Source organism: Podarcis bocagei, assembly GCF_964188305.1.
Source record: "Podarcis bocagei genome assembly, chromosome: 6".
Classification (NCBI taxonomy): Eukaryota; Metazoa; Chordata; class Lepidosauria; order Squamata; family Lacertidae; genus Podarcis; species Podarcis bocagei.
The window spans coordinates 24,809,856-24,881,944 of record NC_138130.1 but is presented as its reverse complement, the minus strand read 5'-3'; the positions used below and the strand labels follow the sequence as shown (position 1 = coordinate 24,881,944).

General features: G+C 43.0%; 1 long non-coding RNA gene across 2 annotated transcripts; it reads right to left on the bottom strand.

Annotated features, from left to right (window-relative positions):
• Nucleotides 1-42,662: 42,662 nt before the first annotated feature.
• On the bottom strand, nt 42,663-51,491 carry LOC308589474. Of its 2 annotated transcripts, none has more exons than XR_014009298.1 (4): nt 51,396-51,491; nt 48,828-48,944; nt 47,548-47,607; nt 42,663-43,452 (listed from the first exon to the last, which is right to left on the bottom strand). It is a non-coding gene; the product is annotated as an uncharacterized lncRNA (long non-coding RNA). The 2 variants fall into 2 exon arrangements; XR_014009299.1 differs by having other exon boundaries at nt 47,553-47,607.
• Nucleotides 51,492-72,089: the final 20,598 nt, after the last annotated feature.

The window sequence follows — 72,089 nt, the reverse complement described above, 5'->3', positions numbered from 1 at the left end:
TTCGCAGTTGATTACAACTTGGGAATTGGGAGAAACCTTTTCTTCTCATAAGTCAACAAGTTACTGATGAAATTGTATTGAACCAAAGTTAACAATTAATTCTTTTCAGTTAGATTCTCTACTTCTTCTTTATATACATCCCCCCGATGAATTAATTTCCCAGACAAATCCAATAAAGGTATCAGATGCAAATTGCCATTTTTGCATTGGTTTAAGTGGAAGAACACAACTCAATTAATTGTTGGTGGGTTGTGGGTTGGTGTTTTTTTTTAAAAAAAGACTATGGAAGCTGTTCTGAAAACACCGAAGGATACATGTTAGAAATCAAATTATAAGGCATAGGTGCAAATAGTCACATTTGTTCTAAAGCAGAGGTTGATTCATTATATATATATATATATAGAGAGAGAGAGAGAGAGAGAGAGAGAGAACTTTTTTCAATTAAACATACAAACAATTTAATTTGGTAACACACAAAATGATTCCAAATGACAGCATACATAGCCAAAGGACAAAAAGTGCATGCCTCTAAGTAAGGCTATACAGAAGCAAAATGCTCACATCTCTACATCACACCCAACCAGCAAGACTATCTGTAGAATGAGCAACACAGCCTTCCTTATTCATATATGATAACAATAGTCACCAATATATCATCCACTGGTCCCATTTAATCAGTCCTCCAAGTGGTCATTATGGCTTTTCTTTTTCTTTTTTTATAAATTTTTTATTGGTTTTACAAAATTTTTTAAAGACAAACAAACACCTAAAAAGACATACAAACACGTATAATTTCATAACATTTTTTCATAAACCTCTTTTCCGAGACTCCCCCATACCCCCCCTTTCTGCATTCCAATGTCCATAATTTTTTAGCAACTTCTAAATATTCCTTTCCAACCTCTGTCATCTTAATCTTTTCTATAGTCTGTTCTTATATCACTGTATCCCTTTTTTTCCTGCAAACCTCAACATTCTAACATTCATCAAGTTTATAATAGTCCTTCAGGTATCTCTTAAATTTTCTCCATTCTTCTTCCGCCGTCTCTTTTCCTTGATCACGGATTCTGCCTGTCATCTCGGCCAATGTCATATAGTCCATCACTTTCATCTGCCATTCTTCCAGAGTAGGTAGATCTTGTGTCTTCCAATACTTTGCGATAAGTATTCTTGCTGCTGTTGTAGCATACATAAAGAAAGTTCTATCCCTCTTTGACACCAATTGGCTGACAATGCCCAAGAGAAAGGCCTCTGGTTTTTTAGGGAAAGTACATTTAAGTACCTTTTTCATTTCATTATAAATCATTTCCCAGAAAGCCTTAATCTTCGGGCATGTCCACCAAAGGTGATAGAAGGTACCTTCAGTCTCTTTACATTTCCAACACTTGTTATCGGGCAAGTGATAAATTTTTGCCAGCTTGACTGGGGTCATGTACCACCTGTAAACCATTTTCATAATGTTTTCCTTTAAGGCATTACATGCCGTGAATTTAATACCGGTGTTCCACAACCATTCCCAGTCAGCAGACATAATGTTATGACCAATATCCTGTGCCCACTTAATCATAGCCGATTTAACTGTTTCATCCTGTATATTCCATTTCAGCAGCAAGTTATACATTCTTGATAAATTCTTAGTATTGGGTTCTAACAGTTCAGTCTCTAGTTTTGATTTTTCCACCTGGAAGCCAATTTTCCTATCCTGTTTGAAAAACTCCATTATTTGATGATATTGAAACCAATTTTGTACTTTATGTTTCATTTTCTCATAACTTTGTAATTTCAATTTATCTCCCTCCTGTTCCAAAATTTCCCAATACTTCGGCCATCCGACCTCCATATTGAGTTTCTTCACTGCCTTAGCCTCCACTGGTGACACCCATCTGGGGGTTTTGTTTTCCAACAGATCTTTGTATCTTATCCAAACATTAAACAATGCTTTTCTGACAATATGATTTTTAAAGGCACTATGCAGCTTAATTTTATCATACCATAGATATGCGTGCCAACCAAATGCGTTATTGAAACCTTCCAGATCCAAAATGTCTGTGTTCTCGAGGAGCATCCACTCTTTCAGCCAGCAAAACGCTGCTGCCTCATAGTACAGTTTTAAGTCCGGCAGGGCAAAACCCCCTCTTTCTTTAGCATCTGTCAGTATTTTGAATTTAATTCTGGGCTTTTTGCCCTGCCAGACAAATTTCGAGATGTCTTTCTGCCACCTCTTGAAACATTCCATCTTGTCAAGAATCTGCAAGGTCTGAAACAAGAACAACATTCTAGGCAATACATTCATTTTAATCACTGCAATTCGGCCTAACATTGACAGTTTCAGACCATATTTCTAGATCTTTTTTGATTTCTGACCAACATTTTTCATAATTATCCTTATACAAATTCACATTTTTAGATGTCAAATAAACCCCTAGAGGTCATTATGGCTTTTCAAGGAGAGAGAGATTCCAGACTTTCGACCACCAACCATACTCTGTGAATGGAGAACTATGATTCCAGTGGTAGGCAATTTCTAGTTTAGATGCCGAAAATGGAAATACTACAAAAGTATTTGTAATACAGTTGTTGCGAACTTGGGAAGAGAAATAGCAGAGCCAACAGTGGGTGGTTTTTGGGGGGAGGGGTTTAATATAATTTGTGATATCCCAGCCAATGTTTTGTGGTTTTTTTTGAAAAATGCTAATCCCAAAATATTGTACCATAGGGCATAACCATCACATATGATAAAAGGAGTCTTGTCATGTTCGAGCCCTTCCAGGACAGCTTGGATTTCTATGTATCGATACACCTGTATCACTATACATCTTAAACGGCATACAGTATCACCGCAATAATAATGTTAACATTAATTCATAGACCTTAACATTACTACAGTGGTACCTCAGGTTAAGTACTTAATTCGTTCCGGAGGTCCGTTCTTAACCTGAAACTGTTCTTAACCTGAAGCACCACTTTAGCTAATGGAGCCTCCTGCTGCTGCCATGCCGCCAGTGCACGATTTCTGTTCTCATCCTGAAGCAAAGTTCTTAACCTGAAGCACTATTTCTGGGCTAGCGGAGTCTGTAACCTGAAGCATATGTAACCTGAAGCGTATGTAACCTGAGGTACCACTATAGAACACTCCCCTTCATTGATAGCCTCCCGCAAGTCAGCTTCACATATTTATATTAATACATTTGTTGAGCCACCGATCAGAGCAGTAAGACCTTTGGAGATGATAGATGTTCTTCCCTTGAGATTACTAGTACCCATACACAGGCTGTCCTAGAAATAAGGGCCATAGGAGGTCCGTCATACTTTATAATATACACGTGCTGAGCTTGTACTCATAAACCAGTCCGCCCTAGCAGGACCTATTATAACAGCTTGCCTGAGTACCTGGCAAGGGCTTATTATTTCCAGAGAGATCCATCTCATGATACACACGCTTCAATTCCTCAATGCTAAACTGAGCATCTTTTAATGGTGTCTCGAAAACAAGGGTGCTCCAAAAAGCTGAGGAGAGGAGAAGGACACGGAGCTAAATGCCTGGCGCACCTTGACCAGACTTTAAGTGTAGTGCCAAGAAGATGATTGCACTATGTAGGTACTTGTTGAACTGCAAATAAACAAGCAAACATTCTCATGGCCAATAGTTTTAAAAATAGCACCGGAAAAGGATTTGGGGGGCATTAACTTTGACTACACTGCAAGTATTCAGAAAAATGGTATGAGTATGGTACATCTAAGATCTATTCTTGTAACTTTTTTCTACAGACCAAACTAGTTGAGACACGATTAGTATTGGTTTTTAAAAATAAAAAATAGCAGGTACCAAGGCCCCAGTCCAGATCAGGACCCTGGCAGGATATATGGAGGATTTGTCCTTTGCTCTCCACTGCAGTCTTTCTCTGTACTGAATCCTCTGTGTTTCCTATTCACATGCATTGGTGCAAATGCAATCCTTCCCCCCCTTTTTTTTCTTTTTGCATGTGGATAGGAAACACAGAGGAGACACAGTCGACTCTCAGCACCACGCCGCTCACCCCGTCCCCATTCCAAAGCCTTTAAAAAGGCTCCTTCGCAGCTCGGGGGGCGCAAATGGTGCCCGCCGAGTCACCACGCTCACAGGCTTCACCGCCTGTGATTTTTGAGGATCCCCGCATCGCCGCAGCGGCAAGACCCGATCCTGCGGAGCCGATTCCCTCTGGAGCTCAGAGGGAATCCACCATTAGTCGATCGCGCTAACCCGGAAGTCCTCCTAATTCCTACAATCCTTACCAGCACGCTAATTCAAATTTTGGTACATACCCCAAATGGCAATTTGCAATTATTTATTTACTTACTTACTTACTTACTTACTTACTTACTTACTTACACCAGGGGTCAGCAAACTTTTTCAGCAGGGGGCCGGTCCACTGTCCCTTAGACCTTGTGGGGGGCCGGACTATATTTTGGAAAAAAATAATAATGAACGAATTCCTATGCCCCACAAATAACCCAGAAATGCACTTTAAATAAAAGGACACATTCTACTCATGTAAAAACACGCTGATTCCTGGACCGTCTGTGGGCCGGATTCAGAAGGTGATTGGGCCGGATATGGCCCCTGCGCCTTAGTTTGCCTACCCATGATTTACACCCTGCCCATCTGGCTGGGTTTCCCCAGCCACTGTGGGCGGCTTCCTACAAAAGATTAAAATACAATAATTCATCAAATATTTAAAACTTCCCTAAACAGGGCTGCCTTCAGATGTCTTTTAAAAGTCAGATAGTTGTTTATTTCCTTGACATCTGATGGGAGGGCGTTCCACAGGGCGGGTGCCACTACCGAGAAGGCCCTCTGCCTGGTTCCCTGTAACTTCGTTTCTCGTAATGAGGGAACTGACAGAAGGCCCTCGGCGCTTTACCTCAGTGCAATTAAATACTCCATGTGATCTAAGTTAAACACCTTGTGACAGAGCAGCAGAGATACATGCTCAGGTAATCATTTCACTGTTAAGCACTCTGCGTCTATTGCTTTGTTCCAAGATTTTTCCAATCCTATTCCAATCCTATACTGCCTTTAGCAGTACACATACAGAGTTATTTTCCATTTAATGTACAATTAAACAATTATACTCAACGCTCATGCCGTCACTCAGTTAGTTGTGTGTCACAGGTCTCCACCTGGCTGGCACTTTCATGATGTGTTCACATAATGCATAATATAACGTGAGAGGTGGGACTTTTAGGTATGAATGTACGAACCAAGAAGCCTTCTGAAAGAGACAGTATGGGAACCATTTGAATTTCCTCTTTTACCCCATCTTTGAAGATGTGAGCCAGCTATCAGTAAAACTCAGTTCCTCATAGGTTTGGGCATAGTCCACCAGTTTGTGTGACTTTGTAGGTTCGAAAATAGACATCTGAGTGATTGATGCTTGTATAACTTGTGTTTTGAATACGTACCTACACACTTCTCTCTCCTTTGCACAATATGTTGGAGGTACAAAAATTGTAAGTATGTGTCATTGTGCTTTTCACAGATTCTCATCATTTGGAAAGTGGCTTTATATTTGGCCTATGCTCAGCCAATAAAAATAATTAGCAACATGATATTATATCCAGCCATCTTTTCTCAATACGTATGCATTTTCTTAAAGTTAGAACATAGAAATCCACTAGTACTTGATGGAAGTCTTTTTTTTTCTTTTTTCCGGGAGGGGGGTACTTCTTAAGCTAAATAGATTTATATGACAGCATTAACATTTTCTTCCTAAAAATCAAGAACACAATGGAGTTGAAGGGCTGTAATAAGAACCATGATTACATAAATATGCCATTAATATTGGCAATCAAATATTCCACCGTAAAATTCTTTGCATTTTCCACTTTGCCAAGGATAACTATATAGACATGAGGATTATAGGGCTTCCATTCTGGAATTAATATAATTGTCTCCATATGGACAGGCATGCGACTCATTTTATGAAACTGACAAAGTTCATGAGACTCCTGCTCCCTGGTTGTCCATTGCATCCTACTTATAGGAGAGCCATGCCCTCTGTTTATAAGCTTTTCCTCCTGCTTATATTTCCCTAAGTTGAAAAACCCTTTCTTTGAAAATACAATATTGCTTGATGTAAAGGTAACAACTGGTTGTAACAATTCCCATGCTGGTACTTTGTACCCTTTACAGTTTTTCTCTCATAAGTTTGTCTCTTTGTGCCCTAAGTATGTGTGCATTTAAATATACACGGGATGTAACGCTGAGCCATAACACTGAGGTAATGATGACTGAAACCAATTACACAAAGTTCTTTCTGAAGATTTCATGGTGCTCCTCTGTAGTAAAACATCTATGGAGCTCTTGTGTCCATTTATTTCATAGAGGGTTTTTGTTTTTTTTAACTATTTACAGGAACCAGATGGGTAGTAACTTTGCTGAGGACTTGGCAGTGGGAAGAAGGAAATTTTCATTGTGGCACAGAGGTCGGAAGAGGTAGACAGAATATGAGAGATGATGACTGAGTGGGAGAATGGATTTTGTCCACAGAGTCTTGCAGAAAATGCTCATGGTCCAGCTAGAAAACGTTTTAAGTCCATTGGGAAGTAAAATACAATAGAATGGCCAAATGAATTAGATCAAAATGCAAAAACAACATACACTTTAAAAAAAAATTGAAGTAGGGGCTCAGAGAAGGAAAGGAACATAGTATGGTTTAAAATCCGAGAAAGAATATGGGGTTTAGCCCCCACCGCCGTCCACCAAAAGAGTCCACATATGGTATTGGGGTTAAGCAAGAAATGTTGCTGATTAATGGAAATTTTACCTTTGTGCAGTAGCCTAGTTTCTATGCAAACTCTCACACTCCTCTGTATCCTGGCTCCAGGCAAGCAGGAGGCATTGGCAGAGCTCAATGTGAAGCACAGCCAGTGAGGAATGTGGCCTCAGGAGAGCTGGGGAAAATAATAATAATAATAATAATAATAATAATAATAATAATAATAATAATAATAATTTATTTATACCCCACTCATCAGGGCTAGAGAGATAACAATTATTATTATTATTATTATTATTATTATTATTATTATTATTTACACCCCACCCTCCCTGGCCAGAGCCGGGCTCAGGGCAACTAACACCAGTAAAATTACAATAAAAAAACCAATTTAAAATACAGGTTAAAATATAATTTAAAATGCAGCATCATTTTAATAGTAGCCCATAGATCAAAACCATAAGGGGAAGGAAACGTAAGGGTCAGACTGAGTCCAAACCAAAGGCCAGGTGGAACAGCTCTGTCTTGCAGGCCCTGTGGAAAGATGTCAAGTCCCGCAGGGCCCTAGTCTCTCTTTTTTTTAAAAAAAAATTATTAGTTTTTCACCTTTTATAAAGACAAAATACACACAAAAAAGACAAAAGACAAAAACATGTATAATTTCAGAAAATCCTACTTTCCTAACCTTGTTCCCTGACTTCCCCCCACCCCCCTTCATGCATCCCAATTCCCAGAATTATGTCAGCAAATTGGTATTTCTCCTCTTAACCATCTTAATATTACCTCTTTCATAAAAAAAAAATTAAAAATAAATAAATATTTTTTTCTAAGTTGGACTCAAATTCCCTTCCATCGATTTCCCATTTTGTCTTAAATAAAGGTCATATTAACTAAACCCAAAGGTCTTGAGTGTTTTTAAAATTCTATTCTTCCCTCCCTCCCATCCCCGGTTCTCGTCCCTTATCCAATACATGTCCAAAATAGCAATTCTTAGCCTGGGTTCCTCACGTCCGAGGCTTTCAAGTCTCTTTCAGTCCCTCTCCGCCTTGTTGGTAGTCCTTTATGTCGGTCGTCGGATCTCGAAAGAGTTCTATCACCATCCAACCATATTCTCTTCCCACAAGGGCATTTGGAAACAGCTGCTGGAAAATTTCCACAAGGCCTGCATCTTCAGAGTCAAAGTCAAAGTGGAGGCCCCAATCATATTTCTTTATTTTAAATTCCTGTATTCCATAAACTCCCGGGGCCTCCTCCTTCTTCTTTTGCATCTTTCGCAGACTTGTGGTAGATATGATCCAAAAGTCTCCTTGCTTATATTCCACAGATGTCAGCTCCTGGTTGGTGCTTTCCAACTTTATTTCCTCTTTTTCTTGTTTAGTCTCTTCCACTTCTTTTGATATCATTTCCAATTCAGCTGTGGATTCTTTCTCATTCAGGTCCTCAATACATTCAGCAGAGCTGCTTGTTCCAGAAGTCAAGGTCATAAGTTGTTTATTCATAGCCAGACTCTGCTCTTGTAAGATTCCCACAAAATGAAACATTCTTTCGATTTCCACTAGTAACTTTCCATCCACAGCCATTGTAGTTTCACAGAGTTCCCCTTAGAGGGAATCTGGTTACTTGGTAATCTTTCTCCAACAATCCTCTAACTTATTGTTATTACTTTGTTTCCAACAATTTTAGTTCAGTTGTAACTCATTTTAGTCCAGAGGAATCTTAAATAACAAATTTTTCCACTCTAAACTGTCTGTTTGACAGCTTTGACAGCTGTCAAACTCCGCACCTCTTCCACAAGCTCAAAAACAGGACGCTCCCGGGCCCGGGAGGGGGGGTTGTTTACAACAGAAAGAAAGCTTCCAAAACTCCACTCTCCAGCTCAAAATTTCTTTTTGCCAAATCTTGGAAGTTAAAATCTTTTTTAACTCACCCCACAAAGGGCAGGCTCTCCAGCTTAGTTCTTAAGTCGTTGCTTTAGATCGTCTGCAGAAGGGGGGGTGCGGACTTCCTTTTAGCACACCCCCCGGTCGTCTCAAATTCACGGGATAATATTCTTAAAATCCAATTCCGTCTTACTCACGGGTTATTCTTTTCAGTCCGAATTTCAAGGAAGGAAGTCAGCGCTCTCCAGTCATGGCTCGCGGCTTCGCTCAACCGAGGTAGCGATCGACTCTCAGCACCACGCCACCCTCCGTACCCTCTCCGCAGCCTTTAAAAAGGCTCTTCGTGAGTCAGGGGCGCTTAAGGCGCCCACCGAGTCTTCAGTCCGCAGGCTTCAGCGCCTGCGGTTTTTAAGGGTCCCCGCGTCGCCGGCGCGGCAAGACCCGTCCTCAGCTGAGCAGATTCCCTCCGCAACTCGGAGGGAATCCGCCATTTCCAGATTGCGCCAACCCGGAAGTCGCAGGGCCCTAGTCTTGTGGCAGAGCACTCCACCAAGTTAGAGCCAGTACTGAAAAGGCCCTGGCCCTAGTTGAGACCAATCTAACCACCTTGCAACTTGGAACCTCCAAAGTGTTGTCATTTGTGGACCTTAAGGTCCTCCGTGGGGCATACCAGGAGAGGCGGTCCCGTAGGTACGTGGGTCCTAGGCTGCATAGGGCTTTAAAGGCCAAAACCAGCACCTTAAACCTGACCCTGTACTCCACTGGGAGCCAGTGCAGTTGGTAGCTGGAGGGCTATATTTGTCTTCCAGGCCTGAGGTTCCCCACCCATGCACTAGGACAGGCATCCCCAAACTCAACCCTCCAGCTGTTTTGGGGCTACAACTCCCATCATCCCTAGCTAACAGGACCAGTGGTCAGAGATGATGGGAATTGTAGTCCCAAAACATCTGGAGGGCCGAGTTTGGGGATGCCTGCCCTAGGTTCTAAATACCAGGAGAGAACATGGTGGGTGGAGCTTTGCGCGTCAAGGTCCCCAAGACACCCCCCCCAAAGAAAAACACAATTGACACTTAATTTTTGTTTAAGGTTTTTGGCATAATTTTGGCCACAACTTTATTCAAATTACAGCAATGTGAGTGGTTGCTTAGGCATTGGTAGCACTAACTGACCCCGCACGGGGACAGCTCTGACATTCGTACCCCCCGCGAAGTCAGCAAGGGTAAGTCACCTGGGGAGAGAGACGGGACTGGGAACCATGCCTCACGTCTCCCCAGAATGCTCCCAGGGGCTTGCATGGCCCTAGCCCCTTGCCAGGGGGTTTCGGACAAAAGCATGGGGGAGCCCCTGGGTTCCTTTAATGGAAAACCCTTGCAGCAGCATTTTGGAGGGGCAGGCACAGCCAAATCCATACCCCTCTACCAACCAATTCCAAGACCAATGCCTAACCGCAAACCTTACAAGTTGTGACGATTTGCTATGCAGTAGGCAAGAAACCAAGTGGCACACACTAATCAGCCAAATGGACAACATTCCTACCAGGCCCCTGCCCCAAAGCAGACGACCCCATGACAGGCATAGCAAGGCCAAGCAAACAGCCTAACATTAGGGAAGGGAGGGCGGGTGATCCGAAGTAAGCAGGGAAAAGAGGAAGTTATTCGCTGTGAGCATTGTATTTAACAAATAGGGCTGTCAATCAACAAATGGCAACATCTAGATTTCCCCAGTAACAGCCCACCCCTGCTTAAAGGATGGCCAAACCATTTGCCTAGTAACAGTGAGGTGTCTCATCAGCCCCGCCCACAACCCGTGCTCTCCATGAGGGAGAACACACTTAGCGGAACACTGTTCCCTTACTTATAGCCTAGATCAAGAGTTTTGAAATTTTGGCCCACAGACCAGTGGAGTTCTGCAAGTATCATTCAGGTGGTCCGTGGCATGCTTGTAAAAGCAGGATTAAAAACCATACAACATCTAGCACTGTGTGTCACAATCTCTACAAAGGCAGAAAGATTAAGAGGTCTTCCAGCAGTTATCAAGTGTTCTATGAGGTGGGGAAAGTTTGGGAACTGCTGGACTAAATTTCCTATCAGTTCTACTAATGACAGCTCTCTCCTAGGCTGTGTGTATGGAGATAATTATGGGAGGGTTGAATTAGAGATGGGAGGGGACAATAATTAATTCAGTTTGCATTCTAATGCGACTTACTAAATGTGCACTCCCTGAATCAATGGCTTGAATCTTTGAAATTCAATTGAATCAATGGCTCTTCTTTGAAATTCACACTTCTTGAAACTTTGAAATTCACACTTCCCCAGCCACAGGATGTATGCAAATAGGTGCTCGGTGGTGAAAAGAATCTATAAAAATGAATTATTACAGAAAATTGTTTTTGAAAAAAATGCATATGGTAGGCAAAATTGCATTTAAAAAAATATGTATTTTAGGGGAAATGGACATGAAAATGTGTACAAATCTCATGCAGACTTAAAAACAATTGCAAAGATTGGAGAAAATGGGGGCAAACCAAACTTAAGATTGAAAAAAATTAGAAACCAACAATTTCAGACCCAACCATCCCTAGGTGGGGGTGTGGATGTATACAGATTTGCAATAATCATTACCTCATTGCTGGGGCCTCCATAAAGATGAGTTAAGCACTGTTTGTTCTCACTACCATATTCATCTTCCTGCTCTCTGCTCATTCTTAATACAGGTAGGTTAACAATTTGTGATGGCTTCAAGTTGAAGTGCCAACTTTACAGATTACTGTGGCATCTTGACTATTATGGACGCAATCCACAAGTTTATGCAAACCTTTGTGTGCAACCCCTGAGCTCTGAATGGGAAGTCCCAATGATTACCTCTTTGGTCCCTACTTCTTGTTAAAACCGACATATTTTGTAGCTGGCATGGGGAACCCACTCCAGGTTGGGACCCTTTTGCCACCTGTTGCAGTCCCAATTCCGACTGGAGATCCCACAGCTACTATTCGCGTTGTAAGGAAACATTCATTCAGGACAATGCAAGTGTTCCCTTTTCTACGCAAAGAGCAGGGATGGGACCACCAATTGAGATCAAGTCCAACATGGCGGGACAAAGGTGAAGATCCCCCTACTTGCATTGGAACCAATCCAGTTCAGACTCCTCCTATCCCAGGATGCCTGCGATTTATTTTTTAAAAAATTGCTGTTACTAACTGTGTGAATTATCTAGCTTGGTATGAAGCTGACAAATTTCAGTCACTTCCCTCTTACTAGTCTCCTATCCCTTTCCATCCATGATTGCCTCTTCTTTAATCAAAACTTGGCTTGTAAGCTTATTGATCCAGGCCCTTGTCTTTTTGCCCATGTTGCCCTTCAATATCTACACGAAAACGGGCCTTTTTGGTAGTGGCTCCCCATTTGTGGAATGTTATCCCCTGGAAAGTTTGGCCAGTGCCTTCATTATACAGCTTTAGATGCCATACAAAGATGTTTCTTTTTAACCAGGCATCCAATGCCCTGTTAAATGTATTGTGAACCAGCCTGAGATCTGCAGATGGCGTGCAGTGTAGTAATAATAATAATAATAATAATAATAATAATAATAATAATAATACTGCTATAACAAAATGGCATGAATCAAAGCATGGAACCTGACCTGCGTTTCCCACTACACTGGGCCCTATTTCCTTATGATACCGACAATTTGCTTTCTTCTTCTTCTTCTTCTTCTTCTTATTAATAATGATAGTAATAGTAATAATTTTTTGCTTATACCCCGCTTATCTGGCCGGGCCTCCCCAGCCACTCTGGGTGGCTCCCAACAGAATATTAAAAACACGATAAAACATCAAACATTAAAAAACTTTCCTAAACAGGGCTGCCTTCAGATGTCTTCTAAAAGTCAAATAGTTGTTTATTTCCCTGGCATCTGATGGAAGGGTTTCCACAGGGCGGGTGCCACTACCGAGAAGGCCCTCTTCCTGGTTCCCTAATACTTGGCTTCTCACAGTGAGGGAACTGCCAGAAGGCCCTCGGCGCTGGACCTTAGTGTCCGGGCTGAACGATGGGGGTGAAGATGCTCCTTCAGGTATACTGGACCCAGGCCATTTATTATTACAAAGTGAAAGAGTAGTGCAAGACAAAGGAAATCATTTCTGTGGGTTCCAAATGTTTAAGCACATTTACAGTGGAGCCTTTTCTCTTTTCTTTTTCTTTTGTGAGTTCTCACCCCGCCCTGGTTTATATAGAATACACAAACACACACATGTGCCTATTTATCTTTACCACTCCTTGGTGTCAGATGGCTCCCTCGCTGCGACAGTGCTTTCATTTGAATGAGCTCCTGCCAGGATTATGTAATGCCCATTGAATTCCACCCCCCCCCCTTTTAAAGGCAGCATTAAAAACTAAACATCTGAAATCCCTATTGAAGGTTTTCCCCTCTCCACCCGGGCTTCTTCCATTGAACCTTGAAGTCCGTAGCTGTAGAGTCATCCTCATATAAACAAAATAAATTATACAGTCATGCTCTCTTGGGAAAATACAACATTTCTCATCTGATGAATAAAACACACATTTTACTTTCAAGCCTTTGCAGTACTACCATTCTTTATGTATTACAGAATGTTTATACAAGTATATTTTAGAACACTTTGAGACAAACAGGCTTTATCGGGTGTCAAAGTGCACCCAATGATAAACGGCTCTTTAGGTGTTCTCTCTTAACATTAATCACATGGGAGGAAAATACAGCAATTTTATCCTACCTTACGGGATAGTCATGCAGTTCAGCTGAATATAAATGAAAAGGAATCGTGTTTACAAGGGACTTAGCCCGGGCTTGTGAAGTAGAGATACATCTGGAATACTGTGACGTCTGTTGACTAAACATTTCATAGGTTAGGTCAATGCGCAAAGCATTTCCCCAATAATAATAATAAAGAATGCATCGTTATTGGGCTTTGCTCTTTATCAGCAAAGATGAATACTGTGGAATGCTTTCTTCCCAGTTAATTTAATCATTAATCCATCAGAATGAACATTTTGCCTTTCTGGAAATGCATAATAATTTGGTGTCTGGCTTGCTAAACTTGCTGCAGATTTAGGAGGAAATCATCTAAATCTATGGTGGGCTCTGTCTGGATCTTGAATAAGTTTCCATCACAAGAAGGTGTCCTAGGCCTTTGCAGAGGCTTCTACAATCTAGTATGCAACAGTGACATCATAGGTACACACCAAGGCCAAAAGGTATTCAAGCTTTTTGTGGCTAACCTGCATGAATTAGGCCTTTCCCATTTAGCTGCATGGGGAAAAAACAGATCACTGCAGATGGGAGAGCCCCATTTGTCTCTTACGAGCACTCGATTGTATTGTTAGGTACTTAAAATACTCAGGGCACAGGGATGTGACACAAATGTTCGTGTGCAAATTTATATATACAGCTCAGAGTCAAACGATTGTATTCAGATGGTGAGCGGCTGGAGATTCACTGGTAAGCATGGGGGAGAAACTTGATTCCGCTTGAATTGAAAGTCAAAGTTACCTACTTTGAAGTTTCTGAAACAATAAGCACGGCCATCCTTCGATACATTTTTTAAATCTGTAAGGGAGTTCTCCTGCCAATGGGGGCTCACTAAAATGCATACAGTGGTACCCCGCAAGACGAATGCCTCGCAAGACGGAAAACCCGCAAGACGAAAGGGTTTTCTGTTTTGGAGGCGCTTCGCAAGACGAATTTCCCTATGGGCTTGCATCGCAAGATGAAAGCCCATAGGGAAATGCTGGCGGTCAGGAGCAAAGACTTTCGCCCACAGCCGGCCTTCAGAAGAGGACCTCTTCTGAAGGCCGGCGGGGGGCAAAAGTCTTTGCTCCCTCCCGCCTGCCTCCCCCCCGCCTGCCCCGGGCGATCTTAAAATGCTGGCGGGCGGGAGCGAAGCGTTCGCTGCCGACCCCCAGCATTTTAAAATCTCCCCATGTCCTGGGAAGATTTTAAAATGCTGGGGGTCGGGAGCGAAGCGCTGCAGACCCCCAGCATTTTAAAATCTCCCCGTGTCCTGGGAAGATTTTAAAATGCTGGGGGTCGGGAGCGAAGCGCTGCCGACCCCCAGCATTTTAAAACCTCCCCGGGACACGGGGAGATTTTAAAATGCTGGGGGTCGGCAGCGCTTCGCTCCCCACCCCCAGCATTTTAAAACGCTGTTCCGAAGTGGGGCGGGGGGGCGGGAACACCTGGCCCCGCCGCCCCACTTCGGAAAGCTGTTCCGAAGTGGGGCGGGGGGGCGGGGACACCTGGCCCCGCCGCCCCACTTCGGAAAGCTGTTCCGAAGTGGGGAGGGGGGCGGGAACACCTGGCCCCGCCGCCCCACTTCGGAAAGCTGTTCCGAAGTGGGGCGGGGGGGGCGGGGACACCTGCCCCATCCGCCCCACTTCGGAAAGCTGTTCCGAAGTGGGGCGGGGGGCGGGAACACCTTCTGAAGGCGGGCAGGGGGCAAAAGTCTTTGTCCCCCCTGCCTGCCTTCCCAGGGGCTTTTAAATCGCCCCGGACAGCGGAGAAGTCCTCCGCTGTCCGGGGCGATTTTAAAATGCCGCCCGCCAGCATTTTAAGATCGCCCCGGACAGCGGAGAAGTCCTCCGCTGACCCAGGGTTTTTTAAAATGATGGGGGTGGGAAGAAAAGCCCTTACCCCCCCCCCCAGCCTTCAGAAGAGGTCCGGGGACAGACTGTCCCCGGACCTGGTCTGAAGGCGGTTTCCCTAGGAACGCATTAATTGATTTTCAATGCATTCCTATGGGAAACCGTGCATCGCAAGACGAAAAAACCGCAAGACGAAGAGAATTGTGGAACGAATTAATTTCGTCTTGCGAGGCACCACTGTAGTTAGAAAAGTATTTAGATAAAATACATATCTTGTGATAATATACTAGAAGTGTGCACTGTTCACAAAATTTGCCTTGTATCAATAGCATTGGAAAGCAGCCCAATCTGTTTAAGACTTGTTATTTGGATAGAAGTCTGATCTGTTAAAACCAAAATTCTCTTTTCTCTACTGCCAGCCCGACTGACTATACTGGGAAATATAAAAATTGCTATAGCTCCCCCCTGCCCTTTCTGCAGAAGTGGGTGAAACTTTCTGGTAAATGAGCCCCTCCAGAGTTTATTAATTTCAATAGGTGTACTCTGCATAAACCTTATTTGAATATCACCCAATGAAATCACATATACCCTAAAATAGGAGGCTGAAACTCTAAACAAGAGAAACAAGAGGGGGAAATAAGAGGAAATAAATAAAAAGTGAGAAACAAGTGCATGTGGCAGTAGTGAGTGAGGGAATTTCTAAAAGAAGTTTACACAAACCTAAAGAAAAACAAAACAAAACAAATGGAATGAGAAACCAATAATTAAAGCAGGTGTTGTTGGTTGGAAAATATATGCTTGAAGCTGCCCAGAGTGGCTTGGGCAACCCAGTCAGATGGGCGGGGTACAAATTTCCAAGGATAAATCACATAGAAAGCTCTGCATCTGGAACGAGGAAGAGGGAAAGCAAAATGACCTTATCCTGAGCCCTCCTAAAGGTCTGCAAAATAACAACCAAACAAATGCAAACCCAAACCAAAGCAGCGGAACGAAAACAAATGGATCGAATTCTTAATTTTGAACTGTTTGTTAGGAAACAGAAAGTGATTGGGAAGAATGCCAACAGTCCACTGCTGTTCTAAACACCTTGCTTTCCCAGGCAGAACTCACAGAGGATTAGCGACCACATTGGGCAGGGAGCATGCTTTGCTGACTTCAACATCCCTCTCCCAAATCATTGTCGTTGGGATGCCCCGGAGAAATAATTCATGGTTATTGAGACTTAAACCTGTCTGTCAAAAAAGGAAAGCTCCTCTCCCCCAAATCTCCTGCTCATTCAAACTTGGGATTCCCCACCATCACCTTTTTCATTACTGGAAATAGCAAAAATACAGATTCAGATGTCCTGTTTGTGATGTGGTCCAGCCTGCGAATACGAGAACCTCACCTATATCAAGCCCTTCATAATGTGTGGTACACACAGGACTGATGTACACCCCTGTGAAATACATATTTCATCATGAATTTTGATGTGATTTTGTGTTTGTGTGTCTGTGTGAATTACACGAATTAAAAGCCTGCTGGTTAACACAAAAATTGGATGTAACGGACTTATGAAAGAACACGTGAAAAATTGACACAAATTGGAAACGTTCTGATCTGTCCAACCATCCATCATATGTGGTGTGTCTAGAAACGACCTGACCCCATGCAAGTCCCTGCTAGCTCCTCTTTGCTTCCATTAATCACTTGTATTATATTATATATTTATTCTTATTGCTTTTCCCCCCAACCTTTTTTCGCTAAGGAGCTCAAGGTGGTGTATATGGTTCTCCCCATCCACATTTAATCCACACATCAACTCTGCAATGTAGGTTAGGCAGTGAGGGAGTGACTGGTCGTAGGTCATGCAGAGTGGAGATTTGAACCCTGGTCTCCCAGGTCAGAGTCCAGCACTCTAATCCCTGGCTCTTGTAAGGGCGTGAGTAGGAATTGTTAAGGAGCTGGCCGGCCCACCAAGTGACTCTTTACTTGATCTCCTAGAGGTCATCTATGGCTATTCATCCAATATAATTTAATCATCATAACTCTGACCTTATCTGACATCTGAAATAACAATGAATGGCTTTGGCATGCTTGCATAGGATTGCAGATTATTTGCAGAACCGTTTTAATACATGGATATTGCTTGGAGGGGAAAACAATGCGCTGGTGATTCATGTCTGTCTTTCATTCCGATTTGAAAGGTCTTCAGAGAGCACATTTTTAACCACTCAAATTCTTCTCCCATTTGCCCTATGATTGCAGATGTTATTGCTCATGTTCCAGCGCTTTCTGAGGTTTAATTCAATCCCCGCAAATGCCTGCCAGTTTCTTGGCCTCGCTTTCCCAGTAAAATTAGGCACAACGTCAGGAAGTTTTTATCCTTCTTTACTTTGCTATTGAACTGGTGAGCTCTTCTTTTACAACAGCCAGCATAGTCCAAAACCAGACAGACATGAAGGAATCAGTCACACGGGATGTGACCGTGGCATTTCTTTTCTACGAAAAAAGGTGAGATTAAAAAAAAAAACTGCAACAAATGCATTGCTACAGTAATGATAACTGCCAGACAACATTAATTCAATTCTCAGTTCCTACTCAACACCAATAGTCTCTGATCCATAAGTTTCTAAGAGGAGCTTGCTGGATCAAGCCCATGTCCCCATATCCTGTAGCCAAAATGGCAGGTTTATAAGGTTCAAACCTGTGTACTTCAGTGGGTCTTACTCCCAAGTAAGTATACCCAGTAGGACAGTTGCTGTGCAACTGCCAATGCTGACCTTTTTATCTTTTCAGATTTATTCTCACCATGTTTGGCTTTATTGCATTAGGCCATTTGCCTCGAATGCAAATTGTTGACTGAATTATCCATTTTCTCCCCCCTCAGGACACAAATTGATGTTTCATCTCCCTCATTTGTAGCTCTTGCCATCGCAGAGCAAACACATCTGACATTTTGCAAATACGCTGTTCTAATCCACTAGTTCTCTAACTAATATCAGTTGTTGAACTAAGTTGATTAGCAGCTTGGCAGGGAGACCTGGGGTTGTTTGCTGATCTCATTGGTGGCTGCCCACTCTTGTGTATCACACAATGAAGCGAAAGTCAACAGCGCTGACACATTGAAGGCCAAAAAACAGTTCTGGGCTGCGCTCAGAGTGGCATTTAACCTACGAGCGGGGTGGGGGGAAATAACAAAGACAGAAGGGTTGCTTACTGTCATATTGGCTTTCTTCAGAGGTGACAATCGGCAAGGGCAAAATAATAATAAAAATAATCCATGCAGGCTTTCCAGTGTCACAGGGAAGAAAACCAATGGGTAAGATCTGATTGCTCTGGTCATTCTGGAGCAATGTTTAAATCACATATAACAATGCTGTAGTCAAGCTCTGCTTAATGACATAGCACAAGATCATTATTTAAAGCCTATCCAACATAGTCCTAGATTTGTCTTCATTAGTTTTTAAGATCAGCTCTCTATTTGCCAACCAATTTTAATAAAGGCTTAGGGGTACTATCTGATTTACTGCTAGACGTTCAAAAACCGCTTTTCATTCTCTTCGCAAGTGATAGCTCAGATATATGTGTGTGTGTGCATACATGTGTGTGAGTCTGTGCACATATACACATACACTGCGCCTTCTGATAAAAGCGTAATTTAGAGCCAGGTGTACTAATCATGGAGGGAGGGGAAGTATGCTAACATCATGCTTTCAAGAAAAAAGAACATCTGCTTGGAAACTAGGAAATATCATTGATTTACAGTTTCAACATGATTCGGCAATGTTTTGCATCACTTTATAGCATGAAATGCACTACATAAATTGTCCTAAAGTGAGGTAATGCACCATAAAATGCAGGGAAAGGCATAACAATTGTTTTTTAAAAAAATGGGTTTCCTGTATGAAAACATAGATTTGTCTATTCTTTGGGGGTGAATCTAACTAAATAGTTGAATCCACGTGAAAGCAGTTCTCAGGATAAGAGATTCGGCTCACTATAGCAGTGTTTCCCAACCACTGTTCCGCGGCACACTAGTGTGCCGCGAGATGTTGCCTGGTGTGCCGCGGGAAAAATTAAAAAATTCGAAAGATTTTTTTTTTAAGACAAATTTTCGATTGGGGCGCTGTCACTAGATGACCCCTGGGGTTCCCTCCCTCCCTCCCACTCTGCGCCTCTCTCCTCCTCCTCCTCCTCCGGGGAGGCCCTTCCTGGCTCTCGGCCAAGGCTTGGCGGCTGCCACTCACTCACTCGCTCGCCCACCCGTCCATCCATCCCTGCACCCGGCCTCTCCCCCTCCGTCCCCGGCGCGGGGGCTGCCAGGATCCGTAGTCCCCTCGCCCTTGGGCTCCGCGCCCGTGCAGGGTGCACGAACTACGTTTCCCAGCGTGGCCTGGCGGGCCGGGCATTTTGTTTGAAGCGCTCTTCTCCCGGCCATGGAATGAGCGCAGCGGCGGCGGCCGGGCGGGCAGGGGCTCTTCCGCGCAGACCCCGCGCAGCCTGCCTGCGCCCCCGCGGAGATCGGGCGGCAGGATGGAGCCCGGGGATCCCCGCGGAAGTGGAGCGGCGGAGGCGGAGGCTGCCCCCCCAGGTAGGGCTGCGTCAGGGGGTTTTAATTTTTGCAATGCTGCATCCGCGCCGGAGGGGACACATCGGACCGCGGGGAGACCCCTTGGCGGGCGTGCAAGGCAATGCATGCGTGCAGGCGTTGCATGGAGTGCAGTGCAATGCAATGGCAACGCGGCGCCATGCATGCATGCAACTTCCACCGGCGCTCCGGACTTGGCAGGTGAGGGGGGTCCCCAGTGGGCGGCAGAGAGAGCCGGGAGGGCGAAGGGGAGCTGGGGGGGAGCAGCGCTGCTCCCCGAGCCGAGCCCGGGGGGGGAACTTCGGCGTCGTTGCGCCGGGTGTTGGAAGCGGAGGCTGGCGGGGCCCCCTCACCTGCAAAACCTGGTCGCCTCTCATATATTTCGTGCATTGCATTCATCGCCCGCTTTCTCCTCCAAGGAGCTCCCGGGGGCGCGCGTGGTTCTCCCCGTGTTATCCTCGCAACAACAGCCCTGCGAGGTCGGTCAGGCGAGTGGCCCAAGGGAGCACCCAGGGATTGTCCTGGCCAGGTGGGGTGATTTGAACCCTGCTCTCTGCCCGGTCTTCGTCCTCATTTAGCCCCCACATGTGCATGACTGTGCATGACTGAGGTTTTCCCCCCTCGTCTTGGCTATGGTGTGAGTCTGTGCTGTTAATTAATGGGGTTCTGCCTTCGGAGAAGATGAGCCAGCCCTCAAGGAGGTGATTATGTAATTTGCTAGCAATTCATGTCCCTCCCGGCGTGACGCTGAGCGCTGACGTTACGGGGCTGTAATGGTGGTGTGCCTCGAGATTTTTTTCATGAAACAAGTGTGCCTTTGCCCAAAAAAGGTTGGGAAACACTGCACTATAGGGACTGAAAAATCCACCATTGACTCAAAGAGGATCGCACAAATATCACATGTGCTGGTTCCCCTTTCCCATGCCACATTACACGTCTCAGAATGTGATTAAACATTAACTTATTATGCTCTTTGTTACAATCCCCTTTTTTCTGTAGAAGAGTTTGGATTTGATATCCCGCTTTATCACTACCCGAAGGAGTCTCAAAGCGGCTCACATTCTCCTTTCCCTTCCTCCTCCACAACAAACACTCTGTGAGGTGAGTGGGGCTGAGAGACTTCAGAGAAGTGTGACTGGCCCAAGGTCACCCAGCAGCTGCATGTGGAGGAGCGGGGAAGCGAACCCGGTTCCCCAGATTATGAGTCCACCACTCTTAACCACTACACCACACTGGCTCTAGTAGCTGTAGTAGCTGAGAAGCTCAGAAAGAAGGAATAATAGAATCATAGAAACATAGAGTTGGAAGAGACCACAAGGGCCATCGAGTCCAACCCCCTGCCAAGCAGGAAACACCATCAGAGCATTCTGGAATGCCATGGTATGCCTGCATCCACAGAACTGGACACCTTCGTCTGCCCCAGCTGCAACAAAACATGTCTCTGCCATGTAAAAGGGTAAAAGAGTATTGGGAAATGATCCACAATGAATTGAAAAAAAAATGTTTAAAAGTACTTTACCCCCCCCCCCCAAATACAAAGTCCTTTCTGTTGGGGATAATTCGGACTGAAATTCCCAGGTGTCAAAAAAGGTTATTTATGTATGCTACAACTGCGGCCCCAAAATGGAAAACAAGTAAGGTCCCAAGCAAAGAAGAATGGCAACTTAAGTTGACAGAATATGCACAACTTGTGGACCTAACATATAGAATAAGAGAACAAGAAGAACTTACATTTAAAGAAGATTGGAAAACGTTTATTGAATATATGGGAAATAATTGTGTACTGCTGAAAATGCTGGCAGCATTAAGATAAATTCAACAGTGTAAATAAGTTTTGATGGATGCAATAATGGAATACTGATTGGTATAGTTTTTGTAAAGTATGTAGGGATTTATGATATGTAAAATGAACCATGGAAGGAGAAGAAGGGAAGTCATTGATATCTTAAGGATGTAAAATGAGTATTTTAAATTGCAAAGCAATATATATATATATATATATATATATATATATATATATATGCGCACATGTATCTCCCATATTGGTCTCTACAGCTACAGCAGGCGCTGTAATTCTCCAATGGTTTGACATCACTGGTAGAGGCACACTCTTCCACTGCCTCCCAGGACATATGGATGCCAACCATTATACGTAGGTATATATATATTAGCCATAGTAAGCAAACAGAACTGAGAGGCAGTCTTTAGGAGCTGGTGGAGCAGTTTTCTCTGGGGACCCTAAGGTGGTGATATTAGCCCACAAAGGGGTGATATTCCCACCAGTAACCATCAGGGGGTGGCAACAGGGGGTGCTTCAGTCATAACCACATAGGCCCATATAAATCCTGGTCTGTGTGTAGGCATTAATGAGAACAGTAGAGAGCTGAGATCTTAGGTAGCAGCCATTTGGGGACAGACCAAAAGAAGACTTTTGCAGCATAACGTGTGTTCATTTCTCACTTCATGTACTACTTTATATATATTTCAGGTAGCAAAGTCTTATAGCTCTTTGTCAGAGCTCCAGTCCCCGACCCCAGCGCTGCTAGAAAGCTTTTGAAATGCTGGTATGTTCCTTCAAGCTCCTTCTCTCAGGCCCAACCTCATCCCTCGTACAAGGAGGATTGGCCCTCAAGCAAGCAGGATTGGATTTCTTGTTTTCAAAGCTTTACAGAGGGGACAGAAGAACCAAAAACCGACAACAAGAAGAATTCTCTAGCTTTGCTCTAGGCAGTTTCTGCACAACCTCCAGAAAGAAGAAATGTTTTAGCTGCTCAGTTGGAGGAACATCTGAGGGGGGGGGGGAGGCAATCTGCAACCCAGATTGAAGAAGCCTTTCCCATTCCAAGAAAAACATGCAGCTCTCATTTATTCCGGGCCTCTAAAGAGTCATCACAACATGTAACGTCGCACTGAAATGGCCTCGGGACTTTTTACTGCCACTATCATCTTGTTCCAAGAGTATAAATTATTGAGCAGTGCGACAGGATACTTCACGACATCCTCATTCCTTTTTAGTTCTGCCAATAATGGTTTCTTCACAACATCTTCTTTTAAACAATTACCCAAGCTACATAAAGTAAACACTTTCTGCAAGGTATCCAGTTACATTTCCATCTCACATTTCGAGTGTAGAAATAATTTATGGCCTACAATCATCTCATAGATGATAAGACTATCAATGGCTGCTAACCACGATCACTACGTTCTCCCTCCATGGTTGGAGGCAATATGCTTCTTCAGAGCAGTTGCTGGGAGTCACATATGGGGAGAGAGCTTTTGTCTTACTTGCAAGCTTCCCACAGGCTGGCCACTATGAAAACAAGATGCTGTACTTAGAAATGCCTTTAGACTGATCTCATAGGTCTTTTGATGTTCTTACCTCTGTTCACAATGAATATTACTCCAAGCTTTACTATTTCTTTCCATTGGCAATCACTCGTAGCCGAGTAGGATTGTCTTCCATAAACATGGTTTTAACAATGAGTCCGTAAGTGACTGTGGAGGCCAATTCTGGAACCACACGTCCTTCCACAGTGGGGGCATAGGTTTCTGGGTGGGAGTTGATCATGGTGAGGGTTTGTGAAGCGTGCCTTCCTCTTAGCACGTTTCTCCCTTGCGTCCTGAGTTCAAGTGTCTTCAAAGCCCATGACACCTTTGGTAAAGGCTGTTCTCCAGTTGGAGCGCTCGCTGGCAAGTATTTCCCAATTGTTAGTGTTTATACTGCATTTTTAAAAATTTGCCTTGAGACAGTCTTTAAACCTCTTTTGTTGACCACCAGCATTACGCTTTCCATTTTAAAGTTAGGAATAGAGTAGTTGCTTTGGAAGATGATAATCAGGCATCCGCACAACATGACCAGTCCAACAAAGTTGATGTTGAAGAATCATTGCCTCGACACTGGTGATGTTTGCTTCTTCTAGTCTGAATTCCAGTCTGCTTCTAGCCTGTCTGAATAGGTTTATGTGCTCTCAACAAGTCTTCTGAGGCCCCGTCTGCACAATACCTTTAATCAATGTTATACCACTTCCCACAAAGAGTCCTGGGAACTGTAGTTTGTTAAGGGTGCTGAGAGTTGCTAGGAGACCCTCTATTCCCTTCACAGAGCTACAAATTCAGATATTCCCTGGGATGATGGATTGCTTGTTAGACCACTCAGAGAATTCTAACCCTGTGAGGACAATAGGAATCTCCTAACAACATAACACCTTAACAAACAAAACGGTGCCTATAATTCTTGTGGGGGATGCCTTGTCAGTTTAAAGTGGAATGATACTGCTTTAAATGTGCAGTGCAAATAGAGATTTTCTCGCAATTGGTTCCTGTATTAGATTCCAATTGATTTTATGTATGTGCTGCGTTGTTTTAAATAAGATAGATAGATACAATTAATTTAACTGCTGTTATATGTATATATAACCATTCTATATATGCTTATAATTTGCTTTGGGATGCCTCACAGGAAACAAATCATAAAAGAAATAACAGGAACAGCATGTTTATAATAGTGTTACTTATAAATGATTTGTTTATAATACTGTTAATCAGTCCCATCATCAGGGCTGATATTTATTAAATTGTCCTTGCTATCCTTGGGATGATGCCTGAGATTTTTGAATATGACATACATCCCATATGGGGGAAATGCACAAATTTGGTTCCATAATTCAGTGGTAATGAAATGCCACCTCTATATGTTGAGCCAGCGTGGTGTAGTGGTTAAGAGCGGTAGACTGGTAATCTGGTGAACTGGGTTCACGTCTCCGCTTTTCCACATGCAGCTGCTGGGTGACCTTGGGCTAGTCTCACTTCTTTGAAGTCTATCAGCCCCATTCACCTCACAGAGTGTTTGTTGTGGGGGAGGAAGGGAAAGGAGAATGTTAGCCGCTTTGATACTCCTTCGGGTAGTGATAAAGCGGTATATCAAATCCAAACTCTTCCTCTTCTTCTGATGAAAATCTGTTTAAAAGCAGATTCCAAAGTCCATAATCGTCTCACATATTTTTAAGTTTCTGAAGGGAATATTAAAAACAACAGTTTTGATAATTTGCTGTTGTACATTTGAATATACAGTGGTACCTTGGGTTACAGACGCTTCAGGTTACAGACTCCACTAACCCAGAAATATTACCTCGGGTTAAGTACTTTGCTTCAGGGTGAGAACAGAAATGGTGCTCCGGCGGCGGCGCAGCAGCAGGAGGCCCCATTAGCTAAAGTGGTGCTTCAGGTTAAGAACAATTTCAGGTTAAGAACAGACCTCCAGAACGAATTAAGTTCTTAACCTGAGGTACCACTGTATTAGAATGCTTCCGTTATTACACATGGCTGTTGCCAATGAAGTGCTTTCCCCCCTTATTTGGAAGGCATAACTCAACTTTGCTCCTTTTAAAAAACTGTGTCTGTGCACATAATGATGCTAAGATGAATGAAGGAAAGGCTCATTTTGCCCGCATTAGGGGATTTTTGCAACCTTTTGCATAAGGGGAATGGGAACACATGCTGTTGTCAAGGCAACTAGGTGCCCATGTTCTGTTCTAGGTACACTTGGCTGAATTGTTGTGTCTGAACGCACACCCCATTGAAAGTAATGCAGTGCAGAAGGACGGTTTCCTTATCCAGAAGTGTATCTGGATGCAGATGTCACTCTGACACACGAGATGACTTTCAGTAGGATGATAAGGATTCAAATGAAAAACTTAATGCACATCTTAAAGTCCATTCAGCACCAGCTAATCATGGGTATCTACGCATAACCAGAGCTGCATCAAGGTGAAAGCTGCAGCTACAGATCTGCAAAAGTTGGCAAACATATAACCCCTTCCCCCCAAAATTGGCAGCTTTTCCCATGAAAAGAGAACTTTGTAAAAAGGGGGGGGGCACAGCATGAGTCAATAAACTGAATTGGCAGTGTAAACCTTTAGTGTATACCTGGTCTTCTTTGGCAGAAGAATTTGGCAAGATTGTCTTCCATAAACACGGTTTTAACCAGGCATAGGCAAACTCAGCCCTCCAGATGTTTTTCGACTACAACTCCCATAATCCCAAGCTAACAAGACCAGTGGTCGGGGATGATGGGAACTGTAGTTTCAAAACATCTGGAGGGCCGAGTTTGCCTATGCCTGGCTTTAACAATGAGTCCGTAAGTGACCGTGGAGGCCAATTCTGGATCCACACGTCCTTCCACAGTGGGGACATAGGTTTCTGGGCGGGAGTTGATCACAGTGAGGGTTTGCCAAACATGCCTTCCTCTTAGCACGTTTCTCCCTTTCATCCTGAGTTTGAGCATCTTTAAAGCCCATGACACCTTTGGTAAAGGCTGTTCTCTAATTGGAGCACTCGCAGGCCAGTGTTTCCCAGTTGTCTGTGTTTATACTACATGCCATTGTTGCTCAGGTAAAGCAAAATATATAGTTTGCATAAGCAAATTCGAAAGCTCTCTTCATTAGGAGTTTGAAGAAATAACACCAGAGGGAAATGCAAAAAGAAAGAAAGAAATTGATGATGTTTCAAATGGGATCAGATTTAGGGATATGGCCTGAGGGATTGAACAGGAACTGCTGAAACTCACTGCCACCAACAAATATAAGAAAGTTTCCATCTCCTTTCAGATCATTGACCTCTTGAGTACCAACTTTGAAAATAAAAAAAAAATGAGAAATTGTGAAATGGTTTCTAATCTGGACTTGTCACTGCAAGAAGCCTATATAAGACAGCAGCTTCAGGTTGGAGTAACTTGGCAGCTGGTGCGAAAACCTGACTTTGTAGAACAGGGAACAAATATATTTATCTGATACTTGAGATGAAAAAGTGGGCACTTCAGTTCATGAAGATTTTTCCCCTTGTGCCATCTGGTCCGGAGGTTCCTGTTACATCTATTACCGAATCATTAAAGTAAATGAGGTGAATAACACGATTAAACTTGTTTACTTGTCATGTAACAGCCAGTTAACAATGAAATGTAACTTCTACTTTTTGTGTAATAAAAATATTGCGGTGCAACTAAAGGTGATTCCTAAAATTAATGTCAGATACAAATGTTGAATTTATAATAGAATAATCGCAAAGTCCATTAATTATTTTAGCTCCATTCTACCTCTGATAATTGTATCACCAAACGTATGAATATTACCCCGTATAATTAAAACCATAAAACACAAATAAGTAGCCACAAAGAAATGAGCCTTTGAACACAATTTTATTCTACTAATCAAACACACTTGAGCATTTTCTAAGATCCTCGGCAAAATTACTTTTAATATATAGAACAGTGGGGAAAGCAGAAATGTCATTACCTGACAAGTATTTCAAGTTGATTACAGGAATAAAAAAATATGAATTCTTCTAGAATCATGGAGCAGATTCTGGAGTTCCTTCCTCAGCCTGATGCTTTCCAGATATTATTGAACTAGAACTCCCATTAAGCTTGGCATGCAATGTTGTTTGTAGGCTAGATATCCCAATGGCTTGGTCAGAATAAGGCAGCTTCATACATTTTCTTCACTTTTTAAGCGATTGTCTTCTGGAAGGCTAAGTATGGTGGTCAATTGATTATGCTTGTCCCTCTAGATCAGTGTTTCCCAACCTTTTTTGGGCAAAGGCACACTTGTTTCATGAAAAAAATCTCGAGGCACACCACCATTACAGCCCCGTAACGTCAGCGCTCAGCGTCACGCCGGGAGGGACATGAATTGCTAGCAAATTACATAATCACCTCCTTGAGGGCTGGCTCATCTTCTCCGAAGGCAGAACCCCATTAATTAACAGCACAGACTCACACCATAGCCAAGACGAGGGGGGAAAACCTCAGTCATGCACAGTCATGCACATGTGGGGGCTAAATGAGGACGAAGACCGGGCAGAGAGCAGGGTTCAAATCACCCCACCTGGCCAGGACAATCCCTGGGTGCTCCCTTGGGCCACTCGCCTGACCGACCTCGCAGGGCTGTTGTTGCGAGGATAACACGGGGAGAACCACGCGCGCCCCCGGGAGCTCCTTGGAGGAGAAAGCGGGCGATGAATGCAATGCACGAAATATATGAGAGGCGACCAGGTTTTGCAGGTGAGGGGGCCCCGCCAGCCTCCGCTTCCAACACCCGGCGCAACGACGCCGAAGTTCCCCCCCCGGGCTCGGCTCGGGGAGCAGCGCTGCTCCCCCCCAGCTCCCCTTCGCCCTCCCGGCTCTCTCTGCCGCCCACTGGGGACCCCCCTCACCTGCCAAGTCCGGAGCGCCGGTGGAAGTTGCATGCATGCATGGCGCCGCGTTGCCATTGCATTGCACTGCACTCCATGCAACGCCTGCACGCATGCATTGCCTTGCACGCCCGCCAAGGGGTCTCCCCGCGGTCCGATGTGTCCCCTCCGGCGCGGATGCAGCATTGCAAAAATTAAAACCCCCTGACGCAGCCCTACCTGGGGGGGCAGCCTCCGCCTCCGCCGCTCCACTTCCGCGGGGATCCCCGGGCTCCATCCTGCCGCCCGATCTCCGCGGGGGCGCAGGCAGGCTGCGCGGGGTCTGCGCGGAAGAGCCCCTGCCCGCCCGGCCGCCGCCGCTGCGCTCATTCCATGGCCGGGAGAAGAGCGCTTCAAACAAAATGCCCGGCCCGCCAGGCCACGCTGGGAAACGTAGTTCGTGCACCCTGCACGGGCGCGGAGCCCAAGGGCGAGGGGACTACGGATCCTGGCAGCCCCCGCGCCGGGGACGGAGGGGGAGAGGCCGGGTGCAGGGATGGATGGACGGGTGGGCGAGCGAGTGAGTGAGTGGCAGCCGCCAAGCCTTGGCCGAGAGCCAGGAAGGGCCTCCCTGGAGGAGGAGGAGGAGGAGAGAGGCGCAGAGCGGGAGGGAGGGAGGGAACCCCAGGGGTCATCTAGTGACAGCGCCCCAATCGAAAATTTGTCTTAAAAAAAAAATCTTTCGAATTTTTTAATTTTTCCCGCGGCACACCAGGCAACATCTCGCGGCACACTAGTGTGCCGCGGAACAGTGGTTGGGAAACACTGCTCTAGATCAGACTTCAATAGCTCTATGCCCTCAAGATTTTTGGTCTACAACTTCTAAAATCTCATACCCTCCAACATTTATTTCACTAATGAAAATTGGGGTGTCCTATTCCATAACAACTTCTACAACTTCCTCTTCTTCTTCTTCTTCTTCTTCTTCTTCTTCTTCTTCTTCTTCTTCTTCTTCTTCTTCTTCTTCTTCTTCCCTGCCCATCTAACCATCTGACTGGGTTGCCCCAGCCCCTCTGAGCAGCTTCCAACATATATAAAAACATAATAAAAATTAAACATAAAAATGTTTCCTATTCAAGGCTGCCTTCAGATGTCTTTTAGAGGTTGTACTTATCTCCTTGGCTTGGTGGGCGGGTCACATAGCTCCATACTCTCCAGCATTTCTACGATGAAAATAGAGACACCCTAAGGAGAAGCAGGACATTCCAGGATCAAATCAGAAACTGGGACGCCTTCTGTAAATCTGGGACTGTCCCTGGAAAATAGGGACACTTGGAGGGTCTGTAATTGTTGAAAATTGGGCATGCTGGTTGAGGCTGATAGGAGTTGTAATTCAACAATATCTGGGAGGTGAGGAAGGTGTTCAAGACCCTGGTCCACGATTCTACACAATACCTTTTTAATATCCACGTGAATATTAAATACTAGGGATGTTCATTGGCTCAGTGTAGGGGTCAAATCATAAAGCAGATTGGGATGCTTTGGGGGTGTATCAATATATGTTTGTTGAGAAACAGATCACTATCCTGTCATTACATCTCCAACACAGTTACACTATTCTGACTGCTCCCTTCATTATATGTTCTTCCTTAAAACCTGAATCTGCTCTCCAGAGAGCAGAATATAGATTTCCTTTGTGGGAGCTGCTTTAATGATTAATCAGGCCTATGGATGTTTCCATTTCTCAGATAAGAATAGCGTGAGAATAGCAACTGAATTCAACCCAGCAGTGTGTTAGATCAGTTTTTCCCAAACTTTTTCCGACTGCGGCCCCCTTCCAGCCTTATTTCCTTCCTGTGCCCCCCATGGGCGTAGCCAAGGGGGGCAGGGGGGAAACTGTCCCCAATAAGCAAAAATCAATAGGTGGAATTAATGTCTTATTAACATGAATCAGTTTGGAAGACGACTTGCAGTTGAAATGGTCAGACTTCATACAGTTTAGACTTCTTTTTTGCAGAGGGCAGGAAGAATATCCTAAGCTATTTTGAAGAGGAAGGAAACAAGTAAGCTTATGCTACACATGCAAAAGAATAACTTCTTTTTGGCAATAACTGCAAGGAGATAACAAATATACTCAGAGACCACCCTGTTCTTTGTCATGCTGTCTAAACAAATATATAGAGACCTTCTTTATTTGTCTAGAAGCAAATTCAAGGGATGAAGATGGCAATATCATGGCTGTTTCTTGTAGTTTCTGGCGAGCCAAAGAAGTAGTAATAAACGTGGCCAAAATGGTGAAACGGGTTTGAGCAACTGGGGCTGCACAAATCCCACACCTCTTTAGCTTCCATTATCATATACCCTAAGCAATGAACATTGAGTATTTGCCACATTGCCTAATAATGACTTCCAACAATAAAGGATTTCCAAGAAGGCTTCTCTAATGGCAGTGGGATCAGGATGGAATATGTGATTCATTTTTCAAAATTGCAGCCTGCACAGCTATTTATAGATATCATATTTAGTTAGTTATGAAAAACTATCCAAATTAAAACATACAAAGCATTTTCCTGTTTTTGTAATCATTTTGTAATCATGAACACATGAACACAGGGTTGCCATATTTCAAAAAGTGAAAACCAGGACACCCTGGTTTAAGTCTTTTTTAGGAAGACCTCAAAACTGTTGAGTTTATTTTAGGAACACACGATTTCCCACTGGACGTCAATTCCACCTTTGAAATCCTGGTAATGTTTGGAAAAATCCCTATTCTCTTCTTCATCCCAAGCTTGCAAAGATGTTCAGCTTGCTTCTTTTCACAAATGCTTTGTTAACTGTGTTTCAGAGAAGCACAGAGCGTTCAGGCTTGCTTGTTTAAATCGTTCAGTCTGATAGTAATTATTCCATCCATTGGCTAGTTCACAACACAACTTTACATTTTAGAAGTGGGATATGAGAAAGTTCACTACGCATGGTTTGCAATATCTTGTTTTGGAAGCCAATTCAATTTAACTTCATACTCAAAAGGAAACTGATACGTGCTGGATCCATTCAATCTGAAATGGCAGTCTGTAATTCAAAAGAAAACACTGCACATCCCGAAATGTATATCTTTTGATGAAATATATATATATATATATATACACACACACACACACACAGACAGAGAGAGAGAGAGAGAGAGAGAGAGAGAGAGAGAGAGAGAGAGAGAGACTTCTCTTCGGGTTTTGGGGAAAAAGAAAAATAGCCTCACATCGACATTTAATATTTCTTAGGTAAGGTTATCAGTGTTTTAGCTTCAGATGACCTTTCCCAAGAATGGAATTGATCTTCAGAGAAGCCATTCAAGATTGAAGTAGTGATAGCCTGTCCATATAGATCTAAGGAAGAAAATATTAAACATTTCTGAGGAATTGAAGTGTACAGGAGCATAGTCTATGAAATTGATTTCAACATTATACATAAGAAATAAGGTTTTATATAAATAGAAGGGCAAAAAGTACTTACTTATTTCAAAGTTGTCCCAACACATACTCTAGATTCAGTCTAGGACAGTAAAACATTCAGAGGAAGACTTGAATACATGGACAAAATGTGAATGCAATAGAGAACCGTTCTCTGCATTACCACTGGCAAGCATTGAGCTGGTTCATATTGATGAGTGAGAACATGCAAATATGCAGGATCCTGAAGAATTTGTGGTCTCCCCTGGGCCTGCCACAACTGCACTGCTGTGGACTAATCCATGGTTTGGTTTCTTCCAGTCAAACCACAAACTGTAAGGTTTGTTCTTGAGTTTACAGCTTGTGGTTTGTCTGGTGGAAACAAACTATGAGTCCAGGTACGGCCAACATGCAAAACCAAACCATGCCTTAGGTCATAGCAGTGCTGTGGGAAGAGGAAGGACAGAAGAGTACAGTATCTGCAATATCTTCTCCGTAGCTGGCTTAATGTCATGTGCAAACTAGCTCACTGTAAATGCAAGCAACATCAACAATGGAAAGTGGGATTCCATATATTCAGAAGGTCATGCGTGAATAGGCTCCATCTGGTCCACAGCAGCTAAAACAAAATAAAACATGAAGCTATAATTGGTATTGCAAAATTGCTACAGCATCACTGTAGGTGGCTAGGCGTCAGTGAAAATCTATAAGCCAATGGCTTATACATTTTTCAGACCCAGGGCCCACCTTAATTCCAGCACCAAAATGGAGTTTAAAAATGTGTCTTCTGTATTATTTTGGCTGCGTTCTGCCTTACTCATGCTTAGAACAGACCCGCTGAAATCATTTGGGCAAGATATTCAGGACAGAATATCCAAGTCCTATTGATTTAAACAGTTGTACTCTGAGCATGACTGGATCTGGACCAACCCCCTTTTTAAAATCTATGGTCTCATTTATACATGCATATTCAAGAGTTTTGTCATTCAGAGTTCTGGAGCTTGTTGTCAGCAATATGCTGACCACACATGCAGTTCTACTCCTTTATATCTGCAGCTGTGGCAGTGGATGTAATTGGCTGGGGTCCAGTTTGACCCAAGAGGCCATTTCCTCCAAAGCCACACTGACCTGTCAATCAGCCGACAGGTCAGCTGATGGTCGGGAGGGTGGGATTCAGTTTCGCCTTCCCCCAAGTCTTTCCCCAGCAAAAGCATCAGGATTTAATCCCCTGCGTGCATACCCACCCACCCCAGCTGGTGAGCAGGGGTTGAATCCTGCTCAATATGGCTCCTTTAGCTTGTGCCCTGCCAGCCACGCCAGGTTCTGCACCGTATTGTGGGTGCCCGGCATACACATGTGATGTCACACTTGGCGTGTGCATGATGTCATATGCCAAGATGGGCCCCGTTGGACCTTCCTGCAGCTGCAGTGAGCCCTGCAGGCCTACGTGTGACGTCATGCATGGGCTACATTGGGCTGACTGGCCGGGCACCCACAGTAAAAATTTTGTGGGTGTCTCGGCCCCTAGGGCCCCCAGAGTTGGCACCTATGTGCCCTGCCATGCATTCAAAGCAAGCAGCCTCAGGGTTTGCAAGCTGCCGGATTTTTGCAGGACTTTCACTTGCAGCCACAGTTACCGTTGCAATTGCTTTGATCTGCAAAGACACCTTTGAAAGCTGCGCTGTCTTGTGGCGTCTGTTGTCCCCAGGACTCAGAAGGGCTTCAGATGCATCATGTTGCTAGTTTGCTAAACTCAATTGTGACTGAAATTGCACCAATTAAGGACATTCACATTTGAAACACTTCCGGTTTCTTTGTTAATTGTAGTTGCTGTAACCTCAGCTTGTGATAAACATAGAAGGGAAGGACAGGAATAATAATAATAATAGTAATAATAATAATTTATTATTTATACTCTGCTCATTTGGTTGGGTTTCCCCAGTTGTGCTTCTGGCTGTGGTTACGTTCTGATTTTGACAGAGGCTTGTTTGAATTTTGCGCTCTTTCCACACTCCTCTCTTTCTCAAGAGTAGTTCTATGAGTCTAGATGCTACTGTTTCCTAGCAACCAGAAGCAGACAATCTCTCCCAAGTTCATCCAGTGCTCTGGCAGATCTGCTGCTTGTGTCTGGGAAGGAGACAGCTGTCAGTCAGTGGCTGCTTGTGAGCACTGAGGAGAATAAGCCATGCAAGTGGGCAGTGGGCTGGGAGGCAAAATCACCTCCCAGGCACGCTTTTAGTGACCACAGCAGTAGGTGAGGTGAAAGGTGGATATTCAGAAGACTGTTCTTTCACTGGCGGACATTGTTTTTCTTTACAGTTTAATTTTATGTTTATTCCACGGGAGGGAATTTTATTTATTGCTTCTTCTTTGAACATGCCCACTGCTGGAATGTGATGCACCAAAGGTTGCCACATTTGAGTTCGCCCCTCTGAGCCAAAAAAAGGGTTCCCCACCCTTGTATTAGACGAGGGTTTCCCAAACTTGGGTCTCCAGCTGGTTTTGACCTACAACTCCCACCATCCCTACTTAGCAGGACCAGTCGTCAGGGATGATGGGAACTGTAGTCCAAAAACAGCTGGAGACCCAAGTTTGGGAACCTCTGTGACCAATGTTGGACCTCAGTAATGGACTGAATGAGAGGCAATAAACTGAAGCTTAATCCAAATATGTGGGAATGTCCAGGGTGGCAGGAGAGGATATATTGTTTATTAATATCCTTCCTAACTTGTGCTGGCAAGTTGCTTTTTGTAGCAGATTTACATTCCCATTTTTACATGCACAGCAGATAGCTGGTTGCAGGCTCGTGTGGGCCTCTCACTATTATACAGTTCAATCTATTTTAGGTTGAATTGTACGTTCCTGGTAAGTTCCTTTGAATCCCTCTTAAAAAAAATAAAGACGCCACAATCTTATTCAAAGTCAATAAAAGAGGTTTACTCACATCAGTTCACAGTTGGATTCCTGAAGGCAGACTTAGTTACAAATATGTACATGTGGATCTACCCCATATGGAGGAATAATCCCAGTGCTTCTGTTAGCTCTCAGCTATCAGAATAGTCCTAGCTGAAAGCTGGTCAAATGAAGAAGGAAGTAAAAAAGAAAAAAGAAAGTGTGCTGCATGATTCGTCCTTTTATTACCTGGACAGGTAAGGTCACACGCTCCAACCACATGCAAAAGAAAGAATGCTCCAGCCAGAAAGTTTCGACTGGCTGGACCAAACATTCCCCTGCATGTCTTCTCTAGCATTACAAGGAATGTTGTACTCGGCTGCTTCTCATGGATCACATCCCACAACATACGATTAGAAGGTACTTCCCTAGACCAGATAAGTGGGGAAGGCATGTTTCATGGGGTTACACTTCTTCTGAAGGGTAGTTTTGGGGTGCTTTTGGATCCATCACTGTCGCTTGAAACTCAAATGGCTTTGGTGGTGCTAACGGCCTTCCATCAACTTTGGCTGGTTGCCCAGCTTCACCAATGTCTGGACAGGTATAGTCTAAACTTCTGTCGTCTATGCTTTGGTAACATCTAGGTTAGATGACTGCATGGGGCTGTCAGGTTGCTCACCAGGGCACATAGCACCCATCTCAGTCAGGCTGCCCTTGCCACCACTTAATTTTTAGGCCTAATTCAAAGCGCTGCTTTTGTGCAGCTTGTGCAGCTCAAGACCCCAACGCCTCAAGAACTACATAGTATGTCGTTCCCGCAGAAAGAAGCTTATTACAGCTGCCTATTTCAGATAAACACATTGCAGCTCTTGCCTATAATCCAGAATGATTAAAGAGAGTTGTTATATCGCCCGCCCCTCATATTGGACAAAATGGCTCCGTCAATACATCCTATGAAGAAAGGTGTACATGACATTTTGAGAGCTCACACATCTAATCCCGTATTTTAGGTTTTTAAAGGTTAAAAAGAAGAAGATGTTTACCAAAAACATATTTCAAAAGTACAAATCCTTCTGTGTGCCCACAGTCCTTTGATACTTCCCATTAGGTCTTATGAAGTCTTGTTATAGGTCAAAATGGGATGTTGTTTTGGAAGTAAAAAACCCTGTGCTTTATCTTCTAATCTTATCAAAATATTGACTCAAGATCCATTAATATTCATCATTGCTAAGGGATAAACCAGCAAGGCTGTCTTGATGGAGGGTGATCAGAAGAGAGTGATGGATGTGTCCGAAGAGCCTTTTCTAATATCTAACTTACTATGTTCAGACATGTGACAAATTATTCAGGATTCTCATTAGACAGAACAAAACTAAAGTCTGTTTACAGGCACTTTATAAAGGTGGATGGGAGTTCACATCTTATCACTTAGCTGTCACAGCTGCAAATGAAACACACCTCTAGTATCCCAAGTAAACATTTCCTTTTAACTCTATTCAATCTTTTATTGGGATTTTGCAGAACACAAAATTTCAGTAGCAAAGGTGGAATGGTGTTTATTTCCAGCCTAAATCAACCGTCTTCTTATCCAGCTTAGTGGAAATTCCAGGATGTAAAATCAAAAGTGAATTAAGTTTAGTGCTATACACTAATAACAAAATAAAAATTAATAAGAATGGATGAGGCACCACTGCTAAGTTCTGCCAGGTGGGGTGAGAGAAACAGAAGGTCTCGATGGATATATGGGGATTGCTTCACCTATTAATGTTAAATTGTGGGTGAACATTCAGACGACACAGCAATTCTTCAAACAGCTCTTGCTTATTCACAGGCCAGAACAGAACAGAACTGAACTGAAGGGTTCAGTCAGCCTGCTTATTTAGAGCTCCACTACAACACAACAGTAACCATTTTTTGTAACTATCCAATCACTGAATGTCACTTTCAATCCCTTATTTGCATATGTGGACCTGAGTGAAAACTATCTACAGTATCCCCCTCCTGGCCCAGGATGAGAACTTCAGTACATAACAATGAACACTCTTCTTCTTCTTCCTCTTCTTTGGCAATCACTCGTAGCTGAGTAAGATTGTGTCCCACAAACATGGTTTTAACAATGAGTCCGTAAGTGACTGTGGAGGCCAATTCTGGATCCACACGTCCTTCCACAGTGGGGACATTGGTTTCTGGGCGGGAGTTTATCACGGTGTGGATTTTCAAGCGTGCCTCCCTCTTAACATGTTTCTCCCTTGTGTCCCGAGTTTGAGTGTCTTCAAAGCCCATGACACCTTTGGTAAAGGCTGTTCTCTAACTGAAGATCTCAATGGATATTACCTTTAGTAGCTTAGGGCCTCATCAAATCTAAATCCGGCCCTGACTCTCATCCAGAGCAATCCCAAACTGTCTCCCACCATGCCTGACCTGCAATTACATATCCAAAGTGCAGATCCAAAGAGGTGATCAATCTGCTGTTATAGTAACGGAGGCTCTAGACTACACCTTAGCCATTTGCACTTAGCCAACAATCAGGGAATACCACTCACTCCAACCAGCACAACACTCTGTCACCTGCCCACAGACATCTAACAAACAAACTGATACAGGCACAACACTCGCATACGTATGCACTCTTGCTGGCCCAAGATTGCCAGTAACTTTCAGAGCTCACTGATTTGAACGATTCCCTTTTTTTGCTTTGATATAACTGCATCGTGAAACTGCAGCAAGCCTCGTCAGGTTGACTGGTAAGTAATTGTTAAGCTTCACCCTAATTAGATCAATAAAAGTTAATCCATGAGAGAGCATAAATGAGGCTTCATAATTATACACTTAATTTAGGGAGAAGTAATTCTATTCACAATAAGTGGGATTATAGGACCTATTCCGTTTTCTTTCCTCCCTTCATTTGATCTTCAGATAAAACAAGTTAGGAGCGAATAGAGGATGTGCGCCGGATGCATTCGTGATTTAAGGCTATTTGCATGCTTAGCGGAGAAGAATTGGGGGGAAAGATCTTGAGAAGCCAAGTGCAATGAACATATGGTTTTATGATTACATCTTGGTTCAGCGGGAAGATTCATAGATCTATTATAACAATGGACTGCATAAGTGTATGAGCATTGCTAGTTGGAAATCAGAAATTTAGGAATGAGAGGGGAGAGGGGAGGGGAGAATGTCTCATAGGACCCCTACAAAAGAAAGACTATTGTTTGTTGAATTTCACTTCCATGCAAGTATGCAACTATGTGACTGCTTAGATCTAGATGTGCCTTTTTGGCTGCTTCAATCCGCAGAATGTGCGGTTTTACAAGTTCCATTTGATTTTCATTTGTCATTTACCAATCTTCGGGGAGCAAGCCCACGCACAAACTGCTTACAAAGTTAGACCACATCCAAACTCTGTACAACAGCAGGACTTCTGGCCTAAGAGTGACAGAGAGAAAACAATCCTTTAAAATACAAGTTACACCAACCCTTTTTTACGCTGGGTTGTCAGGTCACATGACTGAGCAGAATAGGCTTAGGATCCAACCTAAATCTTCCACTTTGTGGACCTGCTCCTGCCACAACCCCAGAATGCCACTTTTTCAAGGCTTAGGGTCATCTTAGTACCTTATGAGGTCAGCTCTGTCGGCTGGGTCTTGGCTGAGCTGGAAGAATGCTGGTTATCAGAAGCCAAACCAAGGGTGAGAGAATTAAGCTGGCATAACTCAGCTGTGCCAGGAATCTCCCAGTTCAGCTGGAGAGATACTGGATCCTAACCCTGGCCATCCTTGCAGATCTTGTTATGAGAGTATTTCCTTAGTGATCTTGCTATAGGAATATTTCCTCTGAAACTCCCTTTCTACTGCTATATTGTTGCAGAGGCTTTTTAAATTTCAGCACGCCTGCCTGTTTTACTGATTTTTACATGAGCAATCTGAACCTCACTTCCCTTTTAGACATGTTCATTGCCGATGGTCGGATCAAATCGTCATGTACAATTTGGTACACTGAGTATAAAGTGGGTGTAATATTTTAAAAAACGAATAATCCCTCCACAACAAGCAAAGGGCGACTTTACCATTGATCGGCGATCGATTAAGCATTCTGCATGTCTGCAGTGTGTGATCACTAATTAAAAGGCAATGATTAGTGTCAAAGATTCTTCCATATCTTTCTCATTTGCAAAAATAGTGAAAACATTCTGTCTTCTTTCCCAAGCAAGAAACAGCTTTTGAGTTTAGTCAAATACTTTAAATGGAACGCTGTCTGATTCCTGGTATGGATTTGAAAACTATTATGTTGCTTACTCTACTAAAGCTGTGCTTCTTTGCACAAATGATTTATCTCTATGCAGTATATTCATCTTTCCTGTGGTTTGGTCCCAGTTCAAAGACTATTATTGAACATTGCAATCCTATACATGTCTATTCAATTGTAAGCCTCATTGAGTTAAATGGGGCTTACACCCAGGTAAATTGGGATAGAATTGCAGCCTCAATTAATAGGATGTGAAGTGCAATACCATACGTGTTTACTCAAAAGGATATCCTGTTAAGACCAGTGAAAATGAGCCCCTTCTAAAGTTCAGGATTGCATCCTTGAGTTCACGGCAACTTTTCTTCCAGATTTCATGAGATACAAGCATAACTGCCTTTCCATGGGTTGGGGCCATTCTGTGTTCTGCATCTTAGCCTGGTTGAGACAGGGGAGAATTACAAATTTAACTTTGTCTTGCAGCGTTAACATATTTTTGTATTATGGTTGCTTGTTATGAGATTTATTTCTGCTGTCTGAATTCAGCTGTGTTATTTCCTCTTTACAACTTGGTTGTAATAGAATAGGTGGTGAGTGATTTTTGAAACCAATTCCTTTCCTCAGCTGAACTGCCTCCAAAACCATTTGTGTCTCTCTGTGTGTGTTTATTTGCCTAATCTGCATTTGAGAATATGCTGGCTTGGTTTTAATGTTCTTTTTTTAAGCACTCTGCATATTCTCCTTTATGTTCTCTTTCTGCTGACAGGTAAATCAAAAGCTGAAAATACTACCTGTTGTAAGTCACAACAAAATAATCGCTGCAATATATGATCGCTCCCCCGATTATAATAAGTGCTGCCATTAAAATTAATCCCATTACAGACTTTCGCTTTTACAATCAGCAGGTGATAATCATACATTTTTAAACCTGACATGATATAGCTATCATCACAAGACACGTTTAATCATTATGTGAGTGAGCACTTGGAGCGTTTAATCAGGTAGCTGCATATAATTGCCATTTGACTAGACACACAATTAAACTCAACACTTCAAAAGGAAACTTTTAAAAAGTTTTTCTTTCCCTGTGTAAATAGATGCGAGATAAACAATTATTATACTAAACTAGCTTGGTAGGCCAGCAAGCGGCAGGTCCTGTATTCTGGTGTCTTTGCTATAACCCCATTGCCCACTAGAGATTGGGAAGAAATTCAGCTTAGTTTTCACTTAAAGGCACCGACCTACTGCAGATTTTCTGAAATAATGTGCAGAAACACAGCCAACCTTTGAAATTTTGCCTCCTCCCAATTTTGTGATGGAGTTCTGCACCCAAACAATGTTTACAAAAATGCATGCACCAGGGCAAAGTGTGCATAGAAAAGCATATACTGGGCGAAAGGACACCCAAATGCATTGCATTCGGGGAAATCGCTTTGCAACAATGTGTGTACCTGGGAATATTGCACACAGAAATGCAGAAATTTACATCAGGGTGCTGACGAATTTTCACGAGGTCTTTTCGAAAGGAAAACTCCCAAACTGATGCAGCGATGCAGAGAACTAAATTTAAGAGGGGAAACATTCAAAACTGGAAGAAACCAAAATGGATAGATGTAACCACCCATAATGCCCCCTCCATCACTCTTAGAACCAATGTACACATTCCATTACATGCATTTTAGCACTTCAGTTGAAGTGTGGCTTTAAATGGTAATTCCCTTTAAGGCAGGAGGGCATCTGGACTGCAGCTGTGGTGTACAGGGGGGGGGGAGTGTTTAACCCTCCATTCCCCTGTCTGTGGCCTGACTAAAATCCCTCTTCATTGCTGCAGCTTGTCTTGAGGGGCACCTCAATCAGCATGGAGGGGAGGGGCTTGAAGCCAATCCAGGCCTCCCTTGCAAACAGCTGCTCCAACCCCCCTTTATTGCTAAATAATGTAACTGACATCAGTCTAGACCCCCACCTCAGCTTCAATCCCCTTTATGGTGGGAACATTACAGTAAATTCAGGGCTGTTCCCTGCCCTGGCGTCTCCCATGTCTGACACTAGTGAAAAGCCCACAGCATGCTTTGCTGAATATACTATCTGTCTTCCATGTACAGTGGACTGTCATTTCACAATATATGTTGCATGTGCTGGATCAATCCATCAACCTCTGTTGGATGATTTTGAAGGATTGGGTCCGGCATCACTTTCACTCTCTCTCTCTCTCTCTCTCTCTCTCTCTCTGTGTGTGTGTGTGTGTGTGTGTGTGTGACAGTATCCATACTCAGCAGAGTTACATCTCAACGCAGCTCCATCCTTGGAAGCGTCTTCAGGGTTGAAGGTACACACAGTAAGCCCTGTTCAGGGAAGTTTTTAATGTGTGACATTTTAATGTATTTTTAATCTTTGTTGGAGGCCACCCAGAGTGGCTGTGGAAACCCAGCCAGATGGGTGGGGTACAAATAAATAATAATAATAATAATAATAATAATAATAATAATAATAATAATAATTATTATTATTATTATTATTGACACTCATGGATGCCATAAAGATTCAGTCAAGTGTGGAAGTTTACTTGACAGGCATGAAAGCATATTGGTAGCAAATAAATACAGTGGTACCTCGGGTTAAGAACTTAATTCTTTCTGGAGGTCCGTTCTTAACCTGAAACTGTTCTTAACCTGAGGTACCACTTTAGCTATACCACCACCACGTGATTTCTGTTCTCATCCTGAAGCAAAGTTCTTAATCCGATGTACTATTTCTGGGTTAGCGGAGTCTGTAACCTGAAGCGTCTGTAACCTGAAGCATCTGTAACCCAAGGTATCACTGTACAGACATTCAGCACTGTCGTTGTCAAGGCATGCTTAGAGTCCAACAAGAGTCCAAGACTCTTTCTCTGCTTCTCTCACCGCAAGGTGCAAGCAAGAGACTCACAACAAGTCACAAGAATTTACACAGAACCTTTGTTATCAGTACTTCCTGTCACACTGCACATGTCCAAAGAACAGTTCCCACAGAAAACATCCTTGCATGGACAAAACAATCTTGGCCTTCTGCTGCTTCTTGAAACTTCTTCTCTGTTCTTCTCTGTTTCTGGAACAAGTGATTCTCTCTCACACAGGGAAAGAATATCCAACAGCATGTTCAGGGTCTGACTACTGCATTTGATCCTGCAGTGAATGGGTTGTACTATACATCCCATTGGCTAGGGTCTCTGGCAGTTTAACCCATGGAGGATAAACCATCTGGACCTCGTACTGAATGCAGAGTTTGGCCCACAGAAGGCCTCTTCACCGTGCGTTTCTCCTGAAAAAAATTCTCATCCTTTGCTGTGTACACCTCAGGGTGATTTTGGTCATCGTATAGCCCGTGCCAGTCAGAGACTCAGTTTACTAGCATTTACATGATGATGATACTCACTTACTACTTGCCATATTATGATGCACCCACCCTTTGAGGGCAGCGATTGTAGAACACAATCTAAATGTGTGCCTATGTTTCCTGGAAAGCATTTCCACCACAGTTACACCAACGGGGCACAGCACGCACAGCCTCCACCGTCCTGAGAAAACTCCTTAATCCTGATGTGATTTGATTATTTGGTAGATTTGCAAAAAGAAAAGCACACAACAATAAATAAATTTTAGAAAGGGGTAATGATGATGATGATGATGATATAAATTATTTCCCCAGCCACTGCTGGCAGCTCCCAACAGAATATTAAAACCACGATAAAACATCAAACATTGAAAGCTTCCATATACAGGGTTGCCTTCAGATTTCTTCTAAAAGTCAGATAGTTGTTTATTTCCTTGACATCTGATGGGAGGGCATTCCACAGGGCAGGCACCACTACCGAGAAGGTCCTCTGGCTGGTTTCCTGTAATCTCATTTCTCGCAGTGAGGGAACCGCCACAAGGCCTTTGGAGCTGGACCTCAGTGTCCGGGCTGAACAATGGGGGGTGAAGACGCTCCTTCAAAATTAGACACAGATGTACAATACACACACACACACACACACACACACACACACAGTCTCCTTGCTCTCTGCTTTGCTCCTTGTCTTCCCTCCCAAGGTGGCCCTGCCCTCTGTCTGCACCTCAGAGCCGGCGCATCATGCTGGGCTTCTGCAGTGGCAGCCTCTGCTCCTCATCACCTGCTCTCCAGTAGCCACTCTGAGCTGCCCAAGGGAGGAGGCTGACAGCAGTGGTTATGGAGAAGCAATAGGGAGCTTCCTCAAAGCCGCCACTGCCACTACCACACTCACTCAGAACAAGCGCCGACTCATCCTCCTCCCTGAGCTTGGCAGCAGCCCTGATGGGGAAAACTGGGACATCCTGGGATCAATTCAGAACCCAGGATGCCTTTCGTAATTCCAGGTCTGTCCCTGGAAAACAGGGACACTCGGAGGGTATGGGAAAGCTGAGCATCAAAACCACCAATTAGGGACAATGACCATTCACCCCCTTCCCCCCCCCACACACACTTTGACTATCACCTTGAGTTTTTAAGTTGCTTTTTTATTCTTCTCCTCCCCTATGTTTTCCTTCAGGGCTGGAACTTTGATTGATTCTAAGGCTAAATTATATACAGTATTGTTCATCAAATTTGTTAAGGGAGCCTGGAGCCAATATTAGCTATCGATCATTCTATTAAGTCAACACACAAATGTGAGCATGTATTTGTTGTTGACAGAGCCATGGATGTCTTAGAACGAAAGAAAGTAAATGTGGGGGGGGGGACGGGGGGAGGAAACTGTGGCAAGTGTGCTCTGTAGTTATTATATCACTGCTGTTGCTTCTTTTATCCTTTCTTCGACTTCTCCTTTGTTCACGTAATTCTCTTTGGGTCCTGGAGCCTTCATGCTTCATTTACTGTTGTTTCTGAAGGCTTCATCTAGGAATCGGGAAGATAAAGAAATATTCAGCACTGACTGAGAAAGGAGCACACTGGGGCAAGTGAATTCCTTTATGATTGTAACTTGAGGAGATTTATAGCAATGGGCTCTCAATAATATATTAGAATTCTCCACTTTGTTGTGTGCGGAGTTAACATTTTTGTTAAATTTCCACACAACATTCGGTTTCTCGGCTGCCACCAATGACTCTCTTCTTTAAATATATTGTGAGTTTTATAAGAGTTGAAGCCTGAGAGCTTCCCATAATGGGTATATCCATATTTATTTCATTCTACCAGTAATGGTATTTGTTTCCCTTTAGACAGCTGGGGATATCTTTCTGTCAGTTGGAAGGCACCCAGACTGGCCAGCCAACATATAAATAATAAATTCTTATATTATTATTATGGTCGGGTTTTCAAAAAATGAAAACATTTTGGTATTTGTGTTAGTTATTCCTATGGTCCCCTTTGTTTTTCTTCAGGTCTCAAACACTATACAAGCCAACTGACAGATCTTATTCAAGAGATGTTTTATTGGTTTAACTTGGGGAAGAAGGGCAGAGTTTGCATTCAAAAGCAGTAGAAATCCTTTCCTGAAAGAACACAACATCTGAAGACACAACTTAAACAAAACAAAAATACATAAATACGTACTTACATATAAAACGGTTACATTAATGCAAAGTTACTAATACATAGGGACGCGGGTGGCACTGTGGGTTAAACCACAGATCCTAGGACTTGCCGATCAGAAGGTCGGCGGTTCGAATCCCCGCGATGGGGTGAGCTCCCGTTGCTTGGTCCCTGCTCCTGCCAACCTAGCAGTTCGAAAGCACGTCAAAGTGCAGGTAGATAAATAGGTACCGCTCTGGCGGGAAGGTAAACGGTGTTTCCGTGCACTGCTCAGGTTCACCAGAAGCGGCTTAGTCATGCTGGCCACATGACCCGGAAGCTGTACGCCGGCTCCCTTGGCCAATAAAGCAAGATGAGCACCACAACCCCAGAGTTGGGCACGACTGGACCTAATGGTCAGGGGTCCCTTTACCTTTACTAATACATGCAAAACAATATCAATTCATTTCCTTCTAACACACCCTCCCTCTCAGCCTCTGGGAACTCCAGGGTCCAACAAACTCTCAGCTCACCCACAAAAGTCTCACAACGAGAAGAGTTCCTGGAAACTCTTCAGGAGTCTCTCACGCTAGTCTTGCTTTTTATGGGCAGCTACTTCCTCAGGCCCCCCATAGCTATGTCCCATTCATCTGCACTCTCCACACCCTGTTCCAGGTACAGCAGGTTTTCTGAGTTTCCCAGGGGGTTCAGAGGATGGGAAAAGGGCCCCACAACCACCACTTACACCTCTTTCTTCACCCTCTGTCCTCTCCTTCCCCAACTGCTTAATCTGCATATGCATGGTAGCATAAAATGTCAGCTTGTCATGTTAAGAATGGATTGAAAGCAAAAAATAAAATAAAATGCATTCCTCAGATTGTAATTTTATTATGAAACAAATATATTTCCTTTTTCCTGATCAGTATTCAATTAGCATTGTGTTTCTTTTTTTAAAAAACTAGAGGCTTAGCTCAATTATACACTGTATTTGTGGCCAGGCTTTCCTTACCAGGAAGAATGAAATTTTAGTTTACTAATTTTGTCATGTGAGACACAAGGCACGTTTGGCACAGTTTTAGATGTTACTGAGTACAGTGGGATTATTTTTGTGGGAGGGGTAAAGACTCTTGCTTCCGTTGTCTGGGCTTTTTGAACTTCCTCCTCTCTCCCTTTAGTAAAAACTGAAGTCACTCTTAGAGGGACTTCATTTAGCATGTTGAAAATAGGGAAAGATTCTGATGAGAGTTTTAGAAACAATGAAGCTTGAAGATAACTTTTGGCTTTTATGGAGATATAATTTTGATTTATGTTTGCCTTTGCTGGAAGTAACTGCAGGTATTTATCTTAATGACTCTGATTAGTAGGTGAACTTTTTTTCCTAAGCATTCAAAAGGTGTGTTTCAGTAACAGTCTTTTGTTTGCTTCTTTTCTCTGGTGAATTTCTCTTTAAATGCTTAAGCACTTTCTAAAGAAAAGCCCTGAAAATGGGCATTTATTAGGTGTCAAATAAGTGGCTTACTCAATTTCAGTAACAAGGCTAGAAATAAGAGCAGCAGCAAATATTGTATCATCTAAAGCCCTCTGTTGTTTTTCAAAGCCCTGTACCAATATTAGCCATCATTACAGCAATTGTCTCATTTTCATGTGAGCCTCTTTGTAGGACAATATTAATCAGAAAGGGATATATAAATGAAATAACCTGAATTAACAATCCATATTTATAGACGATATAGCAGCCTGGGGTCACCCATTGAGTTAGCAGCTGAGGTAAAATTTGAAGCTGTCTCAACATCATCCAGTAGTAGATAGGTAGCCGTGTTGGTCTGCCATAGTCAAAATAAAAAAAATTTCTTCCAGTAGCACCTTAAAGACCAACTAAGTTAGTTCTTGGTATGAGCTTTCGTGTGCATGCACACTTCTTCAGATACACACATCTGAAGAAGTGTGCATGCACACGAAAGCTCATACCAAGAACTAACTTAGTTGGTCTTTAAGGTGCTACTGGAAGAAATTTTTTTTATTTCAACATCATCATTACTCTAGGATAGCTGCCATCTTCTGAAGTCTCTTTTAGGCTCATTCAGGCATTCTGCTTGTGTGTAAAAACAATACACAAGGAAGGAACAGGGCTGCATCAAGTATTGCTGCTACAAGCATGCCGAGGCACACCCACTCTGGTAACTTGAGCTCAGGGCTAAGGTTAACTCTTTCATGCACACAGGGTCTGAGTCAGTTACTGTATATTACAACAACCTAACCTGCACAGGGTTTCTTTAAAATAAAGAACCAACCCACTACTAATGGATTCCTTTGCCCAGATTGTACCATCTCAACAATATTTTTATTTTTCAGCTCAGTCACCTTCATGCCAAAAGACAATATTTCTTCCACACTACAGCTCACTTAAGGGTAGCATGTGTGTGGTTTTAGTTTGTGAATAGTAATAAAAAAAATAGTTTTATTGATCACCCGAAAGCATTCCACTCTTGTCATTGCATATGCAAATTGCAACTTTGAATTGTGATGCCTTTGATACGTCTTTCAGCTTCCTAGCATGGAACAGTTTAAAATAGCTTCTGTAAGAATCAATATCAGAAAAGAAGATAGCCAAAAAAAGGAGGGGTCGTCTAAGATGTCATGAATTAACAGCACGCCTAGAAAACTCTGGAGAGAAATAGGTTCAAATCCCTTCCTAGCCATGAAACTCATTCGGTTATGCTGGGCTAATAATTCTCTTTCAACCTGACCTAAACTCACAGGGCTGTTGTGAGGGGAACCCTGTTCACTGCCTTCAACAACATGGTGGAAAGCTAAGCTATAAATATATATTAGCATGCAGGCGACCATTTTAGGTGCATCCAATTGATGTGCAATTGCCGATGTGTGGCTCCTTTTGGACCTGGAAGAAGTTAGAACGGAGGTGGAATGGGGTGCAGAATGCGGTGTAAGGGGAGTGGGGTCGGCATAACAGGGGTAGGGCGGAGCGTAAGGGGGTGGGGTGTGCTTATACACACTCTGCCGACCCGCACAGGGACCAGGAACAGAACCCCCACACAAAATGGTTGCCTCCTGTACTGAGAAAGTTGTTGTATTGCAGATTGATGCATTTAAGAAGAATGGGCTCCACGGAACAAAGTAAAGTCCCCAAAGCCAGCAAGAGTCACTCAAAATAATAACCGAAAGCCAATAAAACTGTGTGTGTGTGTGCTTGTGTTTGTATGTGGAGGTGCATCAACCTTTTTATGGCCAGACAATGGAAAAACTTTGAGAATTCTTGATCCAGCATTATATGGGAGTTGAGCTATGCCCTCAATCATGGCTTTGTTGACAGTTCAGCAACAGTGTTAGAAGATTCAAAGACCCACTGGTCTGAGTGAGGAAAAAACAACTAAAACAATTATAGTGTGGAACATTATAGGTATCTATTGATTGTTTCAAGGGGAAATTGCTATTCTGTCAAGAAGGTATTATGGTACACACATCACCTGGCCCCTGTTCCCTTTCACACAGAACGTGTGTTTCTCCATCAAAGGCCATCAGCTGAAAAAGAGAAAATTATCTCATGGGCAATGGCCAACATGAAAAAGGTACCTGAAATTTCAGAACCACCACCTGTTCATTTCTTATTGATGGAATTTCATAGTTGCGAAATAGGACATTCGCACCTTTGCAAAAAGATATTGCTGAAATAAATTTACAGATGTATTTATTTTATTTAAAATCAGCATCTCTAAACTGTTTAATAATTAAAAATAAAAAACCCCTAAGGGGTGTATACCGTTTGCAATATTAAAACAGTATCCATTAAAACAAAAATACAGCCTAAAATCAATATAAACACATAAAAGAAAATAAAAACATATTCATTGGATGCATACCCACATGAATCAGGTTCCAGTCTTATGGGTCAGAAAAGCGTGGGCGAAAATAAAAGTCTTTACAAGACATCTAAAGCAATGGATGGTGGATGCTACCTGCATGGAAGAGGGATGGACATTCCACAAAATGGGTGCAACAGCAGAAAATTCCCATTTTAGGGTCACTGCCCTGTGATGTTCTTTAGGGTGGGGCGGCACAAGTAGAATTCTCCCAGATATCTAAGTGACCTTGCAGGTCTATACAGGGACAGGCAGTATTTCAGGTAAGCTGGTCCCAAGTTATTTAATTGTTCAGTTTATATTTGAGATAAAACAGTAGATCTATTTCTAAGTAAACGAATAACTCTCAAGAGGTGCAGTTCATTAGTCTCATCATTCCTGCAGAACAAATGAATAATAAGTTTACTGCTCCTGAGGTTTTGATGAACAGTGGGTTTTCTGTTTGAAATTTGTAAGACAATACATGCCATGCCGCATATGATTTTTGAACTCTGAACAACTTTTTCAATAGCTCACTTGTCTTGCAGGGAACCAGATTACAATCCTATTTTGCCAGCCAGTCAGATATAAATTGTCTGACCAGAAAGGATGACACCATGCCGTGTCCAGCTCAGAGACATCCTTACCCAACTTGATGTGTATTCACTTGCTTCCCTCCTTAGGGATACCAACGATGTCCACAAAGGCAAATCTGTCAAGTTGCCGGCTGTCACAAATGCAGACACCAGCACCAAGGAGCGTCAGCATGTTAAACTCATTTGCTATCTCCTGGTTCATCCATTACCAGATGAACAGGGGATCTGCTTCCAAGCACTTGAGTCTATGGGATGGAACCACCTGTGGTCAGATGAGAAAGATGACCTTATTTCCTGCAGACATTACCTGAGCAGCATGGGATCCAGACATGCCCCAGTCCAGGCTTTGTTAATACATCATCCGTCCCTGTGTCTCATTGACATGTTGATGCTTCCACAAGACAAAGAGCTTCCCTTGGTGGTCCTGAAACAAATTTGGGTGAGGACAGGGCCTTCTGTGTATTGCAGTCACTCTGAACATAACACAAGGACATTCTTCCACACCAAAAATAGCAGACTGCTAAGAAGCATTGATTAAAACACCTTTAACACTTGAGGGTGGCTAGTTGGAAACTATAGAATGAAAGGCTACCCTAATTATTATTTATTATTTATTAAATTTATTGATCAGAAGGTTGGCGGTTTGAATCTCTGCAACGGGTTGAGCTCCCGTTGCTCGGTCCCTGCTCCTGCCAACCTAGCAGTTCGAAAGCACACCAAATTGTGAGTAGATAAATAGGTACCACTCCGGCGGGAAGGTAAACGGCGTTTCCGTGTGCTGCTCTAGTTCACCAGAAGCGGCTTAGTCATGCTGGCCACATGACCCGGAAGCTGTACGCCTGTTCCCTTGGCCAATAAAGTGAGATGAGCGCCGCAACCCCAGAGTCGGTCACGACTGGACCTAATGGTCAGGGGTCCCGTTACCTTTACTTTTCTTCTTTTTTTGCCAGTGCAACACAAAGCAACTTACGAAATTTTAAGCAGACAGACACGTACATACATTAAGCCATTACATATACACATTAAAACCTTCATTAGTCATTTTGATCTAGTCCAGATCAGCGCTGGCTCAAGACATTTTGCAGCTGAAGCAGAGCCCAAATAGTGCTCCCACCATCCCCTGCAAAGGTCAATTATTTACAAAGTCTTTCTGTATTATGCAGACACCAATAACGGCCTTCATCTCTCTCTTCCTACCTTGACCCCACTCCACTGTCAATTCACCCTGATCTAGATTTTATTAAGGCTCTGGCTCACTGTATGTTGAGGATTAGTCTTGAAAACAGCACCATAGTTGGTGCAGAACTGTGAGGGGTCTGGTGCCACATCTGCCAGGTTTCATGGGATCAGTTTCAATTGCTGTGCTCTGAGGACAATGACAAAGTGGTTGCGGTGTACATCTGGGCATGTGCTCTCTTGACCTTTGGGGTTAATAAAATCTAGCTGGTGGAGCATGCCTAGGTGGGTCCAGTTGGGATGGGTGAATGCATCATTACACAATTGGGGGGGTGAGTGTTGGGTCAGTGTTTGTGCATTACTTCCAATAAATGTGCAATCTGTGTACCTGTGTACACAGGCAGTTGAGTCACACACCCATACAGTTATTCACAGATCACGTTCAATGAGGGAACGTCATGCATACTTGCATACACAATAGCTGAGCTGCACAAATCAGCAACTGTACGCAAACACTTAGACATGATTTGAGACAGCATGAACCTCTGTTCAGCATAACATGTGAACAAGTCTAGCAGCTGAGCTGCACACTTGTTATTCACATAGCAATTGAGCTGAACAAATCAACAAGTGTGCACTCTTTCACACAAACACGTTCTCACACGTGTAGTTGTAGCTAGCATCTGTGTTCAGTGCAATGTGTGAACGATACTTGGGTGATGTGAGTAAGAGACATAGTTCTGTGACAGCCATGAATTTTGTTTTCCTCACAGAACGTCCGGTTCGGCCTTGGTTTATTTCAGCCTGCAGTTAGATTGATTTCTAACTAAACTGCCAATATGGTTCATCTGTTCATTAAATGTTTGCTGTGATTATTAATTAGCTTGTTAAAAGACGGGGTGTGCAGGCACACTTCTGTGCCTTTGGGCTATTCCCTTTCCAATTAAGCATTAGTATTTAATCTCTCCCACTACTTTATGAGGCAGTTTTAATGTTAAAAGGCAAGTTTCCACCAAAATGATCGCGATTGAATTACAACATTCCCTGGAAGGCCCAGGAGCAGACCTGAAGCAACCCCTTTTTGCTTTCCTTTCTGCTGTACAAATCTATTTCCTGTGAATGATGTACGGTTCAGCGTATGCCAAAACACATCTGGCCTGAGGTATCAAGGAACACGCTCGCCCCTCCCTTGAGCAGTATTTAAATCCAGAAAACAGAAACCGTCCCAGCATCAAACAGGGAAAAAGATTCATTAGGCACCTTTCCTTTACTAGCAAAATGACTGATGGCATTTGAAGCTAGACTCAAGCTTTATTGCTTTCAGTACTTGAAGACAGGGAAGAAGGCAGGAGGGATGGGGCAGGGGGGACCTAGCGCAGCTGTTGAAAAAGAAAGAAAAGCCATGCCAGATTTAGTACACTGAAATAAAAATCTGAACAGACGGGGGAGGGGAGCTTTCTCTTCCTCTTCTTCTTCTTCCCCCTCCTGTGGCAGCAGATATTGTGTGGGAAAATAATCTGCTTAACTCGATGTGGAATTAAGGAGTTTCTGTTTATTCTGAGATAGTCAGCAGATCTGTAAAAACTGCACGACTGAGAAGAGTAATGAAATAGGGCAGCCTTTCCCAGCAGGAACAGAAGTCAGAATGAGGAATCGGTTACTATTCTGGGGAAGGGTATGTAGGTGGATTTGCACGTACCTTCAGAGCTCAGGAGTCAGCAGTTTTCTGCCTCCATGTGGGCCATGCTCAGTCTGCAGATCGCAAGTAGGTTATACACTCCAGACCCCTCCTGCATTTCCAGATAATGTTATGGGAGGGACTAGCAGAAGGCTTTACCTTTGGACCCAGGTGTGTAGATGGTTTTCTCTGTCTGGATGAAGAGATACAGTGGTGCCTCGCAAGACGAAAAGAATCCGTTCTGTGATTCTCTTCGTCTAGCGGTTTTTTCATCTTGCGAAGCAAGCCCATTGACGGATTAGCGGATTAGCGCTATTAGCGGCTTTTAGCGGCTTATCTGCTGATCGGATCAGCTGATAAGCAGCTTAGCGGCTTTGAAGAAGGGGGGGAGGAAAAAAAACCAACAGGAACTCGCAAGACATTGTCGTCTTGCGAAGCAAGCCCATAGGAAATTCATTTTGCGAAGCACCTCCAAAACGGAAAACTCTTTCGTCTAGCGAGTTTTCCGTCTTGCGAGGCATTCATCTTGCGGGGCACCACTGTATCCACTGTGGAAGGAGACCAGAACCATCTTCTCCAGTGTGAACTGAGGACACTTGGCCACAACAATCACATACTGCTTTTGCTTGGAATCCTTCTTCATATCATTGGCAGAAACCTGCAGGAGCAAATCAGGAGCTAGAAATCAGATATCTCCTGCTTTTTGCTTACTAAGGCAAATAGTAGCAAACTCAAATCCCTGCTCAATAATGGAGCTCAGTAGGTGACCAGTTGCTAATTCTCAGCCTAGAAAAACTGCCAGGTTGCAATCCAGAGAAAGTTTGTATGCTTTTGTGTGCTTGGTGCTGTTGTGTGTCCTAGTCCCCTGGGAGGGCAGACAAGATACTTGGAGTGCGAGTGCAGTTGATGGAAGAGAGCGAGAGGGAAAGAGAAGCTGCAACAGCCTTGTCCCCCATGGCATCAGGAGATGGCCTAGGGAGATTGTATAGAAAGGTGAGTGCCATCTCTTCCGGGAGAGAGCATCTGTTTCCATGCTGAAGGCCCCAATCCTCAGCATGTCCAGGTAGCACTGTGAGAGAACCCTGCCTGAAATCCTGAAGAAAGACCCTCCAAGTGTCTCTATTTTCCAGGGACAGTCCTGGATCTACAGAAGCTGTCCCAGTTTCTGATTTGATCCTGGAATGTCCCGCTTTTCCTTAGGATATTCCTATTTCCATCGGAGAAATATTGGAGAGTATGGAGTTAAGCGCAGTGCTTATTTTCAGAGACCCCCCAAGCCAAGGAAATACCGTATTTTTTGCACCATAACACTCACTTTTTTCCTCCTAGAAAGTAAGGGGAAATGTCTGTGCGTGTTATGGAGGGAATGCCTATGGGTGGGCGGGGGGATCTGCTGCAGTCGTGAGCAGAGGATCCATGGTTTCCCCTCCTTCCCTCCTCCGTGGCTTGCTTTGAAACAGCAAAGCGGGAGAGGAGCCGCTTACACAAGTGTAAGCGACTCCTGTCTGGTTGGCTGCTTTAAACCGTGCTCTCTGTCCCTCTCTCCTCCCCACTCAGCTCGCTAAACAGCAGCAAAACTTCTCAGCTCTCTAAGCCGGGGAGGAGGGAGAGAAGCAGAGCCTGCTTGTTTTTAAGGAGCAAAGCGGGAGAGGAGAGGAGCCTTCTCCCCTTATACCCCTCTTCTGCATTATTAGCAGCATCCTTCTCCACACACCCCACGCATGCTCCTTGTCCCTTGAGTGCTTTTCCTTCCCTCCCCACTTAAAACGTGGTTACAAAGCACGGATCCACATGGATCCTCAGGATTTTTGCATTGGGCTACCCCAAACTCACCGTCAGATCACATGTCTGTGGCCATTGCATGAATCACAAAAATCATACATCCACTGTTTCGTTTAGAATATTTTTTTCTTGTTTTCCTCCTCTAAAAATTATGTGCGTGTTATGGTCAGGTCCGTGTTATAGAGCGAAAAATATGTAAGTAACTGCATAACCTTTATAAGACATGTGAAAGCAGCCCTGTATAGTTTCATTATATTTTCATATGTGTTGGAAGCCACCCAGAGTGGCGGGGTAACCCAGTCAAATGGGTGGGGTATAAATAGTAAAATTATTATTATAATTATGGAATAGGACCAGTGCTTTTTAAATAAAAAAACAGGTGATGGTACTCACCATGAAGTTGCTACAGCAAGGTAAGGTAAAGGACATGAGTGGTGCTGTGGTCTAAACCACTGAGCGTCTTAGGCTTGCTGATCGGAAGGTCAGCGGTTCGAATCCCCACAATGGGGTGAGCTCCCATTGCTCTGTCCCAGCTCCTGCCAACCTAGCAGTTCAAAAGCATGTCAAAGTGCAAGTAGATAAATAGGAGGGAAGCTAAACGGTGTTTCCGTGTGCTCTGGCTTCTGTCACAGTGTCCTGTTGCACCAAAAGCTGTTTAGTCATGCTGGCCACATGACCCGGAAAGCTGTCTGTGGACAAATGCCAGCTCCCTTGGCCTAAAAGCGAGATGAGTACCACGACCCCATAGTCGCCTTTAACTGGACTTAACCATTGAGGGGTCTTTTACCTTTTGTTACAGTAAGTGTATATATGTATATAAAAGGTGCCAGTGCTGAGTACCCTTGAGTGCCCCCTAAAAAAAGCACTGAATAGGATGTCCCTATTTTCAGCCGAGAAATGTTGGAGGGTATGCGGAAAGTCACTGCACGATAGAGTAGACAAGATCCTGTCTCAGTATAAAGCCTGTGATCCTGGGAACAGGCACCTTTAGAGGTCTGATCACACAGACTGGCAGATAGCTAGGGGGGCTATTCTCACATGCACAAAGCCCAGGAAAAAGAAGAGGGATGATGGTCACGGATGATGGGAGTTGTAGTTCAGCAGCATCTAGGGAAGACTGCAGTTTGCTAGCCTACCTTCTGCCAGCAATACTGATAGAATGAGACATAAAGATGAGAGCGACGAGCAAAATGGATCAGACAAAATTTATTGCAGCAAGGGAAAGCAACTTCTGTATATATCACTGAGCCTTTTTAACCAGGCTCTGGGGAGAGCCATTTTTACAGTAGCTGGCAACATTCATGACTGTGTTTCAGCTCTCTTTTAAGTAACTGCTGCCACTTGTCACTGCTCTCAACTGAATGCTATCTGGTTCCTATAGGTCAGCTAATTACCCTAATCATTAACCTTTAAGACTGCACAGGGTACGGTGATCAATGCCACCCTTGCTGTGTTCACCTCCCCTAATGAGCCTGTGTCGGAAAAAGAACTCTTTGACCTCCCTCTGGTGAATATATATATTTTCTCTTTCCTTGTCATTCTGCTTCTTAGAAGGAGGAGGAGGATGGCAATTGCCATGAATCAACATTAAAAATAATCAATGGGGGGAAAGTTGGTGTGTGTATATATGTGTGTGTGTGTGTGTGTGTATATATATATATATATATATATATATATATATATATATATATATAAAAATATATATATATATGCTTTCGTAGATTTTCACGGGTACAGGGATGCAGGTTTTGGTGTCTTCGGGTGTCTTCCCGTGTAAGAGTTGGGGTGTCTAGGCGAACCTCGTCGAAACGTCGCCTAGACACCCCAACTCTTACACGGGAAGACACCCGAAGACACCAAAACCTGCATATATATATATATATATATATATATATATATATATATATATACACATATATATATACACACACCAACTTTCCCCCCATTGATTATTTTTAATGTTGATTCGTGGCAGTTGCCACGAATGCAGGAAATAATATTTAAGTAGCATTCAGTGAATCATACCAGGATTTCAAAAGGAACTGGTGGTGATAGGGAGCTAGTTATATTTCTCTTCCTAAAAGGAGCTCAACTTAACATACATGCAGAGGGAAAAGTGTGCAGAACAATGGATATAACTTTCCCTTTTGCATCATAGGCTAGTTTATGCCCATTTGTGCACCTCTTGAGCCTTCATCCAGGCATGCAAGAAGCATTACAGTGGTACCTCGGGTTACATACGCTTCAGGTTACATACGCTTCAGGTTACAGACTCCGCTAACCCAGAAATATTGCTTCAGGTTAAGAACTTTGCTTCAGGATGAGAACAGACATTGTGCTCCGGCGGCACGGCAGCAGATGGAGGCTCCATTAGCTAAAGTGGTGCTTCAGGTTAAGAACAGTTTCAGGTTAAGTACGGACCTCTGGAACGAATTAATTACTTAACCCGAAGTACCACTGTATCAGAGTTTAAGGGTACATTTCAGTTAGGTAAAAACATTTGAACAGTCTGCCAAACATGGCTGGTTAAGGGTGTGGCTCTGAAGAATGTGTGGCCTGGGGAGAAATCCAAGGGCCAGAGAGATAGAGATACAGTGGTACCTTGGGTTACATACGCTTCAGGTTACATACGCTTCAGGTTACAGACTCAGCTAACCCAGAAATAGTACCTCGGGTTAAGAACTTTGCTTCAGGATGAGAACAGAAATCGTGCTCTGGTGGCGTGGCGGCAGCAGGAGGCCCCATTAGCTAAAGTGGTGCTTCAGGTTAAGAACAGTTTCAGGTTAAGAACGGACCTCCGGAACGAATTAAGTACTTAACCCGAGGTACCACTGTAGATCTATTGCTACTTGGGATGGTCCTGGGAGAAGGACTGACTTCTCTTTGGAGCTGCTACTGCTTGGGAATGCTGCAGGGTCCACCATGCTATGAACTTGCAAAATTGTGTTAGTTCTCATAAGCAGCAAGACATGTAATGACTAGCCTTTAAAAAAAAGGCTGTATAGTAAACTAACAACAAAACCAAGCCGTGAAACACATGCTTTTGCACTGGTTAAAATGTAATAAGATTTGGGTAAAATCCAAATATTGCTGCTAAGAAACCCACATTTTCCATGTTCTGTAGATATTGTGACGATTAACATCATAAAAGAGAGAGGGTAACTTGGCACATGAAAAGGCACAATGTGTTACTATAGTAACCAATTCATAAAAATGAAGAGTCTTTAACATCAGAATTCTGGCAAATTTAAGCATGGTTCTTAGTAGTTTTGCAAGATCCCCTTCCCCAAGGATTTCTAAACCCTGGTTCACGTAGAACCACTTGTGTAGAAGTGGATTTTTGAAATAGCACAAGAAAAGCATTTAAATTGCTTGCATTTTGTGGGGACATTTTACATAAAATACATTTCTTTTATGCATCTTTTGGTAAAATATGTATCTTGTCCATTTTCTTTGCATGAAATGCACATTTCTGTGCACACTTTTTGAAACTGCATCTCAACATCTGGAGAAGTGCAAAATCTGACTGGAAATTGCATTCTGCTCTGCTCCACAAGAAAATTTGGGAGTGTTGGGTCAGTCTGCTGTGGGAAGAAGACCAAATTAACACCCTTCCTTCATCCCAAAGAGAAGAAGAGTTTGGATTTGATATCCCGCTTTATCACTACCCTAAGAAGTCTCAAAGCAGCTAACAATCTCCTTTTCCCTTCCTCTCCCACAACAAACACTCTGTGAGGTGAGTGAGGCTGAGAGACTTCAGAGAAGTGTGACTAGCCCAAGGTCACCCAGCAGCTGCATGTGGAGGAGCGGGGAAGCAAACCTGGTTCACCAGATTACGGGTCCACTGCTCTTAACCACTACACCACACTGGCTCCCAATAGAGAGCTTTATTTCTTCCATCACCTCCTCCTTCTCCTCCCAATACTTCTTTAACTACTGCCAACTTGGAATTCCTTGTTTTCTGAGGCTTGGACACAGCCATGTGAACCATCATTTGTCTAGCTTCAAAACTCACTTCAGGTATACACTGCAAGGAAAATTGGTCAACATTGTAAGATTCAGCATTGGTCCCTGTGATGGACAAATAGTATGGGGACTTTGGATTGGCCAGGTGACTGTCTGCATCTTTTACTTGCCCATAAGGGACTTATCTCCCTGTGTGTGCCCTGTACGCTCCCCAAATCTGCTCCAGAGCATTAGGCTGAACTGATAAAACAGATTTAGGAAGCACACAGGGTCAGAGAGGGGAAAAACATATAGTTGTGCAAGCTGAAATCCTTGGAACATTCACTTAGCACAATGTTGAATTCCATCTACAGCATCTGTAGCAACAATCTTAGATGAAATCTGGTTGGTTCCAACTAGAATTTCAGATATTATGGGGGGGGGATTTAAAAGGGCAAAAGCTGACTTGAAATAAATTACTAGATACATGCTACAGAGACCAGGAGCTGCACGGTTATCACAAGATTGCTCTGCTTTTGTTATGAAGGAATATATTGTATTGGAACTGTAGAGGACATAGCAGGAATAAGATTGAAGGAATGTTATCACCATAATGAACACAGCAAAAGATATTATATATAAAGGATGACTTGAAGAAAGTTATTGATGTGACATCACATTGTGGCAACAAACATTTTTCATTTTTGCTCCAGGGATATACAGTGATAATATCATTTTGATTAGATTAAAACCCTCAACATTTCCAATGATAATGGGGTGCTGGAATCAAAACATAGTCTCTAACCACATTGGGAGCAATGATGTAAAAATTAATGGAAATGAGCCTTTTACTGATAAGGTCAAATTCTCTTGACACAAAATATCAGGGAGGGTAGGACCCTCTTAAATTAATCATGTAAATTTCAACCTATACATGAATACGGGATATTTTATATAAATAAGTTGCTTGCGTATCTTTAGATTTGAAGGGACCCTTCTATTCTTGTGCTTGCTAGTTTTGACATTTGTGATACACTTTTAGTTTAGTTTAGTTTTTTTAAAATCCTACCTTGCTCTTCCACCTACTGAAATGACTTACAGTATATTTACAACAGAAGCGGCTAACCATTTTTGGCCCAAGAATTTCAACTGCACGCATCTGTACACACTTGTACATATATACACGCATAGAACACATGCAGGCACACAACTGTCCCTCTTGGCTGACGTATGCAGTTCATTTGAGGAGATGGTTTATCGCTTCCTCTCCAATCAGCAAATGATAGCTCTAATAAATGAGGAGAGGGCTCTTTGCATCTCCATCAAAGTGCTGGACTCCATTTCTGACGTGTCTACTTCTTATTTTCTTCTTCTTCAATAAGACACCAAATAGCTGAAAATGTATCTCATCTCCATGGTACTTTGGTTAATGCATCTTCATTTCATTATTCCTTATAATGTCACCACCCGCCAAATCATTTACAAGATCTCTTTTCTTCAGGAAGAGTGAAACGATAATGAGCACATTCCACTAGTTAGACTACCTTTCTCGCTGGCTGTGTTCTGGTGTGGCTTGAAGATGTTTATTTTTCAGCTGGCTTTTGATTTTGCTGCTTTTTAAGTTACAGTTTTTAGTTGTGACGTGTTGGTTTCTTTTTCTTTTTAAGTGTGTGGTTCTTTTTTGTGCCTCTTAAATCATCAGGTACACCCCCTTCTTACCCTTTTGTAGTTGGGAGAGGAATAATAATAATAATAATAATAATAATAATAATAATAATAATAATAATAATAATAATTTATTTATACCCTGCCCATCAAGCTGGGTTTCCCCAGCCACTCTGGGCAGCTTCCAACAAAATATTAAAGTACAGTAGTCCATCAAACATTAAAAGCTTCCCTTAAACAGGGCTGCCTTCAAATGTCCTCTAAAAGTCTGGTACAGTGGTATCTTAGGTTAAGAACTTAATTCGTTCTGGAGGTCCGTTCCTAACCTGAAACTGTCCTTAACCTCAGGTACCACTTTAGCTAATGGGGCCTCTCACTGCTGCTGCTGCGCCGCTGTGCGATTTCTGTTCTCATCCTGAAGCAAAGTTCTTAACTATTTCTGGGTTAGCGGAGTCTGTAACCTGAAGCGTCTGTAACCTGAAGCGTCTGTAACCCGAGGTACCACTGTAGTTGTTGTTGGTGTGGTGTAGTGGTTAAGAGCAGTAGATTCGTAATCTGGGGAACCGGGTTCGCGTCTCCGCTCCTCCACATGCAGCTGCTGGGTGACCTTGGGCCAGTCACACTTCTCTGAAGTCTCTCAGCCCCACTCACCTCACAGAGTGTTTGTTGTGGGGGAGGAAGGGAAAGGAGAATGTGAGCCGCTTTGAGACTCCTTCAGGTAGTGATAAAGCGGGATATCAAATCCAAACTCTTCTTCTTCTTCTCTTTGACATCTGGTGGGAAGGAGGAAAAGGTGCATTGTAAATTTTGGGCTTGGATCCAAATTTTCTCCTCATGGTACTCCCCACTACAGACCTCAATGTCTCATCCTATGTCATTCCTGAGGGTCTCTGAATCCTCAGAAGTAGCGGGAAGGGGCTTTACAGAAGGATGCTGGGGGGAGGAGGAGCCAGGATAGCTTCATTGAATGAGTGGAGTTCCATTATTGCTTCTCTGGATCGAACCCATTCTAAACTAATAAAATAAACATCTGCTCCACAATTCTGTTTGTTGTCTACACGGGACAGCAGTACCCTTAAGAGACACTGTTTTCTCCATAACAGACTGCTTAAGAGTGTTGTCATCTTTCATCGAGCATGTTTCCAAGCAGACTTTGTGACAATCTTCCCAAGCCTTTGGGATTCTGATTCTCCGTCTGCGACTCAAGAAAGGACGTCATCCCGGAGATGAAGACCAGCTGCCAGAGATTCTTAGTGTTTCACAGATGAGGGACTTGCCTCTAGTTTCTGTACCACTTTGCTAGCCACTTATTACACAATAAAAGATTTACTGCTGATTTACATGAGCACAGAGAGGCTCTTGGCTGCATATGGGAGCAAATTCTTCATTGCGTCACTACTTCAAAACAACAGCTATAAGTAGAGTCTTCATCTTCTGTGCTCATGGGGGCAGTTTCTAAACTTCCTCTCTAAATGTATACTGCATATTACAGAGATGGGATTTTTTTTGGGGGGGAGGGGCTGAGGGTCACATTGTCTCAGGCATTATCTGCCATTGAAGATAATGTACATTTCCAAGCACAATTCCAAGTGTCGGTGCTGACCTTTAAAGCCCTAAATGGCTTCAGCCCTATATATCTGAAGGAGCATCTCCACCCCCATCGTTCAGCGGGACACTGAGATCCAGCTCTGAGGGCCTTCTGGTGGTTGAGAGAAGTGAGGGCCTTCTCAGTAGTTGTGCCTGCCCTGTGGAAGACTCTTCTGTCAGATGTGAAGGAAATAAACAAACACCTGACTTTTAGAAGACCTCTGAAGAGAACCCTGTGTAGGGAAGTTTTTAATGTATTGTGTCTTACTGTGTTTTATTTTGTTGGCAACCCAGTAGATGGGCAGCATATTATTATTATTATTATTATTATTATTATTATTATTATTATTATTATTTGCCTCAGTCATTACTTAAGTCTTATTCATATTTGACTACTATAACATGCTCTGTGTGGAGCTGATCTGGAAACTTCAGTCGGTCGAGAACGTTTTATTTATTTATTTATTTATTTATTTTATTTCACAACAATTCTATTCCACTTGATTGTAATAAAGCCTAAAAGCGGTTTACAGAAAAAAAATAAAACAATGAAATTATCAATTAAAAAGAAGTTTTAAACCTTAAAAAAAGATGAAAATAAACAATAAGCTATAATTAGATTAAAACATGTGATGGCTTCTGCAAGTTTTGGCTAATCAAAAATATCATTCCATACTCAAGAGTCCATGAATATTCACTCTGCTAAGTGCATCCATAAATGTCAATAGGCAAAGAGGTACAAGGTTTGGGTACTTCTGTACTAAAACGCTGGTTCCTTACAAGTGTGGAACGAGTATTACGTGGCATCTGAAACGGTGCCAGTTCTGCAGACTGAAGTGGTCATGTAGGCATGGGTCATGGGTTAAGGCAAGTAAACTGATCTGAAGCTGGTAAAGGGCTTTGTATACCAACAATAACACTTTGAACTCTGCCTGCTAACAGATTGGCAGCCAGTGCAGGTCTCTGATCAGAGATGTTATATGCTGATAGGAGCTGTATCCACACAGCAGTTCATTCCGTTTCCCTGATGTTTCCCTAACTATGAATTTCTGTATTATATTTCCTAAAGCCGCCTGGACCTCAGTTCCCAAAGTGGGTAAACATTATTCCTGTTGCTGTTACTTGGTTTTCTTACCCACCCTTCACCACGCGGTCCTAAGAAAACTTAACGACAATATAAAAATACAAGACTAAAATCAGTTAAAAACAATTTACAATGTGTGTATTCCTAAACCAAAAGTAAGGGATAGATATGACAGGCTCCAGCTCTCATGCCAAGCAGCAATCTTCTTGGGGGAGAGGACAACTAAGACGTCAGGATTCAAAACAAGCAGTATATTTTCTGACGGCAAATTTCTTTCCTTTTAGTTTTGTCAAGTCTCGGTGTCACTTTGATGTACACATCAGAGCACAGCCTCAAGGCTTTGCTTCTCCCTCCTTTGAACTAAGCCTAAAGGGATCCAATAGCACTATCTTCACCTATTCAGACGTCTTCTATCATTCAAAATTACTAACGTAAGAAACAAGGGCAGATAGTACCACGTACCACACAGAGGGCTTTAAAAATATATTGTTAGTCCATGAGGGGGAGAAAATTATCTGGTACACTCGTGAGTCCTGAAAGTTCACATTTTAGCCGAATCTATTCAATTCAATCTATTCAAGCACAAACACAAGTAAACAGACGTGTTATGTGGCTGTATGAACATGACTGAGTACTTCTCCCCCTGTGTAGGCCCCGCACAATCTAGATTTATTTAATGCTTTTGGCCCCCACCCAAGCACTTATGGCTTCATTCCACAAATAAAAGCTTATCGTAGATTGAGTCTGCATTATTCCACAGTGGGTCCATTTGAAAACAAATGTAGATGGCCCCAGCAACAGGAATGGAGGTGGAGAGGGTTATGCACACCTGCCCAATTGCACTGTGGGTTTACCAAGGGGTTGTCCACACTTCTGCTTGTCCCGTGCCTAGAAATGATGGGTCCAAGTGGTTTTCTATTTACCCTGCCAGTCTCCCTGGGAAAACCCACTCTTTACTGCTAAATTAGAGCAAACGGCAGTCTGTGGAAAAACCAACTCACATTTGCTCCGATTCAACAGGAAAGCATGAGTTTCCCTGGTGGAAAGCAGCAGGACAAGGCCTCAGTCCAGTTTACCTGAAGGAGCGTCTCCACCACCATTGTGTGAGGGCCTTCTGGTGGTTCCCTTGCTGCGAGAAGCCAAGTTACAGCGAACCAAGCAGAAGGCCTTCTCAGTAGTGGTGCCTGCCCTGTGGAATGCCCTCCCACCAGATGTCAAAGAGAAAAACAACTACCAGATTTTTAGAAGACATCTGAAGGCAGCCCTGTTTAGGGAAGCTTTTAATGTTTAATAGGTTATTGTATTTTAATATTCTGTTGGAAGCCACCCAGAGTGGCTGGGGAAGCCCAGCCAGATGGGCGGGGTATAAATAATAAATTATTATTATTATTATTATTATTATTATTATTATTATTATTATTATTATTATTATTATTATTACCAAGCCCCAAGACTGAAACCATCAATTTCTTCTTCGTTCACCTAGGACATGTGCAGAGAGGAAAAGACAGGGATAACCTTATTATCAAGAGGGTTTCAAACACATATCAAGCAACCACACCTACTGCTATAGATGGCAGGATCTGGAATCAGTCAAATTGAAAGCAGCATGTTGAGGACGAGTATGAATAATTCTGGGTTGAGAAAAATGTATTGGTGTGTATGCAACCAGTGTGTATTGTACAGTTTCCAGGCACCTACACATTTCCCCTCTAGTGCACCTCTGTAGGGACATGGTGGCACTGTGGTCCAAACCACCGAGTCTCTTGGGGTTGCTGATCAGAAGGTTGGCGGTTCGAATCCTCACAACGGGGTGAGCTCCCATTGTTCTGTCCCAGCTCCTGCTAACCTAGCAGTTCGAAAGCACGCCAGTGCAAGTAGATAAATAGGTACAGCTGTGGCGGGAAGGTAAATGGTGTTTACATGCGCTCTGGCTTCCATCATGGTGTCCCATTGCACCAGAAGCAGTTTAGTCATGCTGGCCACATGACCCAGAAAGCTGTCTGTGGACAAACGCCGGCTCCCTCAGCCTAAAAGCGAGATGGGCGCTGCAACCCCATAGTCACCTTTGACTGGACTTAACCGTCCAGGGGTCCTTTACCATTTTTACCTACCTCTGTTTTTGGTATGTTGTGAGTCCCTGACTGGCACCATCACAGAAGTGCCCCATTTCAAAACACACAGAAGCAGGACCCTTTTATACAATGCAAACTCTGATGGGGTATGAAAAATGCAGATATAAGTAAGGAGACCTTGAAAGTCAGCTTCATGAAATTAAAATATTAGTCCTTGGATAATTTCAACATCTTTCCTCTGTTAGTGCTGTTTGCCTTATTTAGCCTGGGTGATTAATTTTAATTGTAATGGTGATTATGCTGTTTGCGTGTGGCTTGTTATTATTGTTTGCCTGATCAGTCGGTGCATTTTGTTTTATATTTTTGATTGCTATTTACAGGGTATCAGATGTTTTACTTATTCGCTGTCGCCTTGAGGCTTCAGCGTAAGGCAAGAAATAAATGGAAATACTAGTAATATCAATACTACATAATAGATGTAGAGAGAGAGAAAAATAACCATTAGTACAGAATCTTTCTACATACCAATTAGATTAAAATAAGTTGTTGGAAAGAACGAGAGCTACTAGCCACAAGGGCTATGTTCTACATCCAGTCAGAGGCATTTTGCCTCTGAAGACCAGGTGCTGAGAATCACAGGTGGGCAGAGTGTTCATGCCCAGCTTACAGACTTCCCACAGGCACCTGGTCAGTCACTGTGGAAAGAGTATACCACACTAAGTGGGCCTGATCCAGCAGGCCTGTTTTATGTTCTTAAGAGCCTTGGTAAAGGCAAATTAGGAAGGCTGGGATGAAATTAATGAGAAAATGTTTTATACAATAGATTCGATCACAGAGTGATACAACACTTATGTTGCTAACAGACCCTCTAAGTGTCTCTATTTCCCAGGGACGGTCCCAGATGTACAGAAGCCATCCCAGTTTCTGATTTGACCCCAGAATGTCATACTTTTGCTTAAAAAGGTAAAGGACCCCTGACAGTTTCAAGTCATGACCGACTCTGGGGTTGTGGCGCTCAAATCGCTTTACTGGCCAAGGGAAATGGCGTTTGTCCGCAGACAGTTTTTCCGGGTCATGTGGCCAGCATGACTAAGTCACTTCTGGCGAACCAGAGCAGCGCATGGAAATGTTCACCTTCCAGCCGGAGCGGTACCTATTGTTCTACTTGAACTTTGACATGCTTTCGAACTGCTAGGTTGGCAGGAGCAGCTACCGAGCAACGGGAGCTCACCCCATCGTGGGGAGTCGAACCGCTGACCTTCCGATCAACATGCCCTAGGCTCAGTGGTTTAGACCACAGTGCCACCTGTGTCCCTTTTATACTTTTTATACTTTTGCTTAGGACATCCCTATTTCCATCAGAGAAATGTTGGAGGGTATGAAGTTATGCAACCCACTGAGCCAAGGTGATAAGTATACAAAATTTAGAAGACATCAGGAGGCAGCCCTGTATAGGGAAGTTTTTTTAAAAAAAAGTTTAATGTTTTATTATGGTTTTCTATATGTAGGTAGCTGCCCAGAGTGGCTGGGGCAACTCAGTCAGATGGGTGGCAAATAATAATAATAATAATAATAATAATAATAATAATAATAATAATAATAATAAAAAAAAAAAAATATTCCCCACTCATCTGACTGGGTTGTCCCAGCCACTCTGAGTGGCTACCAACATATAGAAAAACATTATTATTATTATTATTATTATTATTATTATTATTATTACATCAGAGAAATGTTGGAGGGTATGTGCTAACTATTGTGTTAAACACTACCCTTTAGCACTAGAAAGGAGAAGACACATCAGGGCAGGACATAGGTTTTAGGCAAATTACACAAGCTAGTAGCAATATTTGTGGCTCAACACTGGTATGCTCATTCGCTGCGTAGGTGCAGATACATTTTAAGTCGGAGTAAGGCTCATTAAACGAGGCGGGAATTGCTTCTGAGTCAACATGCATAGGTTTACATGGTTAGACACTGTGGGTAATATCTCACTTAGTTGTACTCAGAGCAGATCCACACATCTTTGAGTGTGTCTAACATTGGAGATTGCTTGGTAGTTTTATCTCTCTGCACTTAGTTGTGAGTCCAAATTTGAGCATTTCCTTGTCATTTTCTGCCCTAGCATTCCATACTGAGTTGATGAGTGCATGTATCTATACAGTTTGCCTTCAGACTGATCAAATGATCTAGAAGGAAAATAATTCATCCATTTGATCTTCTGCTAGGTGACCCTGGACTCAGAGACTTGGGGCAGAGAGTATTTATTTTCCAGTGCTGAAATTCACAAACGGGCTTTTGGAGTGGGCGTTTTAGTGAGGAATATATAATTTCCCAGTTAGTGCCAGAAGTGACAAATGCAAAACTCATCTCGCCAAAATTGCTGGAGGTGAAACTGCAGAGTCCTGCAGAGTTCATAAGCTTTCAGGAATAGCTGGACATATCTTGAGGGACTCAGCAAATTGAGAAGGGGCTTCTGAAAATGTAAAAGGCCACTGGCAAGGATTACTAAATCAGTCTTTATCATAGACTCCCCCCCCACACCTTTTTCTGATTAAAGGGGCAAGTCACTGACTGGAATCCTTAGGGCTAATATATAATTGCAAAATATTACACATAATTGCAAAAGTCAATAGATTTTCAAGTGCGTGTATTCTTTTACCACAGAGAAATTAAACAGCTAGGTGATAAGCAGGGCAGAAATGAGAAAGCAGATGAGGTCACCTTGGGAACCAAAAGCAAAAGCCATAAATTATGGAAGGCCGTGAATTAATCATAACAACATTAGGAACACGGGTAGGAGAAGAGGCTGGCAAAACTGAAACGAAAAGACTGAGAAAAAGCATAGATTGAACCATGATTGTGGTATTAAAACAAAACTGACATTGTATTTAGAATGAGTGGGGGGGGGATCTTTCTTGAATCAAGGGCTGTCCTGAAGGTTGGCTAACCCTCTCAGAGCAGCATGCCACACATTTGTCATGTGCAGGCATGCATATACACAGGAATGCTAACATGATTTCCTGGGTCCAGTACACTACATGTGGGTCAGGGACAGGGCCAGATTTAGGTTTGATGAGGCCCTAAGCTACTGAAGGTAATGGGGCCCTTTATATGTCCAGCTGTCTTTGTCAACAACAAATTGTCGCTGTTCTTTGTGTTGAATATATTCTATATGGTAATTCATGGACCTGATAGGTATCTAAAGCCATTTGCAAATGTTGACACACAACCAGGCCATGCAGAATGTAGGCACCCTATACAGTGGTTAAGTACTTAATTCGTTCCGGAGGTCCGTACTTAACCTGAAACTGTTCTTAACCTGAAGCACCATTTTAGCTAATGGAGCCTCCTGCTGCTACTGCGCCGCCAGAGCACGATTTCTGTTCTCACCCTGAAGCAAAATTCTTAACCTGAGGTAATATTTCTGGGTTAGCGGAGTCTGTAACCTGAAGCGCATGTAACCTGAAGCATATGTAACCCGAGGTAGCACTGTATATAGAAATAAGCAAATCAGTGATATTTTAGGGAACAGGCTATCAGGTGGGGCCCATTACTTCCTTCGTAGGATCCTACACCTCACGAAACACTGTTGCTGTATGTAGGTTTTATTTTATTTGTTTTTTATCCTATATTTTGGAATGTACACCCAGTTTTTCCCCCTTTAATTTTTTTGGGGCCCCCAAGAGAGTAGAGCCCTAAGCTATAGCTTGTTTAGCTTATACATAAATCTGGCACTGGTCAGGGACCGTACAAGCACTGCCTTCCGCAGCAAATATGTTGACAAGAACTATTGCTGATGTATTTATATTCATTTCACCTAGCCCGTCTGACCGGGCTGTTGAAAATATCAAAGAGGATAGGGGAGGAAGATTCACACAACCTCAAGCTCCTGCAAGACACAATGCACAGTTAAGCTATGGAATACAACTTGGTGGCATTGAAAAAAGATTAGTTCAATTCATGGAGGAGAAGGCTAGCAATGGCTACTACAGTGGTAAAGGTAAAGGTAAAGAGACCCCTGACCATTAGGCCCAGTCGTGGCCGACTCTGGGGTTGCGGCGCTCATCTCGCTTTATTGGCCAAGGGAGCCAGCGTACAGCTTCCGGGTCATGTGGCCATCAGGACTGAGCCGCTTCTGGCGAACCAGAGCAGCGCACGGAAACGCCGTTCACCTTCCCGCCAGAGCAGTACCTATTTATCTACTTGCACTTTGACATGCTTTTGAACTGCTAGGGTGGCAGGAGCAGAGACCGAGCAACGGGAGCTCACCCCGTTGTGGGGATTCAAACCACCGACCTTCTGATTGGCAAGTCCTAGGCTCTGTGGTTTAACCCACAGCGCCACCCGCGTCCCAACTATAGTGGTACCTCGGGTTAAGTACTTAATTCGTTCCGGAGGTCAGTTCTTAACCTGAAACTTTTCTTAACCTGAAGCACCACTTTAGCTAATGGGGCATCCTGCTGCCGCCGTGCCACCAGACCACGATTTCTGTTCTCATCCTGAAGCAAAGTTCTTAACCCAAGGTACTATTTCTGGGTTAGCGGAGTCTGTAACCTGAAGTGTCTGTAACCTGCAGCGTATGTAACCCGAGGTATCACTGTACTAGCTATGATGGTTGCTCTGCTTTCCCACCACAGCCGGAGGCAGTATGCTTCTGAATACCAGCTGCGGGAACCTGAGGCAGATTGCTATCACACTTAAGTCCTACTTGTGAGTTTCTGAAAGACTGTGAGAGCAGGATGCTGGAATAAGATGGACCATTGGCCTGAAACTTCTAAAGCATTCTGTAATGCCATTGAAAGATCATGGAAAGGGAGCCAGAAAATCAGCCTCCTTGCTTTAACTTCAGGGTTTCCTAATCCCTATATTTACTGCTAGAGGAGACTCTTGAGAGTCCCATGGACTGCAAGAAGATCAGGAAATCAGCCCTGAGTGCTCACTGGAAGGACAGATCGTGAAGCTGAGACTCCAATACTTTGGCCACCTCATGAGAAGAGAAGACTCCCTGGAAAAGACCCTGATGTTGGGAAAGATGGAGGGCACAAGGAGAAGGGGACGACAGAGGACGAGATGGTTGGATAGTGTTCTCAAAGCTACCAGCATGAGTTTGACTAAATTGCGGGAGGCAGTGGAAGACAGAAATGCCTGGCATGCTTTAGTCCATGGGCTCAGACTAAATTACTTAACAACAACAACAACAACAAATATTTACTGCAAAATAGCCAATTTCCCCCAGTCTGTTTACCTTTCCAAAGGCACCTCTTCTCCTCTGTGGTCCCATTGTTGAGAGGTCTTACCAGCCAGCAACAGCAAGGAGAGCTACTTCCTGCTCCCTGACCAGTAAGATGTGCTAGCAATGGTCCCATGCTTAGAAGGCAAAGAGAAGCCAAATTTCTATGCACTGGTGGACTACTGGCATTGACTTGTTGGGCCAGATCCATCCTGTGGCACCTCCACCACAAATTTAGAGGGTGCTGCAACCAGCACAGCAACAAACAAGACAAATCTCCTTTAATATTAAGGTTCATATTCATTTCCTAAGAAATTTTCTCTGGAGCTTCTAAAAAGTGCTTGAAGTTAAGCAGTTTCCCGTTGGTGGAATGTCTTCCTTGGTGAGTTGTGTCTGCCTCCATTATTATTAACATTCAGCAGGAATTTTAAAACATTCCTGTTCAGCCAGGCATTTGATGGTTGAAAGATAAGTATTCTCAGCAACCTTGAAATCATTAGCTGTGAGGATATGTGGCTGTTTTTAAATGTTCTTTGATGTTCTTAAATGTTCTTGATTGTTTTTAATGGTTATAAATGTGTTTTTACTTCAAATCCACCTGCAATTTTATTGGTATTTGTCACCCTTTGGAGGTGAAACTATGACGTTTACGGCATGTTATAACATTAAAGAAAACATGTTAAAGATGCAATATAGGTGGTATCTAACCCCATCAAAGCTCTCAAAGATGTACAAAAACATAGCAAACAACTGTTGGAAGCATGAGGAAAGTAATGGAGACACGTATCATATGTGGTGGACATGTAGAAAGATTATAGAATTTTGGTGCCTTGTTTATGATGAGCTAAAAAAAAAAAAATCTTTGGGTTAGCCTTTCTAAAAAAGCCTGAGGCTTTTCTGCTAAGCATTCTCGGCAACGATCTTCCGAAAAATTTGAGAGAAATTTTTCTATATGCCACAGCTGCAGCTTGAACATTGATAGCAATGAACTGGAAAGGGGGAAATGTTCCAACCATAATGGGCTGGCAAATAAGTCAAAAGGTACTAACTGTTGTATGAATGTATTAGAAGTAACATAGAGAATAACTCAATAATGATAGGTACATTCATTATAGAATAAGGCTATACACCGGGAAATGATAGGAAGTCCAACTACACCTTTTTCTTTTTTTCTGGTTTTTTCTTTCTTTAATTCATGTTAATAAATAGATAAGACAACAAATGATAGTAAAAATACGAATCAGTTTAATTTATGTAAGTAAACAGAATACTACTTGTATATGGTTTTTGCTTACAAGGATTATATATATGTTTACTCAAGAAGTTGTACAATACATACGTACAGTGGTGCCTCGCAAGACGAAATTAATTCGTTCCGCGAATTTTTTCGTCTAGCGAATTTTTCGTCTTGCGAAGCACGGTTTCCCATAGGAATGCATTGAAAATCAATTAATGTGTTCCTATGGTCAAAAAAAGTCCAAACAAAGCCAAATTTGGTACAACAAGAGTTTATTAAGTGCTCTTTAAAGTCACACATACTGTAAAGAGCATTTCAAAATTCAAACCCAGAATTTTTTTTAAAAAAACAGCAGAGTGCCCCAATGGTCACAGAAAATCATAAAAATGCAGGGGGGGGGGAACACAAGCTTCCAGATTCTTGCAAACCCCTCCCCAACTGTTCCCCCAGCCACCCAGCACACAGAAATTCAAATCCAGATTTTTTTAAAAAAAAACAGCAGAGTGGCCCAATGGTCACAGAAAATCATAAAAATGCAGAAAAAACACACACAAGCTTCCAGATTCTTGCAAACCCCTTCCCAACACCAAGTCCTTGAATTCCAAACACCCCAACCCGAAATCCAAAACCCCCCAAAAATGTTTTAAAAGCTTAACTTACCAAATGGCTGCAAAAGAAGTTTTGGAAAAGCTTCAAAAATCATCAAAGTCTTTAAAAACCTCAAAAAGGCTACTATGTACACTGCGTTCTATGAGTTGCTCCTTGAAGTCAAGTTGCAACTGTATTAATGGTGTTAAGAAAAAGGAAACAAACTTGCAAGACGTTTTCGTCTTGCGAAGCAAGCCCATAGGGAAATTCGTCTTGCAAAGCAGCTCAAAAATGGAAAACCCTTTCGTCTAGCGAGTTTTCCGTCTTGCGAGGCATTCGTCTTGCGGGGCACCACTGTATATGTATATGTTATACGAGATATGCTATATGAAATGTGTCATATGGTATGAGAGATTGTGAATAAAGCAACAACAACAAAAGAGAGAGAGAATTCTGCTGTGCATGCTGTTAATTTAACTAAGGCTGCAAACCTATGGACACTTGCTTGGGAGTAAGCCCCCTGAACTCTGTAGGACTGCCCCTCCTGGAAACATGCATATGGTTCCATTGCACATAAAAAAGTTCAAACCCAGCATGATGTCAGACATCCCTTTTATCTAGAGATCATAAGGTCCCCTAGATATCATTCATATTATTTGTGCAGGTTATAATTTTAGGATGTTTTCTTTAGCAGTTCTTCAGCTCTTTTTATAGCTTTCTGTTGTTAAAAGACATCAACCATCAGTCATTTCCTTAAATAAAATTTAAAACCCCCTACTAATTGTTCAGCATCTGAAATAGTATTTTGTGCATTCAATGACCCGATTTCACACCATTTCTGCTCTGCATATAAATCTGTAAAAAACTTTGCATTTAAATGCTATTTAAATACATGTTCTATCACAAAAGACACATTTTTATCTCAGTTATGTATTTTGGTGCATCTTTTGGGCTGATGACTGTACTGCAACATTCAGACTGCAAAATTCAAAGAATCACAACATTGTGATCTGTGTATTAATCAAGCACGTCAGAATTTAGGTCAGTTTGCTTAAAAATGTGGACCATGAAATTCTTCATCCCTAAGTCTCTCTCTCTCTCTCTCTCTCTCTCTCTCTCTCTCTCTCTCTCTCTCACACACACACACACACACACACAGAGAGAGGTTATTATATCTTTTTCTATAGTCTCCACCCTTCATCTTACTTTATCTTCCTACCCCCCTTTTTTGGGGGGGGGAGGTGGAATTGTGGAAAATCTCGTTCTGAAATTAACTGCCAGATTAAGAAGACATAATGAGAAAGTGTTTCAGGAGGAATGGAGACCACTGATAGATTATCTATTAAAGTATCACCCATAGATGAAGTCGTGGGACAGGATTTGAATGTAAGCAGTGGATTACTGAAAGAAATAATGAGAGCGAAGTTTAGAGAATAAAAACGTGTGTTGTAAAACACCTAATAAGAAGAAAAAGGTAACACCAGGAAAGGAGAGGTGGGAAGTCAAGAAGGAACTTTGT